Source organism: Panicum virgatum, chromosome 1K (genome assembly GCF_016808335.1).
Source record: "Panicum virgatum strain AP13 chromosome 1K, P.virgatum_v5, whole genome shotgun sequence".
NCBI classification, from domain to species: Eukaryota; Viridiplantae; Streptophyta; class Magnoliopsida; order Poales; family Poaceae; genus Panicum; species Panicum virgatum.
Window position 1 is genome coordinate 16,125,617 of NC_053136.1, and position 71,625 is coordinate 16,197,241.

Consider the following 71,625-nt stretch of genomic DNA (forward strand, 5'->3'; position numbering starts at 1 on the left):
CAAGAAAGCTTCAAATCCATGTGGAGGGCCATCTTCCCCGCGTATTCATCCCCGGGCAGCCTTGGATTTTGAGTTCTTCGTGTGAGGAAAAAGCTTGTTCAAGATACTCCAACTTGTGCCGCCCCGATCTATCTTTCTAGGAGGTTCTAAGTGATTTCCCTTAGTCAATCATCTCTATATGCATCCCTTAACTAGGATCTAAAAGGATTTCGATTTTGGTTGGTTAGTTTTTCCCCAAGAAAGATTTTTTATTTTTGGGCGATTTCTATTTTTGGCTGAAAATGTGCTTATCGGAACTCCCTACCCCATGTCGGAACTTCCGAAAAATTAATTTCAATCGGTCGAGGACCCTTTGTCGGAACTCACCCGAAACTTCTGTCGGTGGTCGAAACTTCCGTCACCTGGTCGGAACTTCCGATCAGCACTGTGCAGCAGTACTTGTAAAATGCATAGAAAATTGTAAAAAAATCAGAAAAATGCAAAACTAATTTTGTTAGCTTTGTAATTTCATGCTCTATATAATAGAATGATTAAATATACAATTTGGCAACTTTTTATATACAGTTTTAATTATGCTACATAAATGCTTATATAACTTGTTAATTGTATAAATGGAGTTAGGAGTTTGCTAAAAATATAAAACCAGTTTGGTTAACTTTGTTTAGACTCGTGTAAGGTTTAATTAACCTCCGCATATGTAGTTGTCCATGTTTAGGCAATATTGACCTTTTGCTTGTATTGCTGCACTTTTTACTGCATCATCCATCATTTATGCATATGCATCGTTGCACCTCATTTAGGTACGCTATATGTACAACGTGTGGACGTGAAGTATGCGGTGTTGGAGCCGAACCACAAGACGATGTTCGGTGGGCATCTCCAGAAGATGGAAGGACCCGCTAAAGCAACCGAAGACCCGGCCCAAGGTCGGAAGGGCCCAAGGCCTTGATAGCTTTAACACTAACTTAGTGTTACCCTCAGGCAAGCCCCGGTGCATGACCTACTATTTTTAAATTATGAAACTTTATATATATCTATTACTTGTGCATTACGTTTCAGGAGTTGTTTGAAACCCTAGTTGCATGATCCCTAGGTTCCCTGGGCCTTATACTAGTATGTGTAGGTCGGTAGCACTGCTATGCTTAATAGGTCTCGGCAGAAGTCGAGTGATATCCTGTCACTCGCGAGATATAGGATATTTTAGAGTCGAGCAATTTTCTGTTACTCGCGAGATATAGGTTGTCTCTATAATTTGAATATATGAAATATTGGATTATGCAGGAAAGGAAGAGAATTGGAGACCGGGCGGGAAATGTTTAGTCCCGTCTATGTCGGTTAAGGACCGTACCGTTGTCTGGCCATGTGATCGAGTTTGAATAGTACTAACCGCATGCCGGGAGTAGGAGTTAGTCGAAACCGGTAAGTCTAGTACTGCCTTGCTTCGAAAGTACAGAACTTCTACCCACCCCTTAGGGCGAGTCGAGTGGCCGCGGAGAATTGGGAGGGCTGTTTTGTCGTAGGGCTCTCGTAGGGCTCGGCTGACTATATGCAGGTGGGGCTGTTCTGTAGTTCGAGGCGGGGAGGGGAATGGTTGACATGTATAGTCCGACAGGGCTTTTGTGTGCCGTGTTGGTTAGATCCACCTTATAAGGTTAAATCGGATCGATTCGCCGTCAGTCGGTCTCGGATATGAGCACCTTGAACGCAGCACCGCATCGTAGTAATGTTTTATGGAATTTAAGTGATGGTTGGAATCAATTATCTTGAATTAATATTCAATGTTTGCTATGGTTGCTTAGAAGATGTAAATACTAGTTGATGACTTAAGCATAAGAAATTTGGAGCTAAAAGTTGAAAAATAAGGATTCACTTTAGAGGCTTTTTCTGCAAAATAACCACCAGTCAAATGCCTTGCATGTCTAGATATGTGGGCTAAGTATACGCACTGGTCGGGTAAGTCTTGCTGAGTATTAGTTGCTCAGGGTTTATTGTTTACCCTATTTCAGGTATAGGAGCTAACTAGGTTTCACATCAGTGGGCTCGATGTGGCGCCATGTCTTCACGTCTCGGTAGTTCTCGACTTATTTAGTTTGTGTTATTTATTCTCTAGTAAAAATGCTCTGTCAGTTAGATTCTTTTCCGCTGCTATCTTTTCTTTTGTAAATTTTAAATTTAAAGTTATTTTGTAAATACTTTAATATTATTGCTATTTTTGTAAGATTTTATCATGCTGGTAGCTCTGCGCACGCCGTCATGCGAGACTTCTGGTGTGTTTCGATCGGCCTGTGGGTTGAAAACAGCCTGTCAAGTTACACTTAATTAAGCTAATGCGCCTGATGCGTTCAAATGATGGCGGTTACGCTTAATTAAGCGTTTTAACTCGGCAGGTCTGTCACAGGGTGTTTCGGAAAGGTATGGACTAAAAAAATGTGATGTAGCTAAAAAACTACACAACAAAGAATTTGCTCATACAGCTGCACGATTCTTGGTGTGCAAAAAAGGTTCAGCAGTTGTGTTGTGGAGATATAGCAATTGGAGATTTTGGAGAACAAAGAGAATATAAGAGATATTTGGATATGTCATTGCATATGATTGTCACTAAAAGATTTTAATTCAAATCGTTGTATTTAAGAAACTAAAGTAGGATAGCTCACCCTCCAAAATGAATTTTTTTCTTTCATGCGCAAGTCGTTGTATTTTAAATTGTAATTTTACGGCGCCAAAATAATTGACATCATACCATGTGTTACCCAAAAAAACATACCAGCATTTTTGTGATTATCATCATAGTTTACAAGCATCAATATCCCTCTCAGGAGAAAAGACAATGCATCAAATAATTCATAGTCATCGCTTTGGATATCTTCACCAAAAATGGATGGAGAAGCAATAAGAGAATTTGCTTTTAATTACTTTCTTTAGTTTGTGTACATTTTTACTTATTATTTGTGATCAGCTTCGGAGCTGAGATTGATGTAAGAATTGGCTGTGCAGAGGTCGAAAACTTTCCTTTTTCTAAAAAATCAAATAATTCAGAGCCTAAGGCCACAAACTTGGTAAGAACCACGTCGGCGATGAGCATGGTCCCGCCCCGGTGACAGCGTGCTCAAACAAGACCACCCGGTCTTCCATGGAGTACACGCCCCAGGTGTTGCCGTCGTCCCGGAGGCACGACGAGCAGTACCGCTTCTTGTCGACGAAGTAGATGCAGTTGCTCCGGCAGCCCTCCGTCTCCGACGAGCGCACCGAGAACGACGACACGGGGCTCACGAAGAGCGCCCGGTCGCCAGCTAGCTTCTTCACCTCCGTCCAGCGCCGGCCCTCCACGTCCAGCCGGTACACCTCGAAGCTGACGATGGAGAGGTGCTCAGTGATGCTGTGATGGCAGAACGGGATCCCGCTGTGTTCCATGGAGGAGGCGAGCACTCGCCGGACGAAGAGGACCTCCCCGTCGGACTCGAGCAGGTGGCCCGTGGCCGTCGTTGGGATGGGGAACTGCTCAAGCAGGCTCGCCACCGGAAGCTTCTCTATGAGAACCGGCGGCGGCGCGGTGGCGTCGATCAAGGACACGTGCCCGTCGCTGTCCAATATGTAGAAGCGGCCGTTACAATTGACCGCTGACACGATGCCGTCGGCCCGATGCGCCGCCGCCACGGTCCGCTTGGACCACTCCTCGCCGCCGCGAGCCCGCCACCAGAGCCCGAGCTCGTCGGCTCCAATGCAGACGAAGGAGTCAGCAGCTGCGCCGCCGGCAATGACCGGGTCCTGACGTAGCCTTTCGACGTCGAGTCTCCACCGCGCGCCGGTGATCGGGTTGACGAGGAGGACGCCGGTGTCCCACCAGAACCAATTCGCGAAGGCCAGGCAGCCACTCCTCGGCATGGCGCCGACGCAGCGGAGGCCGTTCGTGTCCGCCAAGAGCACGCGGTTAGGGATCACCACTGCCGGTGACGGTGCACCTGCGGAGTCCATCGAGACGGAGACGACGATCCCCCGGCGGTCGGAGCTGATGTCCGGCGGCAGGTACACGAACAGGTGGGGGACAGGCCTCGCGAGCCGCTCGGAGATGGAGGCCGCCCAGGACTTGCAGACGGTGGCGAGATGCACCGATGCGAGCGGGCAGATGCTGTAGAGGATCTTCTCGGTGAGGTCGAGAGGGAGCTCGACGACAGGGCCGCCACCACCGCCGGCGTCGCTGCTTATTACCATGCCGCTCCTGCGTCATCAGGATCGGTTCCCGAGCTTGACATGGCGGCGGCCTTGCCTCCGATCGGCTGCATCTAGCAATGGCAAATTGGCTATCTAGAAACTCGGGCACGAACTCCAGTTCCTGCTCCCGGATCTTGCGAGAATAGATCCTCTTTCTTTTTACCAAACTGGCAGGAGCTCTGCCTTTCATTTGTAGGAGAGAAAGTTTATGTGCAAATAAAGCAAGGGGGTTAGCTTAACCCCCCCCCCCCCCCCCCCCCCCCCCAATATCCGATTCGTCTTTTGTCGAGAAAGACACGACAAACACAAAGCAATTCAAGGCACCGTACCAGCTCGTCAAGAGGATAGATGACCTACTATATATCTTGTATTGCTGATGAAGCTGTAGCTTGGTTTCAGGTGGGTCATAATAAGCATCTAGAGTCGGCTATTAGTGGCTTAGGCTCTGTTTGGATCACCTAAGCTGATTAAAAGTTTACTTCAGACTAAATTTTATGTCACTAAAAAGTAGATAACTACACTTTAGTCTATGCCTGTTTGGATCCATATACTAAACTTTAGCTGGAAAACTATTTGAAACATATAAATTGGTGAAACTAAACTTTAGTCTGAATTAGGTGGTGACGGAGGTAGATTCTGGAATATCCCTGCCGGATTCAGGAAGGGTTAGTAGATCGGATATAGGCCGGATTTTGCATCGTGTAGCAGATCTGAATTGATTCGCTTCCCTATAAAATGACTTCCAATAGGTTGTTACTGTGACTTGTAACTTACGACGTCTCGGATATAGGGCCTGTTTGGCAGGGCTCCGGCTCTTCCAAAAACAGCTCCGGCTCTGGCTCCTCAGATGGAGCGGCTTCTCTGGTGGAGTTGGAGCCGTTTTAGAAAATGTTTGGCAAAACAGCTTCACTTGTTAGATTGATGTGTAAGCCGCGTGAAGCTACGATTTCATGGCTTCACCTTGCCTGTGTAAGCCACCGATGGCTTCAGGACCGGCTTCACACGTGAAGCCGGTTACAAAACAAACGTTTGGGAGGGCTTCACCTGGAGCCGCTCGTGAAGCCACTCCAGAAGCCCTCCCAAACGGGGCCACATAAGGGAGCCGTGAGGCTACCCATAGAACACAAACCAACCCATATGCAAACCCTAGCAAATAACTCTACAATTCAAAGTTACAAAGAGTCATCCAATACAACAAAGAACACACGACGTAGGGTATTACACTCCTAGCGGTCTGAACCTGTCTAATCCTCGCATCTTGTGTTATCCTCAAGTTTAGTTCACCTATTTGGATCACTAATGGACTAAATTTTAGATCTAAAGTTTAGTCTATGGATCCAAACATGGTGTTAGACAGGCCTCCAGGTCACGATTTATTAGTATCTTCAACTGATTTCATGTGGGCTGTCCACAATTGTTTATCGTCTCGCTAGGGTCGATGGTACAATCGTACTTTTCCAGAATATCGGGCCAGAACATGGTGGGCCAGTTCACGTCGTCTCTGTTGGAGGAACAATGTTCTGGTCCAAGGGCTAGGACCGCCATCGTCCGGGTCGCTCCTCAAGGAACCGCAGGTGATCCGAGGTCTTCCTGTGGTTTATCCGTTATTCGGGGTTGCTCTAGTGTCCCGCCCAGGGTGGCGGATGCTCTTCTCCACCCCGCCGCCCTTTGTCAGATGATGCAACGTAGCCCAGGAGGAAGCTCTCCCTATCCCGGGCACGGCCCCGTCTGTCAGCACGCCTTCCCTGTAATCATGTTGTTTTATGAGGAAGGCGCGCTGCACTCGGGCCTCGCCCAGCAGTAGTAGGGCAAGCGCGTGTTGACGGCTCCTAAACACCAATTTTAGGCATCAAATCCTGCATAAATGCATAAAAGATGAACATCAACCTAAGGGTAGGGGTTTATTACTAACCATTTTCATGAGTGTTGGTAAATATTTGTTTGCAAGTTAATTAAGGGAGAAAACACACCTCAAAAGCAAGGAAACACACATCCCTCAATCCAAAGCAAAAGGCGTCGACCAATCAGAGTGTGTCGTTCAGCCTCACACGGATCAAAGGGCCCACCTGCAGAGCAGCCGACTTTGGACAAAGGCTGACTCACTTAAATTTTGCATAAGGGCCCACGGGGGCGTCTTCCACATTAAGCTGGGGGCGGTTGGCGCTGAGCCCAGCTCGGCCAACCGGCCCATGGCACAACCACCTTACCTGTTTGATGTGGCGCCCTCCCATTGGTCAAGAACGTCAGTTCCTAGTGAACCCACTATAGTCGTGCACACTCCTGGCTCCCTATTATAAATATGAGAGCGGGGGTGTCAAATGGAGACACAACACCATCGAGAGCAACAAACAAGCCTTCTCTTGAGTTTACAGTTGCCTTGCAAAGGTTAGGGGCAGAGGTACTTAGGAGGGGCGTCGGTTTGTCGGCGCTCTTCTCCAATTTGTACCTCTACGAGAATGAGAGATCGTTCGGGAGAAGTGTCGGGGTGTCAGCACTCTTCTCCCAGCTTATACCTCTACGAATGCTGCTACATTCTTCGGGTTTAAGTAAGCATTCATGGTTTCTATCTCTAGTATCATACTTGGTTTAGTATATGCTAGTAGTGCTCGTAGTTGAGTGAGATCAGTTCTCTTACTCATGGGTTCGTCGCACTATATTTATACAGAGTGCTGTAGTTTGCTATGGGTACCAAACATAGTTAGACTACAATAGTAATCAATAGCGTAGCCGTGGTGTCTAAGCTAGGGGTTATCACTCGTTTGTCTTATATCCCATGGTTTGTTAGAGGTAGGCCGTAGATGGTGACAGTCCTATTGGTTCTTTGTAATCCTCCACGTTCGGATATTTGCGTAGAGCTGTTGGCCGGAGTCTCCTGGCAGACCAGGGGTAAGCCGGTGCCCGAACCGAGTATTTTGCCCGAGATATCGCCCTTTAACTCAGCTGTAGTGCTTTCTTAGGAATCTTCTCTATCCTTGCCATCTATCTTGGCATGTTCTTGGACCGACTAGAATAGAAGTTAGTGCACACACGTTCCGTTGGATTCGATAACCCTTAGAATACTCTAAGGTGAAAGCTACAACAGTATCCGTGCGCTTGCGGATTTATTCGTGATGCTAAAATACCCAACAACGCGTGCTCATTAAATGTCCCTCTGGTGAATCATTCTCCACGAAGGGATCATCCCGGGCTCCTGGCGCTGGACGCCTTATGGCCTCTTTTAGCCTTGGGCCCTCTAGAAGGTGCAGTACTCCAACCCATTACCCGTGGTGGGCTGGAGGGATCTTTTGGCCCACCTGCCCTCGAATTGTCCGGTGGTAGCGTTGATAGGGCTAGCACACCAAGATACATGTCATGGTTCACTCTAGAACCTGCCACAAGGCAATTATACCTTGCACACTCACTCAATCTTGAGCTAGCCTAGCACTCACTCACAAAGCATGTGCTAAATCTAAGTATTTGATCAATGTGCTCTTGAAAGGCTTGGAGAACTTCTTTAGTATGTGGGTAGCTTCACATGAACTTCATCAACCTCAAATAACCCAAGGTGAGGCATGTATACTGCCCAACCACTCTAGAGATCGAGCGATTGCAAACCGTTAGGCTGTCAGTGCACAAAGCGTCGGTTAAACCGGGCGAATGTGTTGGTTTAACCAGTCAAACTGAACCTTCCTCCTTGCCGTGGATGCACTGATGCTTGTACTGACACACTGTCAGTTCTCGACATGCTCTCTGGACATTAGGTAGGCCAATACACCGATGTTTGTATCTGTGCCGTTGGTCTAACTGGTCTTGAAAGCTTTGTCCCTCAACTTCTTCTGCAGCTCAACGCGCTCTCTGAACAATGCCAGTACCAATGCACCGACACCTCTCATTGCGCCGTCGGTTTAATTGGTGCTATAGTGGTCTCTTCAGTTGCCTCAGCATTGAACTGTCCAATGCACCGACGCATTCATTTTTCATGTCGTCGGTTCAACCGATCGCCCATTTTATGCTAACAACCGATCAATTCGAGATTTCTTTGAGTTCTTTCTTCATTTTTTATTTTGCTAGGGCTTTGTACTTCATCCTTGTGACCTAATATTATTCACTTTGATGCACTTATTAGCCTCACCGTCATGTTGTCACACAATCACCAAATTCACTATGGCCTAATTGGGCTGCGTTCCATACACCCACTCCACGCCGCCGCCGCCGCCGCCTCCTTCACGCTGCCGGAGCAGACCAGCTGAGCAGCAAGCCGCCTTCCTCGTCTGCCCGTATGGCCACTTCCTCGTTCGACGCTCGCAAGGAAGGCCCCGTCGTTGATTAGAGGAGCTCGTCATCCTCCAATCTCAGGTGCTCCGTTTGATGTCTAGGCCCTGTCCTCTTTTGCTCAGATAGTACAATAGATCTATAGAAATAGAAGCAAGTGTTGCCGTGTTGCAATCGGTATTTATTTGCTTATTTTCATCTCTACATAGCTCAAGATCTATTGGGCTTTTGTTATATTCTTCGTGCGTCAGTTGTTTTCTTCGTTTCTTGCTGAGTTCAGTGGTTGAAGCAGCAGCTCGGCAACAGTGTAGCTCAGGTTCAATGTCGAAAATCATAGCATAAGGAGGATCAACTAATAATAACATAATTGTCCCGTCACATATATCACCCGTTTCTGAACGTTGCCAACACAACAAGAACATGCATTCAGAAATTCAGATGCTCACCATTGCGAGGCAGGCCTTCTCTGACAACCGCAATTTTTTTTATGACAACTGCATTGTGAGAGGGCGGCGGCGGCGGCAGCAGCGGCAGGACACGGCTGCAAGATGGAGGAGGCAGGACCCGGTTATAAGCATAGTTTGATCAAAAAACAATTCTTCCAATATGTTGACTCCGATCCGGCTCCGTCTTCCGAGTCCGGCAGCCGCTCGTGAGACGATTCCGTCTCCCTAACCTAGAGCTGATCAAAGCTCACGATAAAAGCATCGACATCCCGAAGCAAATCAAGTGGGCCTGTCATTATCCTTGTTTAATTTGACACGATGCGCGGTAGCGCCGCCCGTGTTCTGAATGAAGCGCAAGTTCTCGCCGCCACTCGCCTCCGGACGCCGCCAAAGAAAGAAGAGCAGAGCTCGCGGGGGCACGGCGGGCGCCGGCAGCGCCGACGACACCGAGCTCCCCCTCCTCCTCCTGACCGATAAGCCGCCCGTCCCGCACCAGCTCGTCAACGAGGTCTTCTACACGCCGCCGTCTCGCAAACCGACCAGCATGTCCGCCTGCGCCTTCAACCGCCGCGGGGCCATCCTTGCCGTCCCGTTGGACGGGTCCGCCGGCGCGGCGCGGCCCCCGTCGGCGGCGATCCGTCGGCGCGGCCCCCTGGCGGATCTCTACCGCCGGTGCCTGTCATTCATCGGCGCCACGCCGCATGGCCGCCTGGCTTTCGCGGGCTCGAGGGGCGTCTTCCTCGTCAACCCGGTCACTGAAGCGCTGCAGGGCTTCGACACCGTGGGCTACTGCCAGAAAGCCGTGCTCGCCGCCGGCGGCGACTGCTGCGACGTGTTCGTCTCCCTTGGCGCCCTGCTCAGCCCGCCCGCCCTCTGGCGCCTGGCCACCGACGGCAAGGAGTGGTCCCGGTGCCCGGTTGCGGCGACCGCCGAGCAGGCCGGCGACATCCTGTCGGCGGTCAACTGCAATGGCCGCTTCTACCTGTTGCACGAGGACGGGAGCGTGTCCAAGGTCGACCCAGGGTTTTCCATACCGGTAACAAAGCTAGCCAGACGACAAGTATGTATGTATGTATGTACCGTGTCAAAAGTTTTTTTTAACTGTTGCCTGTTGGGTTGGAGATGCTAAACACATTGGTAACCTGATCTCTTCTTGCCAAATAATATCCAAGTGGCACTCTAGGGACATATCAGGTGCAAACCAACCTCTCCATGCAAACTATGAAAACTTCAATCTGGGCCATCAGATCAACATCCAATGGGAGAGGCGTAGAGAGGTGGGAGGGAGAATTTGCAAAAGTGTGATTACCCAATCCAAGGGCGGGTTCAAATTGTAAAATTACCCAATCCCCCATACCCTTTGGATGTTGATCCAATGACTCAGATTGAAGTTTTTATAGTTTGCACGGAGAGGTTGGTTTGTATCTGATATGTTCCCCACAATAAGTCCTCTTTTATTTGATTATGTGGCATTTTTTAAAGAGTCGTGCGACATCAGTTGGCCCCTAATTAGATCTAGAACAAGTCATAAATATTGTTAAGCTACATTCAACAAATAATTTAGCCTCATATGTACCGTATATGAGCATGTACCAATTACTTTATTTAAGTATTCTACCTATTATATATATCAACGATCCTGATACTATATTAAGTTAAATTGCACGGACTTCATCAACCTAAAATTAAAGTTAATAGACGTGCAATCCACTTATAAACTCCAACATTCTCATGCATGGAAGCTTCCCCCAGCCCCAAACAAGAGATTGAAGCAATGGCCGCCTTGTTCGAATTAAAATAGATCGGATAACTTGGTAGATCAATCTAAATGAAACTACAATGATGTGCCTGTGATTAAATGTTAGATAATTTGGTAAGATGATGCTTACGAGCAAATTGGAGATCGAAGCGATGCATCCCTATTTACCGAAAAAGTCATGAAAAGTACACTACTCCTACTCTTAAGGTTTTTTTTATTGTGAAGCCGAAAGGTGTGTATTGATTGATGATTGTTTTTCACAAAACCCTAAAGTCGACTATTTGTAACCTGGGTGCTAAGACTCATAACCTGTAACGACTTGAAAAACTTGTTCCAAAAGAACTAACTAAATCTATATCTATATTTATCTATAAAGAGCGGACCGTTTCTGCGGTATGTTGACTTTTGGTCCGTCATCCCTCAATGACATGTGGGCAAAAAAAAAAAACACCTCCCCGCAACACGAAGGAATCCTACTCCAATTTTTCGTCCGTCCTCGCGCTGAGACTTGGCTGAGTCAGACTCGAATATGGCCGCCGCACCGAGCTCTTGGTGCTCACGTCCAGATGCTTAGCCCGCGTGGCAATAAAGCTGAGTTCGTAGCCCCAGTACGCGTTGTAAAATAGAGACGTCCGCTCGGCATCACAACCCTGCCCGCCTGTCTAGCATCTCCGTTCCTGCCCTGCAGCGCCGTCGCCTGCTACTCTGTGCACTTTAATATATGTAAGCTCGATTTGTGCACGAGGGCTTCAAAGTATTTTGGAAATAATTGATGTGAACTTTAAATCAGTCTACCACCCAAATTTAAGGCAGCGTACGGTTATATTTTATTTTCGTTACCTATTTATTTTTCTAAAGTAAGAACCGCCAATGGAAGTTTTAATCAGAATCTAGGTGACAGTTTGTTGAGTTAAGGTTTCCAGACCGTTTAGAATTAGCATTTGGCGAGTAAAATAGAAAAAAAAAATTAAAGTCCTCAACGGACACATACTACTCTTAATCAATATATTTGTAAGACTTAGCAATACATGAGCACACTACTATTTCTAAAGCAATCAATATTTTCTTGGTCCGTCAATCAAAATTCTAATCGGAGTCAGAACAAATCAATCTGAATTATAACCTGAACACGAACAAATCAATCGGAATCCAATCGGAATACGGACAATCAATGTCTCGTACAATTACAATACGGTCTTTATGTGAATTATGTAGATATATTATATTACTCGTAGCAATGCACGGACAATATACTAGTCTACTATATTTTTTAAAAAAAATTAAAGAATCGGACTCCTGGAATTTCTCATTGACGACGTCGCGGTCCAATCCGATCCGGCTTGCGCCCGAACCGCTCCTAACCGAGCCGCTGACAATGTGCATTGACCATGCTTGCATCAGCTTTGACCGGGTCTTGTGACAATCCTCACCGAACGGGGCTATTGGCCTTCTCCGAAATTCTTTATCAGTTCGAAATCTCCTTACCAAAATTATCCTTGCAAAATTTTAGTGTGAACAATGACATCGATACCAGGAAGTCCTCGAGGAAACTGTCTGCACTAACGAATACATGGTGATAAATACATTAATTGGATGATAAGCAGGATCTTTCTCCTTGTGCAATATATACCAAGGTAAAATAGTTCTATCGAAAAAGAATGGAAAGAGTAGTACACAATATCAAAATATGCCGGTTATACAAATTTGGTGCCATATATCTTGGTATTTTTTTTATGAATCTATACCTACCTATTACTAAAGCAAGTAAGTTTTCCAACTAAATTTTTGGTTTGGTACGTTAGTTTGATCAGCCTGTGTTATAGATAGGTGGACCTTAGTCCATCCCGTATGCGAGTCAGAACCCCCCCTCCCCGTCTATGACTTGATCACATAGATCTCTACGAATTAACAAACGGACACCAATACACATCCGATACTTATACCAACTATGTCCATAACAACGTACAGGCATAATTGCCTAGTACATAGCTAAATAGAACTACAACGATACCAAGGTAAAATAGTTTGACTTGTTAGGGTGAACCTAAAAATAGTTGGATTTTTTTATCAGAGGGACTACAATGATATTTACAGCTGGACTCTTATTATTCTAGGATAACTCTCGCCAGCGTTTACGCCTAAAGTTTGCGTAACAGGCAGATCTAGCCCCATTTGGGACGGCGGCTGCGGTGCGTATCAGCGAAAGAAGCAAAAAAATCCTGTCGAACGGTCTGCGTCCAACGCGTGTTTGCCGGCCACTCACCACGCGATAACCGAGCGTTTGAACTGGAAGCGGGGAAAATGCGAGAAGCGAGGCCCGCGCCGCTTATCGCTTATGCGTGCCGTGCTTTTTTGGACCGCAGTCCCAAACAGGCCCCTAATGGTAGGTTCTATATATCGCCAGCGTTTACGCCTAAAGTTTTCCCCACGATAAATAAATTTGTCAAGAACGGAGCGGCCAGCGCACCCTTGGATTGTCGCCGTCCGCCGCAAATGCAGCAGCCGATGGAACCCAGCTCCCAACGCCGCCGTGCCAAGCAAGCCGGCAGGTGGCGACGACGACGCCATTCAATTACCAGATCCTTGGAGCTCCCTCTCCACCTCACCGAGAAGATCCTCTGCTGCGTCAGCCCGCTCGAGTCGGCGCACCTCGCCACCGTCTGCAAGTCGTGGGCGGCGATCGTCGCCGACCAGCTCGCGAGACCTATCCCGCACTTGTTCGTGACCGGGACCGTTCGCCGCGCCCAGGACAGGGCGCCAATCGCCATCCACGACGACGGCGACGACCCAGCGCCAGCGGACCGATCTTCGCCAGGGCGCCGTTGTCGCCGTGCCGTTGGACGGGGGTGTCGTCGGCGGCGGAGCGCGCGACCCGTCCTGGCGCGTGGCGGATCTGGTCTCCCGCAAGGGCTTACGGTGCGTGGGCGCCACACCGAGTGGCCTCCTGGCCTTCGCAAGCTCCAGCAGCTCCGCCGTCCTCGTGAACCCGGTCACCGGCGACCTGCACAGCGGCGTGCCAGCGCGCACCTCCGGCAGCGGCGACTCGTTCTTCTGCCAAGACGCCTTTGGTGACCTCATGATATGGCGTAGGGGCGAGGGCTGCTCGTGGTGGTCACCGCTGCCGGTGGACACGCACGGAATCGGAGTCGGAGTCGGAGACCACCACGGCCGCAGCACCATCCTGTCGGTGGCCAACTGCGATGGCTGCGCCTACGTGCTGCACGAGGACGGGTGCGTGTCCAAGGTCGACACCAGCACGACGGTGTGGGTGCGCTCCCTGACGAGGCTCCCCGTGGCGAGCCTGATGATTGACGGCGACAACGACGGCGGCGGCGACCGGCTGGCTAAAGGCAGCCACCTGGTGGAGTCCGACGGGGAGATCCTCTTCGTCCGGAGACGGCTCGCCTACAGGGAGGTTCCGGCGGCCGGGTGCTGCAGCCAGCCCCAGCACCTCGTCGGCGCCGTCGTTGGCTTCGAGGTGTACAGGCTGGACGAGGCGGAGCGGCGCTGGACGAAGATGGAGAAGCTCACCGGCGACCGGGCGCTATTCGTGAGCCCGGAGTCGTCGTTCACCGTGCGCGCGTCTCAGACGGCGGGCTGCCGGCGTGGCGGCGTCTACTTCGTCGGAGAGACGCCGCGCTGCACTTGGTGCCACGCAGACGCCCAGCGCACCTGGGGCGTCTACTCCATGGAGGACGGGAAGATTTTGTTTGAGCGTGCTGTCGGTGGGCCCATGGGAAGAACTGAGGCTCGATGGTTCGTACCTAATACAAGGTGCTTGTTCGCAGTCAAAATTGGCAATTACCAACGTGGTCTGATCGGACTGACCGGTCAGTCCGAGTAGAGTTAGAGTTGTAATTTAGAGTTCTTTTGTAATCTGATTTGGAAAAGAGTACGTCCTTTTCGACCTATAACCTACGGCCGATTGAGGATTTTCTAACCACAATCGAATCAATACAATTTTTTTTACTCTTTTTTCCAAATCCTAGTTTTTCAAACCTAACTCTGTTCTTCTTGCGTCTCGACGGCATCTGAGGGCGTCTTTAGTGTTCTGCCGACCTCAAGACAATCCTAGTTCTTCGAGCTCCGACGGGTCCCTCCTGAGCTTGAGGTTCTAGGTCTTCGCGGATTTTCTACGTCCAACTGGTCTGACTGGTCACAGACTGGAGCCTGCTAGTGATTGATCGTTGCGATCCGCACGTTCTAGCGCTTGTGTGTTGACCAAATTTTCGTCAACAATCGTATATGAATAGTTGAGTGCTAAAATTTAGCATCTATTAATATTTCTACTCTTGCTAAAGTTTTTAAGTGTTGGCTAAAATTTAGCTCACTCTATTATCATAACTTTCCATTATCATCACTTTCGATTGGATGGAGTAGTATTAAACTTTAGGACTTTTACACATTAACACTTGGATCCAAACAGCTTTAAAGTACGCCAAGCAAGGAAAATGTATATTTGGTATGCGTGGATACAGAACGACATCAACTTCTTCATTCAAAATTGAACCTTGACCGTGGTCTACCACTATACCTTGTTGGCCCTCTGGCTACACGTTAAAAACAATTTGTGTAAAATATTACTTTTTTATTGTGCCTTGCTTTATCAATACAAGTTCTTCAAGAATAACTTAAGACGACCTATAATTTAAAACAAAGGGAGTATTAACATTCAGGCTATCCGCACTAGGGGACGATAAACCAGTATTAACATTCAGGCTATCCGCACTAGGGGACGATAAACCATCCTCCAATTACAATAGGTATGGATCCGCTGCACCGAGCGAATGTAAAGCCTTCGCTATCTACCCATATCGATCCCAGTCAACCAAATCTAGCAGGGTAGCGGGCTACAGCCGGTGCGGGGCCCGCCTCTCGACCTCTCGTGCACGCCGCTCCGCCTCCACCTCGCCCTCCCGCTCCACCTCCGCCTCTCCACTCCATCGTGCCCTCCTGTGCCGCCACGTCCAGACCGCCTCGCCTTCGCCATGCCGCTCCGCCTCGCCCTCCAGCCCCGCTGCAGACCGCCTCGCTGCGCCACGCCTCCGCCTCCGGCCGCCGCTCGCGCGTCGCGCACTGCAACAGAGGGTGAGGGGGGAGAGGGAGAGGTGGCGGCATGGAGAGAGAGAGAGAGAGAGAGGAGGGGGGAGGCCGGTAGAGGCCAGAGTCGGACCGTGGCGAGGAGGGGCGCCGGTGCAAGGAGAGACGAGGGAGGGAGAGAGAGAGAGAGGGGGGATCGGATAAGAGAGAAAGAGGGGTGGAAAAAATAAATAAAAGTCTGATGTGTGGGCCCAGTTATTTGGTAGTTGATATAGAGTATGAGATAGAGTAACACGAGTGCGGGAAAAATTGGTATAGACGAGAGAATTTTGATGACCATGACAATATTAAACTTTACTTTTAGACATTAGCAGTTGGATCCAAATATGTTTGAAGTACACTAAGCAAGGAAAATGTATATTTGGTTTGCGTGGATACAGAACGACCTCGACTCTTCTTCATTCAAAATTGAACCTTGACGATGGTCTACCACTATACCCTGCTGGCCCTTTGGCTACACGTTAAAAACAATTTGTGCGGGGTAACTCTCTTCTGTTAGATTTGTTCAGTGGGGAAGTAAAGCCAGATTATAGTTGAATCGTGAGATATCACTTCATAAATTTGTAAAGCGTTTCCACTAAACCTTTTCATTAGTATAGTGCATTGGAAGGCCGGCCGCTCAACATTTTCATATTGTTTAAAGTATGGCTATTATGAATTCATTCGTATTTAATATATGGATCTTTGTATCAACCTTTATTTTGCTAGAAATCATTATTTGCAAAGCCTCCATTTATGTAACACAAACAGTTGATCACGAAAAGTGTCACGTCGGAATGTAAAACGCTAATAATACTACTTCCTCCTTTCATTAAAATATGGACCACTAATCTGCAGGACTCGTTTAGCATACTCATATACAGATGTATTGATTTTTTTCCATGAACAATATTTTCATAATATTCTGTTGTGCATTACTGTTGTTTTAATATTTGTGGGTCAAATAAAGCAGCATTTGTAGACTTTCGTCCATATCTAGATCCCATATGTTCAAGAGATGAAGCAAGTAAAGAGTAGCTGAGAGAACGTGTGAGTAGTGCAGTGGTAGGGCTGAGCTGTGCACCTGCAGGTCGGGAGTTCGACTCCCCGTTCTCATGGAGTAAATAAACACCACTTGATGTGCTATTTAACAGGAAATGCGTGATCTACTGACGGTTGCCGCGAGTGATACGCGTCCGTAACCGCGTCCTCACCGTCAGTGACACGTCCTTTTCTCGACCCTCCTATGAGTATTCTTTCAGATTATTTCCTCCTATATATGAGTTTTCTTTCAGATTATTTGGTTTCAGTTGGAGATTCCGGTCAGAATAATGCACGCTGCACCTTTATTTATTTGCCAGATGAAGAAACACAGACCGAAACCGCATCAGTCTCCATCACCGACTGTTTCAATTTCCTCAATGATATTATATGACGATCACCAAGGTCGGCATAGACATCCATTGTGACAATTTCGTTAAATAATTTCGCCTTCCAAATTAAAATGACGCAGACACGCAATTAACTGTTGCCACGAGACTAAGTCCCATCATCCTAGCCGCCTCTTGTTGATGCCCAGGAAGAAGCAGCAGAAGCTTCTCTTTCCGGTCACTGTCCAGCAAAAAGAAAACTTTGAATAAGTTCGTTTCATCCGATCTGAATTTCATATTGAACCCTAGGATTATTTGTATCTAGTTTGGTTGTTCTTCAAGCGTGTGATGGACCTAATCAAAGAGACGCTCCATTTCCGTTTTCAGACGACGATGGACCTGATCTGGTCGTACTTAGCTTGTAGCCTAACCTAACAACGCGTGTGAAGAAGGATGCGTCACTCTTTGCAGCTCGTGGTTGTTGATGGCTGCTATATATACATCTGTGCATCTTGCATGAGAGGCAACCAACCAACCACATCACAAACACAACACAACAACTCCGTGAAGTCTGAGATGGATTTCCGATCCGTTTTCTGTTGCGCATTGCTACTGGTGTCAGTAGTACTGCTTCCCGTTTCAGCTGATGCTTCGAGCAAAGTAAGACATGAGCTTCTGTCTAACTGAAAGTTTGCTTTACCTGCTCTGGTTAGATACATGTCCTGAATCCTGATACTGTTAATTCAAAATTTTACATCAACATTTCAGCTCTACATTGTGTACATGGGTCACAAGAAGCACGATGATCCATCGGTGGTCACCGCATCCCACCACGACGTACTGGCTTCTGTTCTTGGGAGGTACTGTTAGTTCTAATAAAGCTGCGACGTCAGCACCTTCACCGCATATCACAAGTGATTGCTCACATGCATTTTATTGCTTTTATTTTGCTCTTGCTGTCGATGCAACAGTAAGGATGAAGCTCAGAAATCCATGGTGTACACCTACAAGCATGGATTCTCCGGCTTTGCGGCGATGCTCACGGATTCCCAAGCCAGGACCATTGCGGGTAATAATGCATGATCCAACATACAAGATTGTAAGCACATGTTGAGGTACTTACATGATCAGCGCAGCTAATAAAATCTCGATGTAGGTCTACCTGGAGTCATCACTGTTAAGGCTAACACCCATTACCAAACCCATACAACTCGGAGCTGGGATTTTCTTGGCCTTAATCACGACCAATCGTCGCCGTCAGACCTCCTCAAGAAAGCAAAGTACGGCGAAGACATCATAGTTGGAGTAATCGACTCAGGTTTGTAATGGCAATTATTGTTGCAACTAGTAATGGATTTACAGATAAAATGTATATATGTTAGCTTATGAACAGAGATCATGGGTAGCTAATGGATTTCTGAATATGTTACAGGCATATGGCCTGAATCAAGAAGCTTCGACGACAGTGGCTACGGCCCACCGCCGGCGAGGTGGAGAGGTGTATGCCAGACCGGCGCGGCGTTCAACGCCACGAGCTGCAACAGGAAGATCATCGGCGCCCGGTGGTACGCCGGCGGCGTGAGAGCCGAGGCGCTCGAGGGCGAGTTCATGTCGCCCAGGGACCTCGGCGGCCACGGCACGCACGTCGCCTCGACGATCGCCGGTGGCCAGGTGCGGAAGGCGAGCTACGGAGGGCTGGGCGCCGGCGTGGCGCGCGGCGGGGCGCCCCGCGCCCGGCTGGCCGTCTACAAGGCGTGCTGGGGCCCGGGCAGCTGCGGCGCCGCCGCCGTCCTCGCGGCCATCGACGACGCCATCCGCGACGGCGTGGACGTGCTGTCGCTGTCGCTGAGCTTCCGGGACCAGGAGATCCCTGGGACGCTGCACGCCGTGGAGAGAGGGATCACCGTCGTGTTCTCCGCCGGGAACGACGGCGCCGCCGCGCAGACGGTGTCGAACGCCGTGCCGTGGGTCCTGACGGTCGCCGCCAGCACCATCGACCGCTCCTTCCCCACCGTGCTGTCGCTCGGGAACAACGAGAAACTGGTGGTAAGTTCAAATCATAAAAAAAATTGATTAAACAGATTGAAATCATAATGTTTCTTGTTCATTTGAACTCATCATTGGACACTATTCTCAGGGTCAATCGCTCAACTACAATTCAACGGTGAACTCCGACAACTTCCACACGCTTATTTCCGCACGCAGGTAACGAAGAACATAATGCTCCCTACTTGTCAAATTTGGCAGTTGCTTTGGGTGCCTTTCTGAAATTTGCTTGACTCTGAACGATTCCAACCTGGTGCTCCCGGCAGCTGCGACGAACGGGCGCTGTCATCCGCCAACGTCACCGGCGCGGTGGTGCTGTGCTCGGCGCCGTGGCTGGCGTCCACCACGCCGGCGGGGCAAGGGCTCGTCGGCGCCGCGGCCCGCGTCGCCCAGGCGGGGGCCAGGGGCCTGATCTTCGCGCACCAGAGCAGCAACGTCGTCGACAACACCGACCTCTGCCGGCGTTTGGCCATGCCCTGCGTGCTCGTGGACTTCGAGGTCGCGCACAGGATCGCATCCTACGCCGACAGCGCCGAGTAAGCGGAGATCAGGAAGAAGCACCATGCGCCAGTCCGTGTTCCTCCGGTTCCATGCGAGGCTGATGCTCGAGCTCTGTTTGTCGCGTGCAGGACGCCGGCGGTGAGGATCTCGAAGACCTTCAGCGTCGTCGGCAACGGGGTGGCGTCGCCGAGGGTCGCCGCGTTCTCGTCCAGAGGCCCCAGCGCGGCGTTCCCGGGCATCATCAAGGTGACAAGCTAGCTCCTACCATTATGGATCTCTCGATATTTGTACAAGTGATTGCCATTGGTGTTAACGCCGTGATCTCTCCTGCCATTGGAACAGCCTGACATAGCTGCTCCGGGAGTCAGCATCTTGGCAGCGGTGGGCGGGTCGTACGAGTTCATGTCCGGGACGTCCATGGCGTGCCCGCACGTCTCCGCCGTCGCCGCGCTGCTCAAGTCGGTTCACCCGGACTGGTCGCCGGCCATGATCAAGTCGGCCATCGTCACCACAGGCACGCACCCGAAGTCCCAAACTGCGTAATTGTTCCATGTGTTAATATGATCAGCTGCTCATCGGTACTAACCTGATTGCTATTGACATTGGTGTGCAGCATCCGTGGCCGACCGCTTCGGCATGCCGATCCAGGCGGAGGGGTCGCCGAGGAAGCTCGCCGACCCGTTCGACTTCGGCGGAGGCCATATCAACCCGGACAAGGCGGCCGACCCCGGCCTGGTCTACGACGTCGATGCTGGGGAGTACACCAAGTTCTTCAACTGTACCCTTGGCCCCAAAGATGACTGCGAGAGCTACAGTGGGAGGATCTACCAGCTCAATCTCCCATCCATCGCTGTGCCGGGCCTCAAGGACACGGTCACGGTGTCGCGGACGGTGACCAATGTCGGGCCGGCAGACGCAACTTACCGAGCAGTGGTTGAAGCACCGGCAGGGGTGGACGTGTCGGTGGAGCCGCCGGTGATCAAGTTCGGCGGAGGCGGCAGCAAGAGGGCGACGTTCCGGGTGACGTTCACGGCGAGGCAGAGGGTGCAGGGCGGCTACACGTTCGGGAGCCTGACATGGCTAGGTGGTGGTAACCACTCAGTGAGGATTCCGGTTGCGGTCCGGACTGTGATCCAGGACTTCATCGCGGATTCATCGTAGAATGATCCAATGTTACTGTCAATGCTGTGAGGTTATTATTGTGAATAAAATTTTTTCGTTACTTTTTATGGACCGGGGTTGCTGTCCTCAGTAGATTGTTTCGTGCGGAAACATAAAACATATGCCTCTCGCTTCAAAAAAAAAAAAGCATAACTCTAACAATCAAAGAACTACAGAGTCTAATGAGTAAAGAATCATGCTCGTTCAGGAAGTAAAATACTGAACTAAAACAAGCAAACTCGGTTTTCAGTCTAAAGAAATGAAACATACGTTCAGGTCCAAATGGGCTCTTGTCAAGCATCAATATAGCTCTAAACACTGTTACGCCAACTCTAAACCTCTAGTCATCGCGGTCATGATCACGAACAACATACATTAAAAGGAATTAAATTCCACAACAGAATACTGACAAACATGTCAAAGCATCAGCCTTATAGGCTATAACATGCCAACAGTGGAAGATTTACGTTGGCAGATTTGTAAACTGGCAAGGTACTACCATACTTCAAGCTTAGCAGTGATTAGTTAATTTGACTCTGCTGGTAATGGAGATTTCCCACAAGCACAATCTGAAAAGCACCAGGAAAACATGTTAAATTAGTTTCATAGCTACTATATAAAGCTTTGTAAAATAATAGTGGTGCTGACAGATTAATATTTACAAGAGATCATAGTGAAAGAACGCAAAAATCAAAAGTATTAGATCCGCAACTTGTGGTTCATTAAGACAAAGTCAACTGCTTCTTAGATGCAGCTTGCCAATATCAAGAATTGTTCATAAGAAGTTGAACATGACCAAAAACTATATTATATGTGATGCAGCATTGTCAATTATTCAGTTTTCAAAAGAAAAGGATCATTTATTCCCAGAACACCCCTTAAAAAAAATTATTCCCAGAACTAATAGGTGTGCATATCAATCAGAACATAACTTAAGTCTTACAAAGAAATAATGTGCCTCTGCTGGCAAAAAAGCAATTTGCTGCTAGCTAGTACCACATGAAGTTCGTCATGCCTAGAAGTAAAATTGTTCCATACGACCATTGATCAATATATAATACAGAGTTCTAGGTTTCGAACAGTAGGAATTGTTCACTGCAAATATCTAGAAGGATGGTAAAACAATACGCGAGCTAAAAGGGCAATTAGAATGACCGTGCTAATGGGTTATCAGTTAATTCAAAGGTAAGCATGCTTGGGTGGGTGTTACGATGTGAGAAAATATTCCCAATATCAAGAATCGTACCCATGAACAGCTCTGTTACCCCGATACGTGCAGGGGACCCCGTATCCGTGTCGGATACGTATCCGATACGGATACGCGGGGGATACGCGCCGGATGCGTGTCCGCGGCGTATCGGCGTCTCCCCGAGCGAATCGGACTGAAACTGCCTCTCCGGTACGTTTCGGAGGGTGGGATACGGCCCATATGCATCCCACCCCGTGGACTCCCCGTCTCCCCGATGCCCTACAGATAGAACACGCCGCCACTCCGTCTGTCCGCACGCACGAGGGCGACGCAGCAGGGGGAGGTTGGCCGCCCGCCGGCGACGAGCCCACCGGCGACGAGCCCGCCGGCGGCGAGACGCAGCCCCTCGAGAAGCTCCTCCCCCCGGCGAGGCGGCGACTAGCAGCAGGACCGGCGGGCGGCGGCCAAGCCTGCAGCGAGAAGGAAGTTGGCGCCCGGCACCGATCTGCAAAGTCCGAACTCCGGTGAGGCCTTTTCTTCTCGATCTACTCTTCTTGTTGCTTGATTCCCATTTCCCCTTCTTGATTAGTCGATTTCATGATTTTATCCAGTAAATGGCATCTCCAAATCTCAATCTACTCTTCTTGTTGCTTGATTCCCATTTCCCCTTTTTGATTGGTCGATTTGTTGATTTGATCCAGTAAATGGCATCTCCAAATCTGAGTAGGGCTAGTGGCAGTACCAGTGCTGCTCCTGGTAGTGGTAGTACACCATCTTTGTCTGAGCATATAGAAACTGAAACAAGACCAACTGATATTAAGGCTCCACTTTGGAATCACGTCACCATTTTGGAGAAGGCTAAACCTGGTGGTGGAAATGTTCTATGGAAATGCAACTATTGTCCTTTCCAGAAAAGCAGTAGCTACACTAGGGTGGAATTACATTTGCTGCAAAAGAAAGGGAAGGGGATTGCTACATGTCCAAATGTTACATTTGAAATGCTTAGTCAGATGAGAAATGAAGTTGCAAGGTGTAAAGAGCTAGTTGAAAGGCAAAAGGCACGAACTGTTTCATTGCCAACAGCTCCTGCACCTTCTTCAAGCAATTTAAACAAGAAGAACAAGAGGGGACCTCTTTCAGCTTTGGAGAAATCTTGGGCACTAGCAGATCGCAAACACTTGGATGCTTTAATTGTTAGAGCAATTTATTCTGGAGGGGTATCTTTTAATTTTCTAAGAAATCCCTATCTTAGAGAAGCTTTTGCATTTGCATGCAGCCACAACTTGCAAAATTACATGATTCCTGGGTTTAATAGAGCCAGAGAGTCACTGCTCAAGCAGGAAAGAAGACACATAGAGTCTCTGTTGGATAGTACAAAGAGCACATGGCCAGAGAAAGGTGTTACAATCTGTTCTGATGGTTGGTCAGATCCTAGGAGAAGGCCAATCATCAACTTCATTGCTGTTTCTGAGAAAGCACCTATTTTCTTGAGGGCTGACAACTGTGAAGGACAAGTCAAGACAAAAGAATATATTGCTGAGAAGTTGAGGGGTGTTATTGATGAAGTTGGTCGCCAAAATGTGGTGCAAATCATCACGGATAATGCCGCCAATTGCAAAGGTGCGGGTCTTTTAATAGAAGCTGAATATGATAACATATTTTGGACACCTTGTGTTGTGCATACTCTCAATCTTGCTATGAAAAGTATATGTGAGCCTAAAGTTCCAAGGGAACCTTCTGATGAGGACCTATTTGTTTGGAATCAACTTGAATTTATACACAATGTTAAATCTGATGCTACCATGATCAAGAATTTCATAATGAATCATGGCATGCGTCTTTCAATGTTCAATGAATTCAGCCATTTAAAGCTACTTTCTATTGCTGAAACAAGATTTGCATCAGTTGTTTGTATGTTAAAACGGTTTGTTAAGATAAAGACAGCTCTCCAACACATGGTGATTAGTGACAAATGGAACATTTACAAAGATGATGCTCCAACTGCCCAAGTTGTAAAGGAAAAAATCCTTAGTGATGTGTGGTGGGGCAATGTGGAATACATTCTTAGGATCACAAATCCTATATATGAAATGATACGTTTGGCGGACACCGACACACCATGTCTTCACTTAATCTATGAGATGTGGGATTCAATGATTGAAAGAGTGAAGAAGGCGATATATCAATATGAGGGCCTTGAATTAGATGAGGTGTCAGACCTTTACATGGTTATTCATGACATATTGATTGCAAGGTGGACAAAAGGCAATAATCCACTTCATTGTTTGGCTCATTCACTCAATCCAAGGTAACAAACTAACAATCTAAATAATTACATTTGTAAAGTATAACTCAGATTGATTATTTGTCTAAATTTAATGTCAAATTGTCAATTGTAGATATTACAGCAAGAAGTGGCTTGAAGAAGGTGTTGGCCGAGTCCCACCCCACAAGGATACTGAAGTATCTCAAATGAGGATGACTTGCTTCAAGAAGTTCTTTCGCATACCACAAGAATTGGCTAAAGTGAAAGAAGAATACTCAAGGTTCTCAACTTGTTCAGAACAATTCAATGACCCAGATTCAATACATGATAGATGGGCTGTTTCACCCATGACTTGGTGGACAAATTATGGACATTCTATCCCTTTATTGATGAGTTTGGCCATCAAATTACTGAGTCAACCAGCCTCATCTTCTTGCTGTGAAAGAAACTGGAGTACGTATAGCTTCGTCCATTCTATCAAAAGAAATGCTTTAACTCCTGAACGTGCTGAAGATTTGGTCTTTGTGCACTCCAATTTGAGGCATATGTCAAGAAGAAGATATGTCAAGAAGAAGTGATGCATATAAGAAAGGAGAAACAACAATGTGGGATGTGGGAGGAGATTCTTTTGATTCTCTAGGCGGCGTAGGTCTTCTTGAAGTGGCTGAACTCTCTCTTGATGAACCTGAGTTGCAAGCTATCTCATTTGGTTTGGGTTATGCGGAGGCTGAAAGTGTGGAGGAGAGTGAAACGATTGAGGAAGACCAAGAAGCTTGAGCCTATGCCTATCAGTCACACTTGATTTTATCTATTTCCTAAATTAGAGACTGCTATCATGATTTTCTATGTTTGTTATGTGGACTGCTATCTATCAGACTATCACTATCATGTTCTATGTTTTGTGAACTATTGCATATGTTAAACATGTATGTTGAGTTCATGAGTTAGTTGTACTTCTCTTTCTCTTCACTCAATCACTTATTATGGAAGATGAAGGCTGCTGAAACTGCAAAGGTGATGTACTGATATACTCTAAGTCTCCAAATTGTGAAATTACACTTCTCTAGTTCTTATACATTTATATTGCTTTTGCAAGTTTGCATGTAAAAGATGCGGTTGGCCGGTTGCGGACTTGGAGAAGGAGCATTGTATTGTGGTGGACATTGACAATACCATCGCAAGGTAATTCACTAATTTGCTATTTTTTAGTTAATATGCAATTATGCATATTATTTATTTTTTTACATAAAAATTCAAAACGTATCCGTATCGGGTTTTTTTGAGAAAATGCCGTATCCGCGTATCCGTATCCTTCCGATACCGATACAGGTATCCGTATCCGTGTCGCATAGATGAACAGATTGAACCTAGTGTGAGGTAGTATTGTCACATCTTCAGTTCTCTCAAGTATATGTACCATTTATTTCCACTGAACAAGAATCTACAAAACACTATCAGAACAACATAAACAGTCTAGCTTGTACAATGCAGGATTACAAACTATCTAAGGGCTAGAGCCATACCGGTGTGTAGAAGCTCATGAAGGGTACGATATGATATTGCATCCCAGGCCCGCTGACCTTCCTCGCCTGCTCTGAGCTGAGGTCGATAGAAAAGTGACCAACAACTGTGTGCACGAAGATGACACGGACATCCTCAGCAATGTTTTCTTAGACGGTAAACGAGCGGCCAGGCTCTGTTTAGCGTTTAGGCTGTTTAAACGGAGTAAACGGTTTGGGTACTGTAGCAACATTTAGAACAAAATTTACAGTAAGAAGATATACTTTTGCTTACCTTTTGTGAAGTAAATTTCGAACCTTTTATATCCCCACAATCTGAACCATGTACCTGCAAAATAAATAACAATTGTTAGTATGGACTATGGAGTGATGCACAGATGCTAAAACAGCTCAAAAGCACAAGATGGTGGACACAATAAAACTGAAAAGAAGGTCAAATAGGCTCATTTCAGTACAAACATCAATAGTTCTCACAAATAACAAACAAAGCAACACCATCCATCCTTGTGCAAAAGTTGCTTCAGCTGCTACAATAGGGTCTGCATTTTTGTTCTTCTGGCCTTTACTTTTCTTCTTTGCATGAAGTTGATTGAATCGAACAAAGACAAGTTGTTCAACTCTCTCACATGTGAGCCTATTCCTTTTCTTTGTATGGATCTATAAAATGGCAGATTGATTGAGCTGCAATTAGAATGCTTAGAGTTTAAAATCTGCACTACAAATCAGCAGAGAGGAGGGCACTTGTGAGAAACTGAGAACCATAGGGGAGAGGAGACAAGGGCGCCAAATCAGAGGAGAGGGCTGGGAGAACATACCTGGGCGAGCAGGGCGCGCGGCGAGCAGGACACGCGGCGGCGAGCAGGGTGCGGCGGCTGGGAGACGGGAGCAGGGCACGCGGCGGCTGGGAGACGGGAGCAGGGGATGCGGTTGTGCGTGGAGACTGGAGAGTGGAGACGTGGGGTCACGGGCGGCCAGCTCTGTCCTTCCAGCACGCCAGACTTTCCTTTCCCGCGCGCCACGCGCGCCCATCTTTCCCGCGCGCCCAACTTTCCACCAGAGCGTAAACGGTGGCGTTTAACACGTTTCGGCCGTCTAAAACCGACTAGCAACCGCCCCGTTTAACACGTTTCGGCCGTCTAAACGCATGGTTGACCGTCTAATGGACCGACTAGGCCCTAAACTATTCGGTTGGCATTCGTTTACCGTTTAAACGGGTTTAAACGGCCGTCTAAAACCGTTTAGGATAACACTGATCCTCAGCAAAACCAACCACCATAGGTGTTTTGCGAAGGCTGTCAGCTGGTAACAGAGTCCGTAACTCGATCACTCTGTATCGTGTCCATCCTTCAACTCCCCCTGCATTTGCCTTCCTCGACCACAGGTAAAGGCTGGAACCCCTGACGCCAGCGACCCCCGAGCAAACCGTCCTCAGTTGGCACGATGAAGATGGACATGCCGCACGATTCCGGCGGTTCGATCACAGACAAGTGATGCTTGACCAGGTCGTACTTGAGGATTCTAGGACCCATCCGAAGCTTGAAGTAGATACAGTCTCCAACATGGGCGCCGCGGCTCAGGCTGAGGATTTCATCGATGCTTAGGCCTACAGAAGCGGACGTGCTTCAGGAACCCACTTGCGACGAGTACACGCGCACATGCGCGCGCCGCTCCTAGCATCCATCCACGACCAGACGACGAGGAACGGGCCGCCGTGGCAGTCGCGGTGGTCGCATTCGGACGCGGCGCAGAGCACCACGACGGATGAGTTCACGACGCCGGGCTCCCGGAACTCCTCCCGGGCACCAGTGATTGGGTCCTAGACAGTGAAGTCGCGCCCCTGCATCTTCTGAAGGAGCACACGCCCCTGGCGGCAGTCGAGGGGGACCCAGGGGCGGCAGTCGAGTATCGGCTGTGGGAAAGGGGAGGCTGGCATCGTGGGGGTGAATAAGGGGATGGCCTCGCCGCGTACGTCGGCTACAGAGAAGAACCCGAGCAGCGGAGGGTTCCGGTGGAAGCGGCGGTACCGGCGGAGGAAGGCGGCGTCGGTGAGGAGGCGCTGCCAGAGCTTGCAGACGAGGGAGGCGCGGAAGAAGCAGCGGGGCTCGTCCGGCGGGAGGCGGAGGAGCATCTCAGCGACGGCGTCGTCGGGCAACTCCGGCGGCGGGAGCTGCGATGCCCTGGCGCGGGGGGCTTTGGGTGGGGAGATCTAGGGTTGGTGGGGATTGGGGAAGCGGAAAGGGAAAATTGGCTATCGGACACCTTTAAAGTTTGGAATTTGACATAGAACACTAAAAAAACTGCATTTGCCAGTTCACACCGTAAAAACATGGCAATTAGCTGTAGGACACCGCACCCATATTATACTCGTTTTTAATAGAAACCCACCAGAAATGACAATTGTACCCCTTATCCCTATCCTTCCTATCCATCCTCTGGAGCTGAATCGAATCAGAAGTCTCTCGAGATCCTTCCCTGGCGCCTCCTGCTCGAGCCTGGACCCGGCAGCTCCTGCTCCCACCTCCTACATCCTTGGCAGCGGCCAGACCCGCGCCGCGCGGGACGGTCCCGTGCTCCCGCCTGCTGCCAGGGGCGGTCCTGTGCTCGGAGATTGCGGCCAGACCCGCGCCGCGCGGGACGGTCGGGGCCGGCGGCCGGACCAGGGCCTCACGGGGAGCCAGGTGCCGGCGCCTGGACGCGCGGCCGCACGGGGCGCTCGGGCTGCCGCCCAGCGGATCCCGGGGTTGCAGCGAGCCGGCCGCAAGGGGCGGCAAATTGCTGCGCCGAGGGCCGGATTTTCTGGAGTATTGCAAATGGAGCCTCCACGATTCTTGAGCGAGATTTTTCCTGAGGATCACACCGATCTTTCATGGGTTCTCGATGGGTAACGTTTCTGCCATTTGTCCTAGGGTTAGAGCTAACTGTAGGCTTGATTCTACATCTATGTGTAGATTGATATCCTTTTTTCGTTGGCAAAATTGGTTGCTATGTGTGTAGGATGGATCCCAATTCATCCTACAGGCTGGCTGCCCGAGTAGGTGCTTATGTAAAATTTAATGATGATGGTGGTCGGGAATATTGTGAAGCATGTAACATTCCTAAGGTTTTAGACAGGGATAGTACAAATTTGAATGATTTGCTGCTTGACATTAGTGCAGAAATTAAGCTTGGCTCTAAACACAAATTACGTGTCACATATTGGGATAAAAATGAGTCGTACTTATGAAGCGATCACTTCTGATCAGAAATTTCTTCATGCAACTGACATGTACTGGGAGTCAAGGAGGCTATCTGTACAAGTCCGTGTTCTAAGAAAGGATGATCCAGAAGTCATGCATGATGTTGGACGACTAGAGAGCATGCCTTGTGTGTTGCAAGGAAGCACTGATAGCCAATGGAAAGTCTGTGAAGCCAATGACAGATAGGAAGCAATGGCCTCAAGTGGATTTCGGGTTCAAGTTGTGGCCTCCAATTCTAAAACGGGCAGCTGGCAGGCCAAGAAAGAGAAGGTTCAAATCAGCTGCAGAAGGGGGCACTCAAACAAAAACCACAAAATGTAGTAGGTGCAACCAGCTTGGACATATGGCAAAAACTTGCAATGAATATGTTTATGATTCTGATGCACCACCACCTGCCCCTCCAAAACCAAAGAGAAAGAGAGGCAAGAAAAATGTCACAGTAGTTCCATCTAGTGCTTCTACACCACCCAGAGCCATCACTAATGCTTCTACAGCGAGCCCTGTTACAAGAAGGTGTAACTAAAATTTACAAATTTCAAAATCTGGAATTATATATTTTTCAAATCTGCAATTTCACATTGTTCTTTTTACATGCAGCATGTCAAAGAGATTGATGGAATTAGAACCATCTACACCAACAAGAGCCATCACTCCTGTTTCTTCTCCAAGTCCTATGACAAGGGGGTATGGCTCCTGAGATACTTCTTTGTGTGTTCCTATTTGTTATTTCTGTTATTTATATTTACTTAACATGCGTGTCTACAGCCGCCACAGGATGCTATTTGAAGGCACTATAGAGCCTTTTGAATGTGCATCTACATCTCCAATTACTGCTGAGAAGGGAAAGGCAAAAAAGTTGAAGGTTGTCAGGTCCAAGAATCCCAAGAAAAAATAGGCTATATGCTGTGTCATTGCTCTTCAGTCATGGATCTGTAATATGTAGATTTGGAGTAGAACATGTCATTTTCTGTTACTGTACTTGAAAGCCAAATGTGGCTGAAACCATGCTATTTTGTGTTGCTGTACTTGATAGCCAAATGGGGCTCAACCATGTGTTTTTATGTTGCTGGACGTGCTTTTTTAAGAGCAATATGAGCTGTTTAATGGGCAGGGGTATAACTGTCCTCATTCATGTGTTATGTGACCTGTTTGAGGTGGAAATGATATTATATTGGTCATAGTGTGTTCTAGCAAATGTACACAGATTTGTAATGGTTCATAGCAAAGACAGTTTTTTTTAGTGTCCTGTGGCAAAAGCCACACTTTAACGGTGTCCAGGGGCCAATTTTCCCAAGCGGAAAAGGCGATCCGATTACTCTTCCGAGCATGAAGGCGTCTTTTTTATTTTTATATTTTTCAAAAACATTTTTTACAGAAATATATTTTCAATTTCACAATTTACAGTTTTATACCCCTGCCGCCCGGCAGGGGCCGGCAGGGACTTATATGTAAATAAAAAAAATTATTTGCACGGAGGCCCTTGGCGGGAGTCTGCCGCCCCCCTGCCGGGCGGAAGGCCCCTTGCCGCCCAGTGGAGTGGCGGCAGGGGGGCGGCAGGCTCCCTCGCAAAATTGCAGCAGCGGGCCATTAGATGTGGTTTTAGAAATGGATACAAATAAAAACCATTAGTCAAGTACATGAATATGAAAAGTATGAGCTAGCAATTCATACACATACGCAAATGAGAACGAAATAGGTGATGCATAAGAACGAAATAAGTATAACATGATGACGTGTCCATAACAAAAATACAGAAACAGCTAGAAACACCTCCTAACCACCCCGGCCACCCCGGCCATGTCGACCTCTTTTACGCTGAGCGTGGACATGGTCTGTAGAGTAGGTGTGTCGCTCTAGAGGCCCTACGTCTCTACCTGGACGTTCGGTGGCCACAGGTGTCTGGAAGGTAGGAACGGCCTGCGGGTTAGGTATAGAAAATAACCGACTCCAATCTTCGAAGTTCGCCTCAAAGGTATCCTGTGTGGGTCCTATACAGTAGCAATTAAGATATCTTAATCATCGTCTTATAAGTCATATATTTGGGTACATATTCATTATAAGTACCTATTGGTGGTGGATACGATGAATGACCCATATCAGGAAGCTGGTGGTGCGATCCTGAAAACCGTTCAAATTATTTAAAATATTCATATAAATAAGAAGAACATGATAAATTCGCCCTACGGATTAGGTATTTACCTTGCGTTCCTTCTGCTGTCGCCGTAGGGTAATACGAAGAAGGTCTCGCATCATATAACTGTTGTGATCCTATATGTAAATACAAAAGGAATTAGACTTCATACCACAATTAATTGAAATTAAGATATGGATTATATGTTTACCGAAAGGTCGTGGTGGTGCCTGTGTTGGTTGAAATGACATCCCTGCAGCTGGTGCCTTGGTTCTAAACTGAGTCCCTCCGTGAGATTGATAAGGTGGGTGTGCATCACCTGTATGGACTGAGAATTAATTGTTGGCTTCAAAGTAGGAAGTCAGTAAGTATCCTCACGTACCTGGATAATGCTGCTGAGACCAATAAAGTGCTTGGGAAGGCCGCTGCTATGTGGGACCACAAGGAAACGAGGTCGAGGCTTGAGACGAACCGTACGAGTCATCGTACGATGTCCGGCTACCAAAGACTTCAAGCATGGAATGGGCTCTTTGTGAAACTCGGGTCCAGGCCGACTCTTGCTCATTCCTATCCATCATAGATCCCGCTCGAATCCTCATCAAATTCGCCCTGACACTTACGTCCATCAACCTGCACATTTCAAACTGCAAGCAAGAAAAAGAAAGACATTAACACTGTAATCCAAAGTATTTGAAAAGCAATGATAACTTTGACTCACCGCCCCAGCTAATGCCTCATCCCTATGTCGTGCGTAGCCATCCTGTGCTGTCGCAACATGCGGCTGTGGTTGCATGTCAGCATATATCAAGCGGCAATGAGTCTAAGGCTGGTACCAGCTCAGGTACGCCCTGTACGAAGCCTCCGTGTGTGCAGGTGTCGCAAGCGCCACGTTCTCCTCTGCTTGGTCCCAGCCATCGACCCAAGGCTACACCCTTGTCACCCACATGTTGGAGAAGGGTTGCCCAGTCCTCGACAAACTAAATATTGAAAACAATTTAGTCAAATATGATTAGTTAACTATACAATGCATAGTCACTGAAGTAGTATATGAATTGTTACCTGTGGTCATGGCGTTCGACCTGATCCAATGCTGACGGCACAGGATACAACTGCCTTTGACTGAACTGTCTCCTGACTCTGTCCGGGCAGTGAGCCTCAATGTAAACGTCGTACACCAATGCTGTAGTTGTCATCCAAAAGGCCTGGTCCTGAAAGCAAACCGAAGATATCCCGATCGGTGCACGAGTGTTTATAGCCAACTCGGAGTAGGGCTCCCACACAACGTCTTCAGGTATCAACCAATCAAACTCAGCCACAAATTCAGGATAGGCCCGACGAGACTGTACGTGGGCCCATCTCTTCTGTACAAAATTAATAATAATATGTACAAATAAGAAATACAAAGAGGGTGAAACAAAGCAACAGAATTGCCAACAGAATAGTATGAGTAGCAGCCATTTCCGTACCTGACGAGCGTACCAGAGAGTCCCCATGGTGGGCCTATCGTCCTCGGTGTCACCATACATATCCAGCTCATACGGTGAGTGGTCGACAAGCGGGCGACCAATTGCTATCCTCTCGTACGACCAAAGCTGTAGCAGAATCGGACATCCTGTAAGAATTGCATTGTGCTTATTTTGCACCGATGCCTTGCAGAGGCCACGGTACGTGGCTGCAAGTACCGCTGAACCCCAACTGTATTGAGGCATTTCCTCCACAGATGCCTCTGCGATCTCCTGTGCGTAAGGCACAAGCACCCTATCCACATAGGCCCCGTGTGAGTTGTTGAACATTATGTATCCAAACAACCACAATAGGTATTCCTCAAGGGATTGAGTGACGCTATCATCATCAGCATCATGTGCCAAATTGTCGGGCTGCATAGAAAAGATGAACATTTATGAGTACGAGATCAATTATAAAATAAAACCATAACTGCATTAGTCAAAAGCATAACTCTAACATTAATCGTAACAAAACAAGGTATGTACCTGGAACTGCAGGATCCATGCCTTGGCAGGCCCTGTTGCTTTTGGGTGCTCTTCTACATCAATCGCGATGTCAATATTTGCAAAACGCTCTTCTAGATCGTCCAACCACGTAGGCGGGACGACGCGAGGCCCTACGGCATCCCCACTGATAGGAAGACCCAGCAGCATCGCAACGTCCTGTAGGGTTGGTGTCATCTCCCCACAAGGGAGGTGGAAGGTGTTTGTCTCAGGCCTCCATCTATCAACCAGAGCCGTCAGTAGGGACCTGTCCAGCTTTACTGAACCACTCTCAACAAGACGACCTATAGTAAGAAGACCAGCCTCACTCAACCTGAAAAATAGAACGATCAAAGGTAAGTACATTATGTACGAAACATATACGAAACAAACGTATTCTTAGAAACATAATCCGACGACATATCACCTGGGCACCCATCGTGGGTCACCAGGAACAAACTCCGCTGGTGGACGTGGACACAGCACGTTAAGTTTCACGCGCTGAACCACTGCAAGGAAGGACCGGTGCGACGAGTCTATGACTCCGTCAAGTAGAGCTGGCGTATCTTCGGCCATACCTAACACAAAAATATAAGTTTTCTGCATTTTCTACAATTTTTCTACAATTTATCTTAAATTTTTGTAAACTTTTCTAACATTTTCTTGCATTTCCTACAGTTTTTGTACAATATATTTTAATAAATATTTTTTTCTAACATTTTTTAAATTTTTCTACATTTTCTACAATTTATCTTACATTTTCATAAATTTTTCTAACATTTTCTTGCATTTCCTACAATTGTTTTACAATATATTTTAATAAATATATTTTTCTAACATTTTCTAAATTTTTCTACATTTTCTACAATTTATCTTACATTTTCATAAACTTTTCTAACATTTTCTTGCATTTCCTACAATTTTTTACAATATATTTTAATAAATATATTTTTCTAACATTTTCTAAATTTTTCTGCATTTCCTACAATTTATCTGAATGTTTCATATACTTTTCTAGCATTTTCTACAATTTCTGACTATTTCTCGAAATTTTTTCTCATATTAAACAACTAATCAATACCACAAAATTGGTTGGTAAACCTAATTGGTTTTTCTAAAAACTAATCTTAATTCTACCTAAATTATATTAAAAACATTACCTAAATCACTAAAATATCATTACTGCTGTATATACTATTTATAGAATTAAACATACAAAAATTTTAGATCGACATAGTTGAGAAATATTTATTACCTGCGATTACGATCCAAAATTCGGCAGGGCTTCGCCGTTACAACTCCCTCCCTCACCCCTCCTCTCTCCCTCCCGCTCTCTGGATGTCGTGGGAAGCAAATGAGGGGGGAGGGGGGAGAAGCCTTTATACAGTGTGGGGGAGCCTGCCGCCCGGCAGGGGGGCGGCAGGCTCCCGCCAAGGGCCTCCCCCTATGAGCCTGCCCCGACCTCTACCAACCCCTCAGGCATGCTCACCACCTTCCCGAGTCTCCAGGCCACTCATTCCTGGCCCCACCAAGCTGGAACACACGCGCCACCATTGGTGCCCACCATGTCCGCCGTGCCCCACCTCCGGCCCTCTTCCGGCCGAGCAAACCCCCAGAATTGCTCCACCACGTCCCCCCGCACCTCCCGACCCGACCTCGCCCACCGGGCCCCGCCAGACCACCGCCGCACGCCACCTCCCCTGCCTGCGAGCCCCTGCTCCTGTCGTCAACCCGCCTCTATCCACCGCGGCCCCAACCGAAGCCACCCTGATGTAGCCCTCGCCACCACGTCCTTCAGATGGAGGTCGCCATCGCCGCTTTGTCCAAGGACCCGCCGTCTGCCGTCCGCCGTCCGCTTTGTCTGGGGCCCTTCAGACGCTGTTAGGCTAGGAGGAGCGCGCCCCCTTCGGTGGCGTGAAGGCCACGTGCACCCAGGTCTTGCGCATGCCCACGATGGCGTGGAGGCCGCGGGCGAGTCGAGGCGCGGGCGGAGCGGCGGCCTCTCCGGCAGGCGAGCAAAGGGAAAATTTGAGATAGGTGGGAGGTTGAAGATGAGGATATTTTGGTCCAAAATTTTCATAAACACATCGAAAGGGTACATAATTAATGGGGACATGGGTTCCCGATCTTCCGTCAGGTTCTGGATAACTCTCGTTGTAGGCGGAGCGAGACACACCGATCCGGCTTCAGATCCTAAGACCCGAATCCAGCAATCTTAGCACCACAACTCCTCTGGTTATCAACCGTGTCACAACCCGGTTGACCTTGCCAAGAAGGCTAATCCCTGCAAGCGCAACGAAGAACACAAGCAAGAACTCAAAAGAACGCAGCTCAATTGAAGTGACTCTGCAGATGAATGATTAATCTCACAAGTTGGGGTTTCACAAACCGATGAACGGCGACAACTGTTCTTGACAGAATGAATCTAAGCAAAACCCAAGTAACCTAATGGCGGCTGCTGAGTATATAGAAGAGAGAGGCTAGGGGGGTGGCCAAGGGGGTGGCCGGGCAACCCTAGGGAGTACAAGGTCTTCGGGCCCAAAAATTGGCGTCGCTGCATCCAGGCAGAGTCTGGTCGTCATGTTGTTTCGACGATTCCCGTCGACTTCGAGCGTATTTTGATATGGGATCAGTTGGGTTGGAAAGCTTATCTCCTTAGCTTTCCAACGATATATAGAACGCCCAAAACGAAGCCCGTATGTGGCCTGGGCGTCCGTTTTCGTGAGGCCTGCTCCTGCAGTCCGAACCGGACTCGCGAATAAATCAGACTTCAATGTGGATTGGGCTTTGAACTCTATCTTCGCTTGGGCCTTGGTCATATGCGTATTGGTCATGTCCTCATCATTCTCCCCTTCTTGGTTTTGAGTCGTCCTCGACTCAAAGTCGCTGATGCTTGCGGAAGTAGTTGTTCCCATTCTTGACATGATCCTGCGTTGCTCCCCTTCTTGAAATTGAACCTGTTGTGACAAAACAAACAAAGAAGAACAAGAGGAACTCTGCGTGATAGGATTAGTCTTAAAATAGCCCTCTTTTACATCAAATTGTTGCACAGCAAAAGGAGATTTCAGATTTGAACACATATAAACACGATGCACCATGTACTCTCCTTTACAATTATAATTGCCAATAAAGTGATATGTACATCGAGATAACCATGGCAATCCAACACATTTAAATTTCTCCTCCAAACTACTAAGTGCACACAAAGTATCAAACTCTATATAACCCAAAGTATTTAAAGAAGACAACAATTTCCTTTCATCCTTTTCTGTAGCAATTGGAATCAAATGTTTATTTTTAGCATAAGTCTTTGGTTCCAAAACAAAAGAATCAGTTTCCTTCACAAGTTGTGGCACAGTGATAAACATAGAACTATCACACAACTCTTTTTTATCACAAAAATCAGTAGAATATTTATCATGTGACAAAGTCAATTCAGATTTGGTGTCCACTAAATGTTGCTCTATTATAGCATGAGTGGTGGATAATTTCAGCACATCAAGAGAGCTCATACCTGAGACAATTACCTGTTCATTCTCTATCACCTTGTCTTCTGTTTTAGATACATGCTGCAAAATATTAGGTCCAACAGAAGACAAAACGATATCTTTAATTTGTACAAAATCAGATTTAGAGGAAAGCACTGTAACATCTGAAATAATCCATTCTTTTCTAAAAGGCTCATTCTTTCTTCTCTCTGCTCTTTCAAGATCGGCTTCTAAAATTTCAGTTGCGGTCATAGATTTAAGTGTAATTTTTCTTCCATTGTAGTTCAAAGAATATCTATTTGCAACCTTTTTATGTACCACATCATTTATATTAATCCATGGCGTTCCTAGCAATAAATGACATGCTTGCATGGGTACTATATCAAAATCAGCACTACTCTTGTAAAAACCAATGCTAAATTCAATATGTGCAATTTCAGTTACCTTAATCTTATCGTAAGAATTTACCCATTGCATGTAGTATGGATGTGGATGTGGCTTTGTGGTCAGACCAAGCTTCTCGACTAGCTCTAAACTTGCAAGGTTGGTGCAAGTCTCACCATCAATGATGACTCGACAATGTCGTTCCATCACGGCAAAGAAAGTCTGGAACAAATTGTTGAATTGATTTTGCTCCACTTTCTCCATTTGAGAACTCAACACTTGTTGAGCAATCGCAGTGTTTCCTGACATTGTTAGTAAGTAGACAAGAGAAAACACAAAAGGTTATCCCTATCAACTACTATATGTGGATGTGGATGGTGGAAACACAATCTCGCACGTCTTACCAAGCTCTTACAAGTGTTCTTACCAATACAAAGCAGAGGATGGTACAACCGGTGGCTGGTTCGTGATACCTGTGAGGAAGTGGTACCAAGATTGCAAGATCCTCTGGGTGTACTGATCTGAAGTAATATGTGGAGCTTCGGGGGGCTTTATTTAGTAGCAAGGATTAGCACAATTGAAAATCAGATAGCAAAAATTGAATAAATATCCAAAGTACTTATCAATGTTGCTGGCCTAAACGTGTTCCTAGAACTAGTTCAAGCAAGCAACCGACATATACCAAGCACAAAGGACACAAAAGGATGCAAGCACTTCTGATTTTTTTTCCTTTTTTTTTGTGCGGCTCTTTTTTATGCACTTGCCTTTTTCTTTCTTTCTTTTTCTATTCAAAAGTGCCACAAGAGCAAGAGACAACTCCACACTATCACAAAATTGTTGTCTGTAAATTACAGATTTGCTACACCAAATTATACAGGCTGTTTGAGAAATTTAGAGACTTCAAACATGAAAACTTACAACACGAAAGTTGTAGATACTCCTTTTCTCTTTCTTTGCAATATATGGAAAGTCTCTTTTAGATAAAGGAAGTAGAAGATATTGACCCCGAAATACAGACTACTCAGAAATTTCTGGGTCACCAACAGATTGACTTCCAATACAGATTAGATGCAGATAACTACGTTTTCTGGAATTATCACAGTTGATAAAGTTGTAGATAATTTCACAACCTTTCCAGAAAGTACTAGAACACAAAAATCCGAGTTCGTATGCGAGAGATATCAACAAAATACCGAACTGGACAGAGACAAGTCCGAACCGGACGTGATGACGGGATGGAAAAGGACACGGTGACACGATGCAAAACTCAAACCAATCTAAGAACTCAATCTAAACCAGCAACAAGACCACGACTATGGACACAAACTCAATGATGCGGACTCCGATATCAAAATATGCAATGGCTTAAAAGGGCTAATGGGATGGGAAAACAGCACGAACACAAAATTTTCTAGGGCTTTTTGGTGGACTGTGGGACAATGGCGAAATTGATGAAACTAAAGATAGATGTGAAACCTGACAGTAAACCTGAGTCTCTGAATACCAAATAATGGGGATATGGGTTCCCGATCTTCCGTCAGGTTCTGGATAACTCTCGTTGTAGGCGGAGCGAGACACACCGATCCGGCTTCAGATCCTAAGACCCGAATCCAGCAATCTTAGCACCACAACTCCTCTGGTTATCAACCGTGTCACAACCCGGTTGACATCGCCAAGAAGGCTAATCCCTGCAAGCGCAACGAAGAACACAAGCAAGAACTCGAAAGAACGCAGCTTAATTGAAGTGACTCTGCAGATGAAAGATTAATCTCAAGTTGGGGTCTCACAAACCGACACGGCGGCGAAACTGTTCTCGACAGAATAATCTAAGCAAAACCCAAGTAACCTAATGGCGGCTGCTGTGTATATAGAAGAGAGAGGCTAGGGGGGCGGCCAAGGGGGTGGCCGGGCAACCCTAGGGAGTACAAGGCCTTCGGGCCCAAAAACTGGCGTTGCTGCATCCAGGCAGATTCTGGTCGTCATGTTGTTTCGACGATTCCCGTCGACTCCGAGCATATTTTGATATGGGATCAGTTGGGTTGGAAATCTTATCTCCTTAGCTTTCCAACGATATATAGAACGCCCAAAACAGAGCCCGTATGTGGCCTGGGCGTCCGTTTTTGTGAGGCCTGCTCCTGCAGTCCGAACCGGACTCGCGAATAAATCGGACTTCAATGTGGATTGGGCTTTGAACTCTATCTTCGCTTGGGCCTTGGTCATATGCGTATTGGTCATGTCCTCATCATTCTCCCCTTCTTGGTTTTGAGTCGTCCTCGACTCAAAGTCGCTGATGCTTGCGGAAGTAGTTGTTCCCATTCTTGACATGATCCTGCGTTGGTCCCCTTCTTGAAATTGAACCTGTTGTGACAAAACAAACAAAGAAGAACAAGAGGAACTCTGCGTGATAGGATTAGTCTTAAAATAGCCCTCTTTTTCATCAAATTGTTGCATAGCAAAAGAAGATTTCAGATTTGAACACATATAAACACGATGCACCATGTACTCTCCTTTACAATTATAATTGCCAATAAAGTGATATGTACATCGAGATAACCATGGCAATCCAACACATTTAAATTTCTCCTCCAAACTACTAAGTGCACACAAAGTATCAAACTCTATATAACCCAAAGTATTTAAAGAAGACAACAATTTCCTTTCATCCTTTTCTGTAGCAATTGGAATCAAATGTTTATTTTTAGCATAAGTCTTTGGTTCCAAAACAAAAGAATCAGTTTCCTTCACAAGTTGTGGCACAGTGATAAACATAGAACTATCACACAACTCTTTTTTATCACAAAAATCAGTAGAATATTTATCATGTGACAAAGTCAATTCAGATTTGGTGTCCACTAAATGTTGCTCTATTATAGCATGAGTGGTGGATAATTTCAGCACATCAAGAGAGCTCATACCTGAGACAATTACCTGTTCATTCTCTATCACCTTGTCTTCTGTTTTAGATACATGCTGCAAAATATTAGGTCCAACAGAAGACAAAACGATATCTTTAATTTGTACAAAATCAGATTTAGAGGAAAGCACTGTAACATCTGAAATAATCCATTCTTTTCTAAAAGGCTCATTCTTTCTTCTCTCTGCTCTTTCAAGATCGGCTTCTAAAATTTCAGTTGCGGTCATAGATTTAAGTGTAATTTTTCTTCCATTGTAGTTCAAAGAATATCTATTTGCAACCTTTTTATGTACCACATCATTTATATTAATCCATGGCGTTCCTAGCAATAAATGACATGCTTGCATGGGTACTATATCAAAATCAGCACTACTCTTGTAAAAACCAATGCTAAATTCAATATGTGCAATTTCAGTTACCTTAATCTTATCGTAAGAATTTACCCATTGCATGTAGTATGGATGTGGATGTGGCTTTGTGGTCAGACCAAGCTTCTCGACTAGCTCTAAACTTGCAAGGTTGGTGCAAGTCTCACCATCAATGATGACTCGACAATGTCGTTCCATCACGGCAAAGAAAGTCTGGAACAAATTGTTGAATTGATTTTGCTCCACTTTCTCCATTTGAGAACTCAACACTTGTTGAGCAATCGCAGTGTTTCCTGACATTGTTAGTAAGTAGACAAGAGAAAACACAAAAGGTTATCCCTATCAACTACTATATGTGGATGTGGATGGTGGAAACACAATCTCGCACGTCTTACCAAGCTCTTACAAGTGTTCTTACCAATACAAAGCAGAGGATGGTACAACCGGTGGCTGGTTCGTGATACCTGTGAGGAAGTGGTACCAAGATTGCAAGATCCTCTGGGTGTACTGATCTGAAGTAATATGTGGAGCTTCGGGGGGCTTTATTTAGTAGCAAGGATTAGCACAATTGAAAATCAGATAGCAAAAATTGAATAAATATCCAAAGTACTTATCAATGTTGCTGGCCTAAACGTGTTCCTAGAACTAGTTCAAGCAAGCAAGCGACATATACCAAGCACAAAGGACACAAAAGGATGCAAGCACTTCTGATTTTTTTCTTTTTTTTTGTGCGGCTCTTTTTTATGCACTTGCCTTTTTCTTTCTTTCTTTTTCTATTCAAAAGTGGCACAAGAGCAAGAGACAACTCCACACTATCACAAAATTATTGTCTGTAAATTACAGATTTGCTACACAAACTTATACGGGCTGTTTGTCAAATTTGGAGACCTCAAACACAAAAACTTACAACACGAAAGTTGTAGATCCCCCTTTTCTCTTTCTTTGCAATATATGGAAAGTCTCTTTTGGATAAAGTAAGTAGAAGATATTGACCCCGAAATACAGACTACTCAGAAATTTCTGGGTCACCAACAGATTGACTTCCAATACAGATTAGACGCAGATAACTACTTTTTCTGGAATTCTCACAGTTGATAAAGTTGTAGATAATTTCAGAAGCTTTCCAGAAAGTAGTAGAACACAAAAATCCGAGTTCGTATGCGAGAGATATCAACAAAATACCGAACTAGACAGAGACAAGTCCGAACCGGACGTGATGAAGGGATGGAAAAGGACACGGTGACACGATGCAAAACTCAAACCAATCTAAGAACTCGATCTAAACCAGCAACAAGACCACGACTATGGACACAAACTCAATGATGCGGACTCCGATGTCAAAATATGCAATGGCTTAAAAGGGCTAATGGGATGGGAAAACAACACGAACACAAAATTTTCTAGGGTTTTTTGGTGGACTGTGGGACAATGGCGAAATTGATGAAACTAAAGATAGATGTGAAACCTGACAGTAAACCTGAGTCTCTGAATACCAAATAATGGGGATATGGGTTCCCGATCTTCCGTCAGGTTCTGGATAACTCTCGTTGTAGGCGCAGCGAGACACACCGATCCGGCTTCAGATCCTAAGACCCGAATCCAGCAATCTTAGCACCACAACTCCTCTGGTTATCAACCGTGTCACAACCCGGTTGACCTCGCTAAGAAGGCTAATCCCTGCAAGCGCAACGAAGAACACAAGCAAGAACTCGAAAGAACGCAACTTAATTGAAGTGACTCTGCAGATGAAAGATTAATCTCAAGTTGGGGTCTCACAAACCGACACGGCGACGAAACTGTTCTCGACAGAATAATCTAAGCAAAACCCAAGTAACCTAATGGCGGCTGCTGTGTATATAGAAGAGAGAGGCTAGGGGGGCGGCCAAGGGGGTGGCCGGGCAACCCTAGGGAGTACAAGGCCTTCGGGCCCAAAAACTGGCGTCGCTGCATCCAGGTAGATTCTGGTCGTCATGTTGTTTCGACGATTCCCGTCGACTCCGAGCGTATTTTGATATGGGATCAGTTGGGTTGGAAAGCTTATCTCCTTAGCTTTCCAACGATATATAGAACGCCCAAAACGAAGCCCGTATGTGGCCTGGGCGTCTGTTTTCGTGAGGCCTGCTCCTGCAGTCCGAACCGGACTCGCGAATAAATCGGACTTCAATGTGGATTGGGCTTTGAACTCTATCTTCGCTTGGGCCTTGGTCATATGCGTATTGGTCATGTCCTCATCAATAATGGCATATTTCGAAGAAGGGTGAAATTGTAATGGCACTGGCATAGTTTCTCAAGAAGTAATGGCACGCTTCAAATACGGTATAGTTTCAATGGCACAGATCCAATTAACCCGGGTGGGGGAGAGGCGGGTGCCTAAGTGCAAAATGTTTCCACCTACGCACATAGCTCTCGGATGATGATCCTATGGTTTTGATTGAAGTTTTCAAAGTTTGCACAAGAGGGTTGGTTTCTATAGGATACGCTACGCTGCCTAAAAGATAAGGGTATTGTGGTTATTTCATATTTTTTTTTTATATTTTAACAGCTAGATGAAGTTGTTTTAGAAACACTTTTTTTTCCAAAATAACTTCTTCTCCACCAGAGGAGCTGGAGCCGGAGCCGCTTATAGAGACGCGGGAGCATGCCAAACGGGCTCTATGTCATGACACCAGGGATTCTTCTTCCTATTGCTTTCCGGCAAATAAGAAAGACCCAACCCATTATGGTAGTCCATTTCTAAATTGTAACCATAATAGGTGAAAGGAGTTGTGAAGAAAAACAAAATCATATTCCCTTCATCCTGAAGTATAGGTTATTTAGATTTTTCTAAATCAAAATATTTTAAATTTGACAAAAATTATAAAAAAATAATATTTTTTGTGAATCTCAATTATAATTAAGTTCATTATGAAATAAATTTTTATAATTACGTTAATTATAATTAAATTCATTATGAAATATATTTTTATAATTACTTATTTAATGTATTGGATGTTAATATTTTCTGCTATAAATTTGGTCAAATCTAGACTATTTTAACTTAAGATAAACTAAAATATCCTAGATTTCAACCTCTCTTATCCATCCGGAATATCAGTTATCACCGGTGCTTAGTACAGCGACAAATGACAAATCCCGCCCAGCATCCAAAGATATTTTTTTCCCAAGTATTGAAGCAACAACGCTGAACAAAAAAGTTCACTCCAGTCGCAAAGAAACTCCACGTCCTGATCATTACAGAAAACTAAGGCATCTTATCATTTATTGCTGTGTTTTGGTCCGAATCATCCAACGGCGTGGCGAGGACCCCAAAGCCAGTTTCAGTGAGAGTTTCATATGAGTATCATGGGCAGTAAGTTTGCTAACATGTCATGACTAGGAATGAAAGAGCTCGGGAAGGATTGGGAAAATACCCTAACCACTTTTGTTTTATGTGGGAATGGGTACAGGAGCTGGAACGGGAACGGGAGAGCTTGGTCGAGAAAACAAAATAGGATATACGGGAAATCGAAATTGAAATAATTCAATCAGAAACATGTCGATAACAGTCTGGAAGCGGTAACATCAACACATGTTACCACTTCAAAGGTTAAACTCAATGCAATAGATTTAACCATACATACATAATCATAGAAAAGTAAAACTACAATCCATAGAGAGATAAATAGCACCACGACATAACATTAAGTTAGTAACATAACTGATAACATGCCATAGTCTCGTACTGTCATAACCGATAACATGCCATAACTGACAACAGAAGTCCACACTCATACAAATAATAGGTCCACTGTCCACAAACAGTCACACACCGACACACACAAACACAGGAACACTGGACACACCATTCAACTTGAACAGCAGCAGGAAGACATCTTGAGAGCCAATCCAGAAGCTTACATGTCGAAGCCTAAGTCCAGGTCGTCTGCATGAGCCTCCGCATCACTATCTGCGACTTCATCATCCTACAATATTGCAAATGGAAAATCTCTTTCAGTACTTCAGTAGCATAAGTAGTAAAATATATTCAATATATTAAATGACCACGTCTTCAGTGAATGAATATGAAAATAGAGAACCTATGGATCCGGTTATACAAACCTGAATTGTCAATTTTGCTGCAAGGGCCTATATAACTTCTAAATCAGCAACAATTGAACCAACTCTTTTATATTCTATACTATAAAAGTTGAAACATTTAAATACAATTCTCACCAAAACTAGTCTACCAATCCCTCTCACAAAACATATATTGAAGGCCCCCATGGAAGAATCTGGTGGTTGACAAGGAGCTGCCAGATCGAAAATCCCTCTCACAAAACATATATTGAAGACCCACTTGGAAGAATCTGATGGTTGATAGGGAGCTGGCAGACGAAAAAACCACGACGAGCACAATGATTCCGCCCAAGACCAATTTTTTGTCACCGCGCCCTCATCCATACCCACCCGCCTGTACCCACTCTCACCTTCCGCGCGTCACCCCGTCAGGCTGTCCGCAGTGGTGTCTGTATCCCACGCGCTACGCCATTTAGAGTTTCGATTTGGCGCAAAAAACAGCCGCAGCGGCATTCTCTATCCAGCGCGCTATCATTGCGCATCGGACCCCGATCGCCAAATCGAGCGCGGTAGAGAAGGAACGCCACAGCCGATGTGGCTGAGGAATGTTGAGTACTCTATCCTGCTTGTGATGAGTGAATTGTCAATTGTGCGGTGTGATCGTGCGCTTGGTCTTTGGATTGCAGGTACACGGGCGTCAAGTGTCGACGGAGAGCTGCCGTGGAGGTGCTGTGGTCGATGGACCGTGCGATGGACGGCGGTGAAGGGCAGCCGGGACCGAAGCTCGTGCCGGGCGGTAGCTATGGCGTCGACTCCTGGATCAAGGGCGCAAGCGACGACGGAAGGCGGGTTTCTTGGTTTGCGCCACAAAACCAAGCAGGCGGACGGCAGTAGAAGACCCCAAGTTGTGGAGGCACGGGCGTCGGTCTCGGCACTGACGGAGGCGACGGGCGTCAACGACGTCTGGGGCCTCGCTGCGGGCGAGGAGGTGACGGGCGTCGGGTGGTGTCTAGGGCCGTCAGAAGGCCGAGGCGGGAACGGCGTATAGGGCCACGGCGTGGAGGCGGAAATCTTCCCGCGCGTGGAGTTTTGGCGGTTTTCTCAAAACCGGCCACCTACCCGGGTTTCGCGGACCCTCCAAAACCGCGGTTCGGAGCTTCATCCACATGGCGGCATCGCGGAGAAGACTTCGACTCGAAGAAAGAACCTCGACCGTCGGATGAGTCCTTGTATCTTTTTCCGGTTTTGCCCCTATGAGCCTTCTAGTGTTTAATTGAGTCTAGGGGTAGTTTAGTCTTTTGGGTTGAGAGTTGTTGGGGTTAAAAACCCCCTCACCCCCTCTCCCTCTCTCTCTCCCTCTCTTTTGCCTAGACAGTACGCCGCCCTCTCTCCCTGGCGCCCTCTCCTTCTCCTCTCTTTTCTTCCTCCCTCTCCTCTCTTGGAAATAGAGGTATGGATTGTTGAGATTTTTGTACTGAGATTTGATGGGAAAGGAGGCCCTTTCCTCCTTGTGCCCTCCGGGGTTTTGACTTCGATTCGATTTCGTTCATCTTGTGACTCGTTTTGGTTGAAATTTGATTTTCGCTTGTCAATTCTTGAGCACGAGATGATGGGCTACTTCTTGTTGACTTCGTGACTCCTTGGAGTGATCCTAATCCATCTAGCCTAGTGCTACAATCCCCAGAATCACGAGTCTCCACGAATCGAAGTTCTTGCATTCTAGAGAAAACCTTGCTTTTGCTCTAATTTCTTTCGATTCCTCTCAATCCGTGAGGAATTTCGTTGAAATCTTTTGGGGATGTGTTCTTGAAGTCATCATCTTCATCACCCCAAAATTTGAGCTCCTTTGGACTTAATTTGATCGTCCAATCGTCAAGTTTTTCAAAGTTCGCGGGCTGGAAAGACCCTGTTTTGCTCGGGCAGGATTTTTTTGTTATCGCCGGTTGAACCGACGATCACATTCTTTTGCGTCGGATCAACCGGTGAGTGAAGTTTTCACGTGTTAGGGTTTTAGGGTTTTCTGTGGTTGCACTGGTGCATCAAAATCGACATGCATCGGATCAACCGGTGTTACTTCTGGATTTGTGTTTTCGTTCCTTCGACCGGCGTATAGTTTCTTCTAGACATTGGTTAAACCAGTGCTCATTAAGTGCGTTTTGCAGTCCCTCTGGACAACTGCACCGGCTATAGGATTTGATTTTGTCGGATCATCCGGTGTGTGCTAACACCGGTTGAACCGATGCCGTGTCAATCTCCACGTCGGATCAATCGGTGCTCGTTTCTCTCTGCTGCCGGCTCTGCTCATCGGTTGAACCGACGTTGTTAAAATTGTGCGTCGGATCAACCGGTGTGTTATACCTTGCTGGTTCTTGTGCTGATTTTCGGTGTTTGCTTCCATGTTGGATCTTGGTTGTTCCTAGGACTTTCTTGTGTTGGTATAGCTCCACCATAACTACTCCACACTGTGCCTAGGACTCTAGGGTTGGGCGTGTTCTTTGGGACTAAGCCGTTCTTTCCGATTGCAAGAAATTTGAATCGGCTCCCATTCACCCCCCACTGGTCGCCCTTTCGGTCCCTCAGTGGCATGAGGCCCATGCATCTGCACGCCATCCCAACCACTGTGCGCCGAGCTCGGATCCCGCCGCCATCCGCCGGCCGCCCGCCATGGCCGCCAGATCCGGCCGAGCTCGAGCGGGCCCGCCATGGACCTGTGGAGCTGCGCACCTCCGCCCCCTCGCGCTTGAGGCCAATGCCATGGACTCGTGCTCATGCTCGAGGAGCAGAGCAGAGGAGGGCTGCTCGGCCGTTGCTGCCTCGCCGCGGTCCGAGCGCCCGCCATGGCCGCCGGGGAGGGCGGACTAGTCGAGCCACAGTGGAGGGGAGCTTGGCCATGGCCTCCGCAGCGCACGGATCCGCACCACGGGCCGGCGACGGTGGCCGCCCCGCCACGCCTCGCCAGGGCCGCCGGCGGTGGCCGCCCCACCGTGCCTCGCTATGGCCGCCGACGGAGGCTGCCCTGCCCCGCCTCGCCATGGGCTGCCGCCATGCCACGCCGCGCGTGCCCCGGTCCGCGCCGCGTGGGCGCGCGCCGCCGAGCACGGGATGGCAAACGCCGGCCATCATGGCCCCAAGGCGGAGCTCGGCTGCGCGCAGAGCTCGATGGCGCGCCGCCGCCATCCCACTCACTGCCGCCATGACGAGCCGAGCGTATTATTTTCTCTCTGCCTTTGCCTCCTTGTTGTCGACCGAAACCCACCGGCGAGCAACGACGGGCAACACGAAGAGCCGGGAGGTTGCTAGGGCGCTAGAGGCACTGCTCCCTCGTCGACGGCCCGCAATTTATGTCACGCACCCGGAGAAGGTGTAGAAACCGAGCGTGCCACCTGACCTATACCCGATCAGGAGGGTGCAGACGTGCTCCGAATAGTTTCCTGCATATAAAGACACGTGTAAACGTAAGTCCGAGCCGTGGTCGGCTCCCCGGGACGACTCTTGCATCGGCTTTGAAGAACCGATCGAGTCCCGGTGTCAGACAGGATCTGGTTGTATCCGGATATGATAATTAGAGAAAATCACTATAAAACTGCTTCAGTCAAATCTAATTGATCTAACCCACGATGGTAACAGCTTCACTGCTAGATCGGAACATCCTACACGTGACTAGGCCTAGCGAACATAACAGACAACTAAACCACAACCTAAAACAGAGGCCTAAGAACTAGCAAGAGCCGATTCCCGGAACAATCCCTATCAAGGCTAAGATAAAGCATCTATTACACCACCAGATCATCCAATCCGTTTGCAAGGCCTAACCTAGCAGATATTATGCTAACTCTTAAGATAAGAGCAAACCATAACAGATCGGATCTACTAAACATGAAAGAAGCAGGGCGTTGCCCCTGTGCGACTAATTCTATGTGATAAGAACTAGCAATAGATTGAAACATGATTGCACAGAGACAACATGATGTTCGTAGATGATAAGCAACAAAGCACAATGGATCTACTAAAAGCCATGCTACGAACATCATGATAACTAGTACTACTCGCCATCAAAAACACTTCAGTACGAGTAATACCAAGGTAAAAGCAAGAACAATACTGCCCTGATCGCAAGAGGCGATCAGGGCAGCATGGCACTTACTTGGATGAAACCCTAGAGTTAGGGGTGGCGATGCGCCGAGAGTTGTTGTTTTGCGAGTCGTGATGACGCTCTCTTTACGAATAACAAAGGATACATATTTATAGTCCGGAGACTTGGGAAACAATCTAAACTAATCTTGTCCCGATTGGACTCTATCTCTAACTTTAAACTAAATCTAAGGATACACGGCCAATGTGGCCCAGACGCTCACGCAGGAGCCGATTTACAAGCCTTCCTCATCTTTTGCTTTAAGCCCATCTTGCGATAACACATGCCCCCTGGTTTTGGCAATGATAGTTCCAAAACCAATCCGTCGCTTCATCTTCCCGTTAATGTTCATTAACCACACTGCAACCACCAAGGAAGACACAACGTCTCTGCAACTGGCTCCTCGTAGAACGTGAAAAACTGCCGATCCATCTTCCACCTTTCCACTATTTAATCTCACCCCAATCGGCTCTTCTCACAGCAAACTCCTTCTTCTTCCCAAAGCCAATAACGCAGAAAATCCAATCCTTCACCAGCCATGGCCATCTCTTCCTCCTCCGGCTCCAACTCCTTCGGAGACTCTTCTTCTTCTTCCTCTTCCCCTTCTTCTTCCTCTTCCCTCTCGGCCTCCTCCATCGACTCGATCCCAGAGAGCCGAGAGCCGACCCCCGAGTGGGACCCAACAGCAGCCCATGAGGCACTGGCTCCTCTGCACTGGGATGCAGAGGAGGTCGATTTCGGTGAGTCAAAACATCGATTCGAACCTCTGGGACGACTGCTTAAGAGCCTGGCCTAATCCACCTGAAAGCTGGATAACATGGTACACCAGAGTAGCAAAAGCTCATATGCCCTTGTGGCAAGATTTAAATATAGCCGATGCACTTAGCTTATCACTGTCACCCCTTGACAAAGATGAAAATCTTCTGAAAACCATCGGCTATTTCTGATCTGATGCTCTGAATTGTTTCCTTTTTGGTCATGGACCCATGACTCCCACTCTGCTAGATGTTGTCATGATCACCGGACTAGACATTAACTCCCCCAATCCTGCTGCTCACAAAATGGCAGAAGTTCCCTTCAAGCTTTCTTCCAAAGTCAACTGTACAAATTGGGGTACTTACATGAATCAGCACATGAAAACAAAAGGTCCAGTGACTGAGAAGGAACACACAGCCTTCTTAAATCTTTGGCTAGAGCACTTCATCTTCTGTGGCCCTTCCTTAGCCCCAACTAAGAACTATCTCCCTTTGGCCTACCACCTGGCCCATGGTAATCACACCGGCCTAGGCAAACTCTTTCTCGGAGAAGCATACAGATATCTCCATTTAATGACATCTAACTTGCTCAACCACAAGAAACTGAGAACTGGAGGCCCTTGGTGGTTTATTCAGTTGTGGGCACAACTGTATTTTCAACACCATATCCCAAACTTCCAAGGCCTGACCAAGAACTCTTTCCCTGATGAAAGCGGCAAACCAATTAGATGTACTAGCTATGGCCAAGCTTTGTTCAGTCTCCCTGGCAGTAAACTGAATTCAACAGACGCAACAAACTGGTTCAGAGTTTTCTATAAAGGACTGGACAACCCTCTCTACTTCCCATTTACTGAATCTGAATCCTTTGAGAACCCAACTGCCTTCAGACTAGACAACTTTGCTAATGACAACAGCACTCGGCATCTGTACTCTCTAATGATTCGACCTAGCTTCCTTCCTGTTGGCATCAGCACTTCTAACAGAATTATCAAGCCAGGCTATGAATCTTACCAGCCAGTTATAGTAGCCCGGCAATTCGGCCTAGGACAGGTCCCTCCCCACTTCCATATTCACCACTTGGTGGAGAGCAGAGCCGATCTGCCTGACGGTCTTACTAGTTCGAGATGCTACAGCACGTTTGACAATCTCCACATTTCAATACCAACCGATTTGTGTTTCTCCCCCTCATCAATCGGCTTCGATATTTGGTGGAACATGTGGAAAACTCATGTTTTCAGAAAAGCTCTAGGTCCTCGACTGCAGCAAATCGATCCTGAATATGTAATCCTCGAGGAAGAGGTACTGAACTTATGCATTTTATTCCTCCTAAGTCCTCTACTCCTTTCTCTTGGCTTATCCTGCTCATCCTGTCAGCAGCAACAAGATGGCCCAGAACCCATGACCAGCACTGGGGAACCATTTCACTTTCTTCCAACTGCTCCTGATGTGCTTTTCTGCAAAGGATCACCACCAATGAAGAAAGTGATAATGTCTGTTCAGCCAGACTCACTTCAGTCGGCTTCCAAGCGAAGACAAACCTCTGTAGTAGCTGCCCCCCGAGTCTTGACCAAGAAAAGGAAGATGATCACAAGGCGAGTGATCAAGAAACCAGTACCATCCCCTCCAAGTCCATCAGAGTCCAACACCAACCAGGTAACTCATCACCCAAGAACTCTCCTTTATTTCATACACATGTACTTGGTTGACTGTAATTCTATTTCCAGGATGCAGCCGAAGAAACCTCCAATGTGGAAGGCCTGAATCAACATGAGACGGCTGTAACTCCTGATGCCCTGACGGATGCAAGCGAGGAACAAGCTGATACGGTCGAAGCTCTTGACGCTAACACCAGCTCTGATAGGACGATCGCTCCCGAACCGACCAACACTTCTTATTCAGAACAGGTAACATCATAAAACCAATTCTGAACCAGCCGATAACTTCATAAATTTATATTGTTCTAACTCCAGAAATGTCCACAGAGCTTTGACATTTCAGGTTTACTTTCCTTCGACCCAGCATCCATGGGTCTGATTGTCCCTGGAGCAAAAGCATTACCTCTGCAGCAATCGGCTAACTTGTCACATCAGCTTCGACTCATCAAGGATTTTCTATCTGCTCCAATTACCACTCTGGTCGATGACTCCAGCAACATAAAGAACATCTTTGAGCAAATAGACCCCCAACTCCCGGAACCATTGCAAATCAAGCTCTGGTCAGCCAGCAACCTCCCATTCTTTCGGATAGAAGTCAGTAAAGAACAACGAAGGATGGAAGCACGTCGCTCTCAAACTTCTCTGAAAGCTGACATTACCCAAAAATGCAAGGCCCTCAACCAGAAGAAAGCAACTCTAGATATCAAAGCTGACGTGTCTGCCAACATGAACCGACTCGACCTCCTGAAGAAAGAACTGGCGGAACTCAAAGCAAAGGTCCGCACCACCAAAGAACTCATCCAGGCCGAGGAAACCTCCATTGCAAACTCCAAGCAAGAAACCCAGGAAATAACCAAGCAGATACAAGCAGAGTTTGCAGAAATCAGCACCTTGAGTCGGCAGATAGTCACAGGCGATGACAAGGATGACGAAGCAATTATAGCACGAGCAGATGCCGTCCGTACTGAAGCCATCCATGCCATAGAAGAATTCCTGAACCAGTAGATAGGCTCAAGATAGAATTAGTACTGCCTGTTAACTTTGAGACTTGCAACTGTTCTTTTAAGAACATCTTAAGTCGATGGTCGTACATCGGCTGTTCGCTTTTCATATATTTCACTAGCCAACTCAAAGCGTCGGCCTGTCATGATGATTTTTTTTACTGGCCAACTCAACGTGTTGGCCTTTCATGATTCTCTTTTTTTTTTGCGCGGCCAACTCAATGTGTTGGCCTATTACACTGCAGCCAGATGGATCTCATCGGCTTTTCGTTACTCGCCTTCCCACATGCTCGGGAAATACTTCTTAAGATGCTGACCATTGACAGCAACAGGAAACTTGACACCGTCCAATTCCTCGAGCATGTATGTGTTCCCAGGCAAAACCTGATCAACCTTGTACGGCCCATGCCAAGTTGGAGACCACTTACCAAACTTTTTGTCTTTAGTTCCCAATGGCAATACCGCCCCCCAAACCAAATCTCCAACTCGGAAATCTTTAGGCTTGACCTTCTTGTTGTATGCACGGGCAACTTTAGCTTTGTTCTCTTTGATTTTTTCCAGTGACCAAAGCCTTAGCTCTATCAGGTCCTCCACATTATCGTTCATCAAGGCTGCATATTGTTCAGCAGATAGATCATTCTGAAACTCAACACGCCTCGATCCGGCCGTTATTTCCCATGGTAGCACAGCATCCTGGCCGTAGACTAGATGGTACGGCGACGTCTTGGTGGACTCATGACACGAAATACGATATGCCCACAAAGCTTCTGATAACACCTCATGCCAACGCCTAGGGTATTCATCAATCTTTCTCTTTATGAGCTTGATAAGGCTCTGGTTGGATGCTTCAGCTTGTCCATTAGCTTGGGCATAATACAAAGATGATCTAATCAGCTTAATCCCCATGTCATCGGCAAACTTTCTGAACTCCTCTGATATAAAGACCGATCCTCCATCGGTCGTAATGGTCTGAGGGATCCCAAATCTATGAATGATGTGTTCTTTGACAAAGCTGATCACATCTCTCGATGCTACTGACCTCATAGGCACTGCCTCTACCCACTTTGTGAAATAATCTGTGGCAGCTAAGACCCATTGGTGACCCTTGCTAGACGACGGGTTGATCTGCCCAATCATGTCCATGCCCCATCCTCTGAATGGCCAGGGTTTGATGATAGGATTCATCACTGATGCTGGCACTATCTGAATTTTGCCAAACCTCTGACATGCTTGACATCCCTTGTAATATTTGAAACAATCTTCAAGCATAGTGGGCCAGTAATAACCCGATCGCCTAATCAGCCATTTCATCTTATGAGCCGATTGGTGCGTACCGCAGGCTCCTTCATGAACCTCATGCAATAGTCGATTTGACTCTGACGGTCCCAGACATTTAAGTAATAGTCCTTCCAAGGTCCTGTAGAACATATCGTCCCCTATTAGAACATACTTCATGGCCTTGAGTCTTATCCTTCTGGGTGCCCCCCGAGCCGAATCCTTCAAGTAATTGAAGATATCGGCTCTCCAGTCTCCGGGTTCTAGAAACTGGACCTCCACCTCAACTCCGTCGGCTGTCTCCTTGTAGCCAGAAGCCATCTGTGCTAAATCATTGGCTTCATTGTTCAGAGTTCTGCGTATCCAGTAGAAATTGATGTACCTGAATCGTGACATCAACTCACGGCATTGCATCCATATCGGGAAAAGAGCCTCGCTCTCACACCTATATTCCTCCGTGAGCTTAGAGATCACCAGCTTCGAATCTCCAAAAATTTCCACTGCTTCTGCACTGGCTTCAAGAAGCAATTCCATCCCTTTGCGAACGGCTTCATACTCCACCAGATTATTGGTGCACGGGGCAGTAATTCTGATGGAGAAGGAATAAGTCGCCCCTCGAGGTGACACCAGCAGAATTCCCACACCGCACCCATCATCACAAACTGATCCGTCAAAGAACATAGCCCAAGCACGAATAAACAACGCAGCAATATCAACGCTGATCCTGTCCGCAACAAGATCCGCCAGCGCTTGTCCCTTGACTGCTTTCGCAGGCTGGTATCGGATATCGAACTCTGACAATGCAAACATCCATTTTCCGAGCCGGCCTTTAAGGACAGGGGCCGACAGCATATGTTTTATGACATCTGATTTGCATATGACAACTGTTTCCACCGAGAGCAAAATATGGCGAAGCTTTGTACATGTAAAGTATAAGCAAAGGCAAAGCTTCTCGATTTCAGGATACCTAGTCTCGGCGTCTAACATGCGTCTGCTGAGGTAGAAAACCACCCTCTCTTGGCCATCATGCTTCTGGACTAGCACCGAAGCAATGGAAGTGTCACCAACGGATAGGTACACATAGAACGGCCTATCTTGCTGAGGAGGAACCAATACTGGAGGTTTTGACAAATATTCTTTGATTTCATCGAAAGCTTGTTGCTGTTCTGGCCCCCAGCGAAACTCATCATCGGATTTGATCTTTACTAAACCCATAAACGGCTCAATACGTCCGGACAGATTAGAAATAAATCGCCTGACAAAGTTAATTTTACCGATGAGTTTCTGTAACTCCTTCTTTGTAGTAGGTGGCTTCATCATCTTTACGGCTTCTTGACTTTTTAGGCCGATCTCGACTCCCCTTTTCATGCACTAGGAATCCCAGAAATTGACCGGCCGATACACCGAAGGCACACTTCTTTGGGTTCATTTTGAGCCCAAACCTTCGAGTCCGCTCTAAAACTTGACGCAAATCCTCTAAATGCCCTGTAGCTGACTTGGACTTGACCACAACATCATCAATATAAATCTCTACCAGCTTGCCGATGAGATCATGAAAAATGTAATTCATAGCACGTTGGTACGTTGCACCGGCATTTTTCAGTCCGAAAGTCATAACCAAGTACTCGAACAAGCCAACTGCACCTGGTACTCTGAACGCAGTCTTGTTCACGTCCTCTGGGGCCATGAAGATCTGGTTGTAACCGGCGTTGCCATCCATGAAACTCATCATTTTGTGGCCAGCAGCGGTGTTGATCAACGTCTCTGCAACAGGCATTGGGTATTCATCCTTCGGAGTTGCCCTGTTGAGATCTCTAAAATCGACGCAGACACGCCATCGGCCATCTTTCTTTTGTACCGGTACCACACTAGAGATCCATTCTGCATACCGGCACGGCCTGATGAACCCAGCATCCAGCATCTTCTCCACCTCTTTCTTTACTTCTTCTAGGACTTCGGCCTTCATCTGACGTGCTCGTTGCTGAAACGGCCGAAACCCTTTCTTGAGCGGGAGCCGATGCTCGACTATGCTTCTATCCAATCCAGGCATCTCCGTGTAGTCCCATGCAAAGCAATCCCGGTATTCTTTTAGCAATGTGATCATCTCCTCTCGCAAAACCGGATCCAACTTACTGCTGATAAATGTCGGCCGTGGCTTATCCCCAGGACCGATGTTAACCTCTTCCAAATCATCAGCTGATGTGAATCCGTATCCGAGTTTGCCGTCATCTAGAAAATCGACCGCGAATGCGAGCGAATCTTCGCTATCCACAATGTCAGCAGCAAACATAGGGAGATGACAAGAAAAATTATTTGGCCAACCGCACGGGCTGGCCGCTTCTATACTTCTATTATTTCTCAGAGCCAAATAGTCAACAGATAGCCAACTGCTAGAGGAGGCCATCACATATACACGATGTAACAATTCCGACCAAAAACAGAATTTTTCTATTTTTCGGGGCCGATCGCCGGGTCCGGCCTCTCTATTTCCCTTACACCCCGTGGCTAGCCAGGGTGCATCTATTCTGTGAGGCCAGTGGATAAGACCAGCCTCAATCCGTTTTTTGTCGCCTCAATCCGATCACAATCTTCCAGGGCGAGCCCGAAAATCGGCTCTTGTCCTTCCGCGTCCCAGGCGTTCATATCCGCGACCGAGACCTCGCTTGAATCATCTGCAGGGACCACCTCTACTTCATTGCCATCCCATTGGACGAGGTACTGGTGCATTGTGGAAGGGATACAACAGTTGGCATGAATCCAGTCTCTTCCAAGCAGCACCGTGTATGTGCTCTTGCTGTTAACGATGAAGAATGATGTCGGCACAGTCTTGCGGCCCACTGTCAGTTCCACATTAAGAACCCCCATCGCCTCTGATGGCTGTCCATTAAAGTCGTTGAGCATCACATTGGTCTTGATCAAATCGGCAGAAGAACGACCCAATCGGCGCAGCACAGAATATGGCATCAGGTTAACTGCAGCACCAGTGTCGACCAACATCCTGTTCATAGGTTTGCCGTCAATGAAGCCCTTGAGATATAACCCCTTCAGGTGTTTGTAGCTCTTCTCCTTGGGCTTCTTGAAAATGATTGGCCGTGGGCCGAGGTCCAGCTGTGCGATAGCCGATTCCTCCGGTTGGGGTGCTCGAAACTCCGACGGGAGCACGAACACCATGTTCACGTCAGCCGATGGCTTCCCATCGGCTTTTGACTGCTTGGGGCGCCACTCCATCCTCGGGGGGCGTCTTCCTTCCCTCTGTGGTCGCCTAACTTGCTCCGCGAGATCCGGACGCGCTTTCCTCAGCACGTCAAGATACTTTGCTTCTGCGTCTTCGAGGTTGCGCAAGCGCTGTATTCTGCGCTTCTGCGACCGATTGAGCCCCGTCAGGACACCACCGTGGGCGATGGTACCTGTCTTCTTCCTCTGGCTCGGAATCTCCTCTGGATGGTCGCCTCACATGATTGTCCTGACGTGTCCTGGGCCCCAAACGCCGGAACACCGATGTCTTGTCCTGTTGGTGCCCTCGAGGCCTGCACTCCAAGCAATCATCTATAGTAGGTAATCGGCTCATGCCGGAGTTCCAACAGTACCTGAAGAACGGGCAGTGCCAGTGGTCGCGTATAGCCTGGCGCCTTCCCAACGTCCTTCCCGTGCGGTGCTCGTACTCGTCTTCTTCCGATTCGCGTCGGCGGCGCAGGTTGTACTGGTACTGGTATTTCTCCAGAAGCCGATTAGAAGCTGGAAGCTGATTGCGGATGTGACGCACTTGCTCTCTGGTCACATGCTGCTCTTCCAGCTCGTGTTCCTTCTGCGGCCGCTTGCTAGAAGTGGCCTCTCTCCTCTGCTTGTCATGGCGGCGCATAGGTCCCACCATGTTGATGTGGAATGCCAAGTCCTGGCCCTTGGACCTGAAGTCTGACAGTTCCACCATGTTAGCTTGTGGGAAGGGCTTCGTGTCCACCTTCATAGTGTGCTGAGCCAGGATTAATCGGCCTTGCTCGATAGCCGATTGGATCTGGTGACGCAACTGCTTGCATTCACCAGTGGCATGAGTAAACGAGTTGTGCCACTTGCAGTATAGCCTTCCCTGCAACTCTTGTGCCGTCGGCAGCTTGTGATTTTCTGGGAGCTTCAGCTGTTTTTCTTTGAGGAGCAAGTCGAATATCTACTCTGTTTTGGTTACGTCGAAGTCGAAGCCCTTCACAAGCCCCTGCTACTTGATCCACTTGCATGGGACAGGATTTGCCCCCCGGGTCCATTCTGCCACGGCTACCTCTTGCTCTTCACCCGAGTCATCAGATTCTTCGACTTGTGCCATGTTTACATGGCGCTTGAACTTGTCCTGGTACAGCTCAGGATGATAATGCTCGTATGCGGTAAGCTTCTGCACAAGGTGCGCCAGAGACGTAAACTCCAACTGGAAAGCCGCATCCTTGATCGGCTTAGCAAGTCCCAGGATAGCCAGATCGACTGCCTCTTTCTCCGTGATGCGTGACGAGTAGCATCGGTTCTTGACCTCCCTGAAGCGCTGTATGTACTCTGACACGGACTCTCCTCGCTTCTGCCTGACTTGAGCGAGGTCGGCAATTCCGGCTTCTGCAGCTTCCGAGTGGTATTGGGTATGGAATTGATCTTCAAGCTACCTCCAAGTCCGAATCGAATCCGGAGCTATCAACGCGTACCATCCAAAGGCTGGGCCTGTAAGGGATTGGCCGAAGAACCGGACCCTCAATGGATCCGACACTGAGATCATCCCAAGTTGCGTTAAGTATCGGCTCACATGCTCGATGGAGCTGGCTCCCTCCGACCCGTTGAACTTGGTGAACTCAGGAAGCCGGTACTTGGGTGGCAGTGGGATCAAGTCATAGTCGCTTGGATACGGCTTGGCATAGCCGATCGTTTTTCTCTTGGGCAGGATGCCGAATTGGTCTCTGAGTATTGCACTGACCTGCTCCACACTAAGAACTCCTAGGGCCGAGGGCTCGGCACTCGGCCCAGTAGCGTACTTTGCCAGCCACGCTTGTTTTTCTGCATCTGCTCCAGGAGCTCCTGGGTTCACCATCTGCGCTGAGCGTGCTGGATTGACGCTGTCAGGGATGTAGGCGCACGTGTAGCCGTGCGGAATCTCCTTAGGTGGCTCAGTGAGGAATTGGCCTTCTCCAGGATCACCGCCAATCTTGTGGACGACGTAGATCGGCGAACTATGTGGTCTTGGAGCTGCAAATGAGAATGGCAGTTGCGGTCTAGAATGCAGTGCAGCTTCCTCTGTGTGACTCCCCAGGGTTGGCCCCGATGGAGAGTACTGATTCTTGATTATCTCCTGGATGACGCGGTGCGCCATGCGCTCAAGCTCGTTCATCAGGCTCTGAGAGTGCTGATGAAGCACATGGGCCACCATGTAGTTCATCTCCTGATGCAGGGCTCTAGTGCATTCTTCAGATGGTACAGACAGATCCACATTGTCCAGAGCGCCTTCTGGTGAGAACCCCTTCCACTTGATGCCATGGTTGCGAGTCCTCTCAAAAGAGCCGATGAGATCGGCTTCCAGCAGAGCTTTGATCTTGTCATACTTCTTCTTGTGTTCAGGAGGAAGCTCTTCATATGTGACGGGCTTGGGAGCGGGTTCTTGATCTTGAGCTCCGGTCATCATTGCGATGGATGTTGTTGCCGAGTGTCCCACCGGGCGTGCCAGAATGTGTTGTCGACCGAAACCCACCGGCGAGCAACGACGGGCAACACGAAGAGCCGGGAGGTTGCTAGGGCGCTAGAGGCACTGCTTCCTCGTCGACGGCCCGCAATTTCTGTCACGCGCCCGGAGAAGGTGTAGAAACCGGGCGTGCCACCTGACCTATACCCGATCAGGAGGGTGCAGACGTGCTCCGAACAGTTTCCTGCATATAAAGACACGTGTAAACGTAAGTCCGAGCCGTGGTCGGCTCCCCGGGACGACTCTTGCATCGGCTTTGAAGAACCGATCGAGTCCCGGTGTCAGACAGGATCTGGTTGTATCCGGATATGATAATTAGAGCAAATCATTATAAAACTGCTTCAGTCAAATCTAATTGATCTAACCCACGATGGTAACAGCTTCACTGCTAGATCGGAACATCCTACACGTGACTAGGCCTAGCGAACATAACAGACAACTAAACCACAACCTAAAACAGAGGCCTAAGAACTAGCAAGAGCCGATTCCCGGAACAATCCCTATCAAGGCTAAGATAAAGCATCTATTACGCCACCGGATCATCCAATCCGTTTGCAAGGCCTAACCTAGCAGATATTATGCTAACTCTTAAGATAAGAGCAAACCATAACAGATTGGATCTACTAAACATGAAAGAAGCAGGGCGTTGCCCCTGTGCGACTAATTCTATGTGATAAGAACTAGCAATAGATTGAAACATGATTGCACAGAGACAACATGATGTTCGTAGATGATAAGCAACAAAGCACAATGGATCTACTAAAAGCCATGCTACGAACATCAAGATAACTAGTACTACTCGCCATAAAAAACACTTCAGTACGAGTAATACCAAGGTAAAAGCAAGAACAATACTGCCCTGATCGCAAGAGGCGATCAGGGCAGCATGGCACTTACTTGGATGAAACCCTAGAGTTAGGGGTGGCGATGCACCGAGAGTTGTTGTTTTGCGAGTCGTGATGACGCTCTCTTTACGAATAACAAAGGATACATATTTATAGTCTGGAGACTTGGGAAACAATCTAAACTAATCTTGTCTCGATTGGACTCTATCTCTAACTTTAAACTAAATCTAAGGATACATGGCCAATGTGGCCCAGACGCTCACGCAGGAGCCGATTTACAAGCCTTCCTCATCTTTTGCTTTAAGCCCATCTTGATTTCGGCCCATAAATTAACCCTATTAATTTATGGCGATAACACTCCTGCAGTCCTGCTCCTCTGACCCCATGGGCCCCCCACCGCCATGCTCCTCCTGCCCGCACCACCGCACCCTTGCCTCCCCCCGCCCCACGCCAAGCCTCCTGCTCCTCCGATCTGCCCCCATGCTCCTTCGCCCTTGCCTCCCCCCGCCACCGAGCCCCTGCTTGGGCCCCGACTGAAACCCGGAGACGGCCGGCGGATCCAGCAGCAGTGTTGGTGGCGGCTCCCTTGGCAACGACAAAGGCCTGGTGGAGGTCGTCGCAAATGGTGGGGATGGTGGCGCAGATCCAGTGGACTCCCGCGAGAGGCGTCCGTCCAACTGCAATCCCCAAACACAGTGTACCTGCCTCTCTCCAATTCGATCATATTCCCTCCTCTTACAGTTTGATTTGACTCAATTCCCAACTCTACTAGGGATTGGGATCCTGATTGATGCCGAGAAAATTGCAAAATTGGGACTCGAAACAATGCACTTGGCATATTTGCCATTCCAAACATCGACATCGTAAATATGTGACTCCAAACGTTAAGCACTTGATTATACTGCCATTTGGGGTATTTTCCCTCTTTTGTTTTTTCTTTTCAAGTATTTGGCAAATTGAAATGACCTTCTTGCCCCTCTGTATTTTTTGGGCTGCACTTGATCGATCAAACGTCGTCTTGTTCTGTTCGCCATTGCTAGGGCTGCATTGATTAACCGCCACCCACCGTCCCATCACCGGCCGCCGCCCACCACCGGCGTCCACCCCTGCCCTTGACTCCTGCACAGCATTGCCGTGCCTGCCCTGCCCGTGGGCGCCGGCGCTCTGGCCGCGGCCGCCATGGTCGAGGGCGGTGGCGCTCGAGCCGCGCCTGCCATGCCCGAGGGCGCCGGCGCTCTGGCCACGCCCGTCATGGCCGAGGATGGCGGCGCTCGGGCCGCGGCTGCCATGATCGAGGGCGGCGGCGCTCGGGCCGCGCCTGGCATGGACTTGTCCGCCATGGAGTCTGAAGGTGCTGTGGTTGCTTCAATTCATTTCCATTGCTGAGATCGACGACCTGGCCTTGCATGCCTATCAAGATTGTTTAGTGTCAGCACAGATGTGCTTGCTTCGGTTCAATATCTCTATGTTTTGTTTGGCCTATCTGTATATTTGTTTATATGATTATATGTTGTCTTAGCAAGCAAGATAATGTAATTACTATAGATTTAGTCACCATTCATTGATGTGAATTTATTTGCCACATAGTTTCTTAGTTGTTAGTTCGGTGCATGTGTTCAAGTCACATAGTTTTAATTTGTTCAGGCGGAATCTCACGTGCTGAGGCCGCGGCCGGTTGTGCCCCAGCAAGAGCTAATGCCTTAGCGAGGTCGTTGCTGCCCACTCCTGCTCATCCGGCAATATAGTGCAATGTGGCTGTAGTTGATGTGCCAAGGTAATGCCCTTAATTGCATTTATTATTGTTCGTGTTTAGTATTCGCAATCAGTTAATTTTTTTCTTTTAGGTTCGAACATGTGGAAAATATAGCAGGAGTTGATTGTGTAGGAGAGAATATTCAGTGTATTCCTCCAAACTCTAGAAGGGTGAGTAGTATAGTAGCTGTATATGGGCCACTAGATGAGGCCTTAACACACGGACCATATGGGCCACACATGTACACCAACACCCCCCCCCCCCCCCCCGCCGCAGTCTGAACTACCGGCGCAGCGGAGTTCAAGACTGGACAACAAAGAAAGCACACACAGGGAGAACCCCCCCTCCCCCCCCCCCCCCCGCCCGCAGCCACAACTAGCCACTTGCTACATTGAGGCTGGAGCGAAACTCCGAGAAAGTCGAGGAAGGGAGACCCTTGGTGAAGATGTCAGCAAACCGGGAGGTGGTCGGGACATGGAGGACCCGAAGATCGCCGATAGCGACCCTGTCACGAATGAAGTGCAAGTCGATCTCCACATGTTTCGTCCGCTGATGCTGAACGGGGTTGGTGGAAAGATACATGGCACTGACATTGTTGCAGTAGACGAGCGTGCTCTTGGCGAGTGGGCTATGGAGCTCCGCCAAGAGCTGTCGAAGCCAAGACGCCTCCACCATGCCGTTAGCGACAGCACGGTACTCCGCCTCGACACTAGAATGGGAGACAACCGGCTGCCGCTTGTACGACCAGGAGACAAGGTTGCGACCCAGGAAGACGACATGGCCGGAAGTGGAGCGGTGAGTGTCCGGACAGCCAGCCCAGTCGGCGTCGGTGTAGACAACCAGCTCAGCAGAGGGAGATTGGTGAAGAACCAGACCGAAATAAACAGTGCCACGGACGTAGTGGAGGAGACGCTTCAGCACAACAAGATGTGACTCCCAGGGATCATGCATATGAAGGCAGACCTGCTGAACGGCATATCTGAGGTCCGGCCTGGTGAAAGTGAGGTACTGCAAGGCTCCAGCAAGACTCCGGTAGGCAGTAGGATCAGCCATGGGATCACCTAGAGTAGCAGACTGCTTCGCATGAGTGTCGACAGGAGTGGAGCATGGCTTGCAATCAGTCGTCCCAACCCGCTCCAAAATATCAAGTGCATACTGACGCTGATGAAGGGAAGCCCAGAAGGGCGAGGCTCAACAGTAACACCCAAGAAGTGATGGAGCTGACCAAGATCCTTCATAGCAAACTCTTGCAGAGAGGAGATGATGCGCTGAAGCAACTGCTGACTGGAGGCTGTGAGCACAATGTCATCAACATAGAGCAGCAGGTAGGCAGTCTCATCCTCACGGCAGGTAGGTGAACTCCAATGTCAGCAAGAACGTGGCGAACCAAGAATACCAAGCCCGAGGAGCCTGCTTCAGACCATAGAGAGACTTATTGAGCCAGTAGACCATGTTCGGACGACTGGAGTCCACAAATCCTGCTGGTTGAGTACACTAGACTGTCTCAGACAAAGTGCCATGGAGAAATGCATTCTTCACATCCAGCTGGTGCACAGGCCAAGAGCGAGAGAGTGAGAGGACCGTGCGCACTGTAGCAGGCTTCACCACTGGACTGAAGGTCTCGTCATAGTCCACACCAAGCCGCTGGATGAAACCCCAGAGAACCCAGCGAGCCTTGTAGCGATCCAGTGTACCATCAGCCCGACGTTTATGCGTCCAGATCCACTTGCCAGTGACCACATTGCAACAAGACGGATGTGGTATGAGGTCCCACGTCTGGTTGGAAAGAAAGAGCCGCGTACTCCTCTTCCATCGCGCGACGCCAGTGAGGATCCGCCAGGGCGTCGCGAACAGAGGAGGGTACCGGAGAGATCCGCGGCTGTCCCTCGGTGGCGGAGAGAGTCGCGGGCCGAGAAGCCATCCGCCGAGTCACCATGGGATGAATATGACTAGGGTCCCGATGGATGACGGGCGGGTGGTACACCACCGGCTCGACACGAGAGCGATGCGGTGGAGGCGGCAGTGGCGACGGCTCCGGTATAGGCGACGTAGGAGCCTCCGGAGCCGGAGTCGGCGCGGGTGCCGGCACCGAACGACGCTGGTACACCTGCACCGGCTGAGCATAGCACGGAGGCGCAGGAGGAGGCACCGGGGCCGCGCATGGCGCAGCAGGAGATAACGGGGCCGTGCGAGGTGCAGCAGAGATCACCGGAGGCAGTGCCGGTGTACCAGAAAAACCTGCAGGAAAAGGACAGATAGACAAAGGTGGCTGAACCATCGGGTCAGGCGAAAACAGGGACTCCAACTCGGGGTCAGGAGAAAGAGTAGAGGAGGTGGAGTAGGGGAAATCCGACTCATCAAACACAACATGTCGGGAGATGAGGACCCTGCGAGAGGTGAGGTCAAAGCATCGGTACCCCTTGTGGACAGGGGAGTAACCAAGAAACACACAACGAGTCGAGCGGGGTGCCAGGTTTTGAGGAGCAGTGGCGGAGATGTTAAGATAACATGCACACCCGAAGACACAAAGGTGGTCGTAGAGAGGAGGGGTACCGAAAAGAGTGTGGTGTGGAGTGGGAGCAGGGGAAGCCGTGGACAGAAGGCGGTTGAGCAAGTAGGTGGCGGTGTGGAGACTCTTAGCCTAGAAGCGGGGAGGCAGAGAGGCCTGAATCAGAAGGGTGCGCATGGCATCGTTTGTCGTGCGAATTATCCACTCAGCCTTGCTGTTCTGGGGAGAGGTATACGGACAAGACATACACAACTGAACACCCCAAGAGAGGAAGAAAGAACGGGAGGTGGTGTTGTCGAACTCACGCTCGTTGTCACACTGGACGACCTTAATGGTGAGGCCGAACTGAGTGGACACCCAGGCAGAGAAGTGGAGGAGGGTGGGAAAGGTCTCAGACTTGGCGCGCAGAGGAAAATTCCAAGAGTAATGAGAGAAATCATCAACCACCACTAGATATTTATAACCAGAAATGCTAGGTACAGGAGAAGTCCACAGGTCACAGTGAACAAGATCAAAGGCATGCGTCGCATGCGAAGAAGAAGAAGAAAAAGGAAGTCTAACATGACAACCTAACTGGCACGCATGACAGAGGTGCTCAGTAGGAGCCCTAGTACAAAGAACATCAGTACTACGACTGAGCTGAGCCAAAACGTCACGACCGGGGTGACCAAGCCGGCGGTGACAGGTGGTGGAAGATGGCGTCGCGGCAAAGGCAGCAGACGAAGAAGAAGTCAAATGCGGAGCAGCGGAAGCAGGAAGACGAAGGGTGTAAAAGGGCCCCGAGCTGTCGCATAGGAGGAGCGGACGCTGGGAAGCCGAATCCTTCACAATAAGACCAAAGGAGTCAAATTCGATGGAACAAGAATTGTTAGCAGTAAATTGGCGAGTGCAAAGAAGATTATGAATCATCTGAGGAGCAACAAGAACATTGGGAAGACGGAAAGAACCAGGAGCAAATGAAAGAAGGACAAGATGGATGTGGGGCTCGGATAGAAGAGAGAATACCGGCATCTGGGGTGGTCTGGAAGGAGGCACCCGAGTCGGCGATCCACTCGGTGCTAACCGGCGGTGTTAGCCCCATGGTGCTGAAGGACTGCGCCAGTGCGGCCTGGTCCCACCCTTTAGGCCAAGTCGGTGGCTTGCTGGGCTGAGCGGGTGGAGTCTAGGATGGCGCGAATAGGGGAGCAGTAACAATGAACATGGCCGTCGGCTGGAGCTGAGGACGAGGGCCCCCCTGACCCTGAAACGGCCACATTGAGATGCGCCCTGACCATGGGTTGCTGAAGGATGGCCAGAGCGTACCTCCAGGGGCAGGGGCTAGAGCAGGAGCGGGAGCTGGAGCCGGAGTCGGCGTGCCCCGACGGCCCCCACCAGTACCAGCGCCACCAAAAGCAGGGCCACTAGTATCACGACCACATCCCCCCCCCCCCGCCGATGACGTCCACCACGCCCCCCACCCCCGGTTTGCCTGGTGGGAGGAACAGCAAGGAGGGAGGTGGCTGGCGAGGCGGAGGAAGCCGGTGGAGCAGCCACGAGCATGGTGGCGGAGGACGAGGATGAGCCAGTCGTGGGACCCCTGGTGATCTCCTCGACAATGCGGTCGCCCCGGACCTGCAGGAAGGAGGGGAAGGGCCTATGGTGGGTGATCCATGTCCGCAGGTGGTCATAGGTGCTGTTGAGACCCCGCAGGACATTGAGCACCAAGACCCGGTCGGGCACCGGACACCCGAGGTCGTGAAGAGCATCAGCCATGCCCTTCATCCTCATGTAGAACTCCCAACAGAGAGGTCCCCTTACTCGAAGGTGCGGAAGGAGGCGTCGAGCTGGAGTGTGCGGGCCTTGGCGTTGCCGAGGACCTGCCCCTCGAGCGCCAGCCAGACCTTTCATGTGGTGCCGCCGTGAGTCCTTACGATGTCCTGCAGATCTAGGGAGATGGTCCCAAAGATCCAGAACATGGCGATGCTATCGACGCGCAGCCACACCAGGTCCCTCGCCTCGACTGGCGTGTCGAGGAGGACGTGGTCGTCGAGGGCGTAGCGGCGGAGGGCGAGGAGGACCTAGTCCCGCCAGCACCCGTAGGAGGAGGACGTAGGGTCGAGGAGGACGGAGACCAGTGCCTTGATGTTCTGGTCGCCGGCGGCCTAGAGGTGGAGTTGGACGACCATGAGGTCGGTCGGGTCGAGCCGGGGTCCAGATCCAGAGTGCGGAGCCTGGTGGGAAGAAGAAGCGCCGTGCTCGGTGAAGGGGACGATGGGCTGCTTGCCGGAGGAGACAAGGAAGTAGTGCTCCACCTCGAATACCCGACGAGTGAGAGCATCGGCTGCGGAGCGCTTGCGCTCCCAAGCAAGGGTAGCCGCGCGGACCCGCTCCTGAGCCGCTGCAGCCTCGGACTTGGCGGCGAGGAGGGACCGCGGCGAGAGCAGTGTCGGTCGTAGCAGCTCCGGCGACGATCTGCTGCCCGTGAAAGGCTGCGGCGGCGAACGGCGCATCCGCGGGAGGCATACAGAGCCCAGTCCATGGAGGAGGAGGAGCATGGGAGGCGGCGGCGGCGGCGCCCCACGCGGCTGCACCTTGGGTGGCGGCGGCGCCCCCCACGCTAGCGCCCAGGGCCGCGGCAGCGGCGGTCGAAGGGGGAGGTGGAGGTGCCCCGGCGGCCCCCGCTGCGACGGCGAAGGCGGCAGCAGTGGAGGCGGGCGGCGGCGGCCAAGCGCCAGCGCCAAGGGCCCAGGTGCCCAGATGTGGGGCCCGAGCGGGAGCAGAGGAGGAGGGGAAGGAGGAGGAGCCATCGGCCACAGAGGGGAGGGGAGGGAAGGAGGAGAGGGGCGGCGGCGGCGGCTGGAGAGGGAGGGGAGGAGGAGATGGCTAAACTGATACAATGTAGGAGAGAATATTCAGTGTATTCCTCCAAACCCTAGAAGGGTGGGTAATATAGTAGCTGTACATAGGCCACTAGATGGGCCTTAACACACGGGCCATATGGGCCACACATATACACCAACAGATTGGAATAGCTTACAGATAGTGGAGACACATGATGACGAAGGTCGAATTGCACTTATAAGTGAAAATCGGATGTATGAACTTCTAGGCTCGAGAGAAGAGCATACTAATGTACCTGCAGAGATTTTTGAAGTGACACCTTGAAGGACAGTGAAGCGTGCCCTCCTGTCGCTTAATCGCCTCGAGCGACTGGTTGCACTCGCAGCGTATGTGAATTAATCGCAACTGAAGCTCCTGAAATAGAAGTATATATTTATGATTTTATTCAATCGAATAGCTATCCATTCAACAATAGAAAGGCTTTTCATATAAAAAGAAGGCTTCTGTTCTACTTCCGTGATACATGAGTAAAACACATCCATGTGGTTTTCAGCAAATATATCCCTCATCTTGATCTCAGTTTTATTGTGCTAACACAGTTTTAATATAAACTCCTATTCAGGAGAACATACTGAGAAAGGTAGGTTTAGCTAGAAGAAGGCCGGCAAGTCGGCTATCGTTGGAGCGCATCACCCTTGGAATGAGGCCCCAATGCGGAGCGGCCAGGCACTTCCTCAGGCTCACGTCGGCATAATGAAACCACTGTCATCAAGCGCCCACTGGTTACGCTTGCCGACAAGGTGAGGGCGACTAAAGCTTCCTCCTCCAGGCCTCATCCAAGGCACTCGAACTCCAGCATGGTTTGTCAAAACCCTCCCAATCCACTCTCAAATCGTTAGCTGTGTATTTTTGGGTCTTCTCAAATTTCTGTAGGATTGTAAAGGGATGGTGTGCAGTTTTTTCCATCAGTAATGCTGCTTTTAATTAACAAGTTGGGTTGTATAAATTATAATATGCATTTGATCCATAAATTTGGCACTGTAGTGACAGAAATAAAGACTTCAAATTCTGCTATGACCTGGTAATTTATTAGTGTTTTAACTCTTTGATGGAGGGTAAGATATTGCTTCTATCATTGTAGCAGATAAGATTATTTTCTCAATGAGATCCCCGTACAAATGAAGTTCAGCACATGTATTTCTCATTCGCGACAATATAAGGAAATACAAAGATTCCTTAACTAATTCCATAAAAATATGCAGCCCTCCAAATTGCTTTTTTGCTTTCATTTTTTCATCCACATGTCATCTGCAGCCTTAGATGACCTGAGGACCTCGGATGACCATGCTGTGGTATAAACTTTCCAATTTAGACTCATTGGTATGCATTTTATTTAAAAATGATACCTTAACCATACTTCATGTTTCGCAAGCTTATATCCATATCATGATGTGGCTGAAAATTTTGGGAAGTGATTGGCCGGCAATACATACGGTGATATATAGTAGTTTTCAATCATTGATTGTTTAACATTATATATGTATCAGTAATGTATTTATTCTTAACTTTTTCAGATGTTAGACATGGGTTGCGCAGGGACGATTTAGTTAACAATGCCGTAAAACATGCCATTGCCGAACGATGGCAATCGTACAGATCGCGTGGTTGACGAGCATGAAAATAATAAGACGTGGAGAGGAATTTGATTAGGATTTGTAATATTACATTTTAATTTTAATTTAATTACCTATGCATGTCAAGTATCATTCCTGTCTTATACAGGAATTAGCTTTACCACTTCTTTTCTATTTGCAATAACTGAAACATACATTATGTTTTTTTCCTAAACTAGCACTGACTTTTTTAATCATAAGCTTCTTCCAGTGGTGGAGTATTTTGTTTAGTTTTTCTTTCTTTCAAGCAAATAAGTATTGTCTACCTGCATGAATTTGATTGGCTCCAAATAAACTCATATAAACTCCTATTGGTTATTCCACCGCGCAACAAATGAGACTTTTAGTGGTAGTTCGACGCAATCCAATCATTTTTAAACAATTTTACTTTAAACACATGCTTGTGGCACGTGCCCCGACACTAGTATGATAAACAATGATAAAAATCAGCAAAGGACAATCATGAGGAATTCATATACAGGAACTAAATCTAAGGAGTTATTGTTACCCCTTTTTTGCAGCAACCCAATCTAAGGAGTTATTGTTACCCCTTTTTTGTTAAAGCTTTAACCATCTCATGATCTAGACGGCTGTGAAATGGATCAATTACACAGCCACCAGCATTAAATGCGGACTCAGATGCAACATTTGATACTTGAACAGCCAACAAATCTTCCACCATGCCAAAAATATCAAACTGACCACTAATTCTCAAAGGTGAGCCAACAAATCTTCCACCATGCCAAAAATATCAAACTGACCACTAATTCTCAAAGGTGCATCGCCATATATTTGTCCAGCTCACTTAATTCAGCCCCATATGGTCTACTTGACTCAACAAGTAGTTTTCTAGCTCCTCATCATCATTATCCACTAAAATATCTATTGTATCATTAGGTATATGTTCACTCCCATATCTAGCCCTTGAAGTTGAAGGTTGTGAAGCACAATAAAAGTAAAACTGATATAAATTCTTGATAACATCCACGAATTCATCAACATGGGATTGATATGCATGACCATAAAATTTTCTCATGTAGAATTCTATTAGCCTTTTCTTATATCTAGGATCTAGGAAGCATGCAACAGCAAGTGTGGTGCTAGATTGACCCTTTCACGAGCTGCAACTGACCCCTTCACTATGCTGTGTGCTGTCCTTAGGTGGGAGGAAAACCTGTTGTCCCATGATTGCCCTCGGCCCTGGCCTTGTGTTTTGCAACTAGGTTGTTTGCAATGTGCCCACAATTGGAGATATGTCTTCTCATGATCCTCTATGACCATATGCTTCTTTGTGAAATATTCCCACACATTTGGTGTGCATCTCTTTTGCCTCTTTCCACCACCAGGAGGTTCATCACCATCTACATCTTGCACAGGCTCATCACCCTCAATAATTATGGCATCTGCAGTGTTTCTTTCTTGCTTCCCTGCACTTGTGTTCCACTACCATCTCCAGCAGCAGCATCACTCTCAGCTCCACCACCGGCATCACTCCCACCTTTACTTGGCAAATAGGATGATGGCGGTCTAGATGCAGGAGTCCCACTTGCAGATGCTAAAGATAGACAAAGACCTAGATCCTAGCCAGGGCTTCCACTTGCTGACCTAGACCTCTAGCATCCTACAAAGATAAGAAATGCTGGAATGTATAAGACGATTGCAACAATTAACTTGTATCTAGTAAACTAGTTGTCTCTATACAGTCTACTTGAGTATAGTGAATCATTACATTACTTATCTTGTTGACTACACTCTACAGAACCACATCAGCATGAAAACATGTATACATTGATCAAATTCATATATTACCTGGTGTTGGAAAAGGAGCTAGAGTGCTGTTGTTCACCGGTGGTGCCGGCTCCAGGAAGAGATGCCTTGTGGCGGACGGGGCAGAAGCTGAACCGAAAGATGGCCCTTGTCCGGTCGGCGGCTTCATGGGTCCTGACATCCCAAGCGGACGGACTGGGGCGCAGCCGCACAGGGCATCAGGAATGGTCCAGGAGGCAGCTGGCGAGGCCCTTCGGTGGCGGTTGGTCTAGGGGCGGTGAGGAGGTGATGGATCCGGGCCTCCGGGGCGACGAGCTAGCTCCTAGGCTCCAGGTACTATACTCATGGCGGCAGACTGACCGAACATGATGGAGGGTGGCAGGGCGCCGCCGCGCCGGGGCCACCGGGCGCGCCACACGCGTCCGAGCGGGAGGGTCGGAGGGAGAAGGCTTGGAGGGGGCGCCGGAGCTAGTAGGGTGGTGCACCACTGTCGGGAAGGGTCGGACTGTCGAAGGGAGGAGACGGCATGGCGGGGGCCGGGGTGTGTGGTGGTAGGAGGGAGCCAGGGAGGGACTGAGATGAGGGGGGGAGCGAAACAGGCAGACAGGCAAGTTACTATGTTAGGGTTTGGAGGGTGGGTGCGTGAATGGGCCTTGAGCCGTGGGGTGCGATGGCTTTGGCTGGGGTGGGCTGCTGTAATTCAAGAATACCGCGGGAGAATAAAAAAGGGGATTCGCTAATTTGGCCGGAAAAAGTCCGCAACTTATTTTGATCTCGAATTCGCCGAATTTTCCCAAATTTTTTTTTCTGATTTTGTTTTTCCTTGAAGATGCAGCATTTGATCAGAAAATCGGGATATGGTGTCGGTCGGTACAAGATTTTTCCATTCCTGCTTTCATCCCTAGTCATGAGATGTGATAGGAGTGTCATCACCATGACATTCCTCCATCTCGATTATCTAGTTCATAGTTTTGATAACTGTGCGATGACACTACCCACTGAAACTGGCCTATGCAAAGAAACTCAGCCTCACATGTTAGAAAGCAACTCTACGTCTCAAAGCACATCATAGCCTCAGTGGTCGAACCCTAAAAGACTAGAGTTTAGTCACTTTGCTTTAGGAGGTGGGATCAATAGAGCCAAGCATCTTCAAAAGACTAGACAAATAGCTCAACTAGTCAAATTATTGCTACTCAACACCAAAATAGGTCTCCAACATACTAGCTATCCAACTCGCCAAGCTATCCGGCTCTTCAAATTGGCTCACTCCTAGCCAAACTTGACTAGCCAATCTGGCCCCCAAATTGGCTAGCTAAGTATGGCCCCCCCTATTATAGCTGTTGGGGTTTGGAGTGTAAGAAATGGAGAGTATGT

The 71,625-nt window shown here is 48.2% G+C and overlaps 3 protein-coding genes across 3 annotated transcripts; 2 read left to right on the forward strand and 1 right to left on the reverse strand.

Moving 5' to 3' along the window:
• The first annotated feature begins 17,625 nt into the window (after window positions 1-17,625).
• On the forward strand, window positions 17,626-20,890 carry LOC120697324 (subtilisin-like protease SBT3.9). Its single transcript, XM_039980504.1, has 10 exons — window positions 17,626-17,774; window positions 17,883-17,974; window positions 18,086-18,183; window positions 18,271-18,432; window positions 18,547-19,160; window positions 19,252-19,319; window positions 19,427-19,696; window positions 19,790-19,907; window positions 20,004-20,175; window positions 20,275-20,890. Exons 1-10 carry the CDS (start codon window positions 17,631-17,633, stop codon window positions 20,820-20,822), a joined length of 2,286 nt encoding a protein of 761 aa, XP_039836438.1. The 5' UTR covers window positions 17,626-17,630; the 3' UTR covers window positions 20,823-20,890.
• A 1,194-nt stretch (window positions 20,891-22,084) lies between these two features.
• On the forward strand, window positions 22,085-24,917 carry LOC120653221. The gene is made up of 4 exons (XM_039931014.1): window positions 22,085-22,535; window positions 22,713-24,319; window positions 24,411-24,557; window positions 24,791-24,917. The coding sequence occupies exons 2-4, from the start codon at window positions 22,716-22,718 to the stop codon at window positions 24,915-24,917; spliced, it is 1,878 nt and encodes a 625-aa protein (XP_039786948.1). The 5' UTR covers window positions 22,085-22,535; window positions 22,713-22,715.
• A 38,514-nt stretch (window positions 24,918-63,431) lies between these two features.
• LOC120653236 (formin-like protein 20) lies at window positions 63,432-66,777 on the reverse strand. The gene is made up of 2 exons (XM_039931018.1): window positions 66,383-66,777; window positions 63,432-63,720 (listed from the first exon to the last, which is right to left on the reverse strand). Exons 1-2 carry the CDS (start codon window positions 66,775-66,777, stop codon window positions 63,432-63,434), a joined length of 684 nt encoding a protein of 227 aa, XP_039786952.1.
• Window positions 66,778-71,625: the final 4,848 nt, after the last annotated feature.

What these genes read in the sequence shown, in the direction of transcription:
- LOC120653236 (XM_039931018.1), bottom strand. Translation starts at nt 66,777, where the DNA reads ATGGCTCCTCCTCCTTCCCCTCCTCCTCTGCTCCCGCTCGGGCCCCAC. An exon ending in CGGTCCCTCCTCGCCGCCAA is followed by an intron (nt 63,721 to 66,382) that starts GTCCGAGGCTGC and finishes CTTTTCCTGCAG; the next exon opens with GTTTTTCTGGTACACCGGCA.
- LOC120653221 (XM_039931014.1), top strand. Translation starts at nt 22,716, where the DNA reads ATGGCATCTCCAAATCTGAGTAGGGCTAGTGGCAGTACCAGTGCTGCT. An exon ending in GCTCATTCACTCAATCCAAG is followed by an intron (nt 24,320 to 24,410) that starts GTAACAAACTAA and finishes TGTCAATTGTAG; the next exon opens with ATATTACAGCAAGAAGTGGC. An exon ending in GTGAAAGAAGAATACTCAAG is followed by an intron (nt 24,558 to 24,790) that starts GTTCTCAACTTG and finishes AACGTGCTGAAG; the next exon opens with ATTTGGTCTTTGTGCACTCC.
- LOC120697324 (XM_039980504.1), top strand. Translation starts at nt 17,631, where the DNA reads ATGAGAGGCAACCAACCAACCACATCACAAACACAACACAACAACTCC. An exon ending in ACGCTTATTTCCGCACGCAG is followed by an intron (nt 19,320 to 19,426) that starts GTAACGAAGAAC and finishes TGCTCCCGGCAG; the next exon opens with CTGCGACGAACGGGCGCTGT. An exon ending in CGTTCCCGGGCATCATCAAG is followed by an intron (nt 19,908 to 20,003) that starts GTGACAAGCTAG and finishes CCATTGGAACAG; the next exon opens with CCTGACATAGCTGCTCCGGG.